The sequence below is a fragment of the Ruditapes philippinarum genome, unplaced genomic scaffold (genome assembly GCF_026571515.1).
Source record: "Ruditapes philippinarum isolate M1 unplaced genomic scaffold, ASM2657151v2 ctg3118_1_1_1_1, whole genome shotgun sequence".
In the NCBI taxonomy this organism is placed as follows: Eukaryota; Metazoa; Mollusca; class Bivalvia; order Venerida; family Veneridae; genus Ruditapes; species Ruditapes philippinarum.
In genome coordinates, this window is record NW_026866211.1 from 266 (window position 1) to 72,354 (window position 72,089).

General features: G+C 32.0%; 5 protein-coding genes and 1 long non-coding RNA gene across 7 annotated transcripts in view; 4 read left to right on the top strand and 2 right to left on the bottom strand.

Annotated features, from left to right (window-relative positions):
• Window positions 1–5,656: 5,656 nt before the first annotated feature.
• LOC132731704 (spermine synthase-like) lies at window positions 5,657–17,272 on the top strand. Its single transcript, XM_060717924.1, has 10 exons — window positions 5,657–5,814; window positions 6,471–6,576; window positions 6,862–6,926; window positions 7,252–7,430; window positions 9,917–10,069; window positions 10,455–10,546; window positions 13,337–13,445; window positions 13,877–13,962; window positions 14,762–14,871; window positions 15,441–17,272. The coding sequence occupies exons 1-10, from the start codon at window positions 5,786–5,788 to the stop codon at window positions 15,469–15,471; spliced, it is 960 nt and encodes a 319-aa protein (XP_060573907.1). The 5' UTR covers window positions 5,657–5,785; the 3' UTR covers window positions 15,472–17,272.
• A 2,173-nt stretch (window positions 17,273–19,445) lies between these two features.
• On the top strand, window positions 19,446–29,865 carry LOC132731700 (spermine synthase-like). Its single transcript, XM_060717920.1, has 9 exons — window positions 19,446–19,776; window positions 23,022–23,139; window positions 23,837–23,942; window positions 24,240–24,304; window positions 24,642–24,820; window positions 26,850–27,035; window positions 27,727–27,812; window positions 28,909–29,184; window positions 29,848–29,865. Exons 1-9 carry the CDS (start codon window positions 19,716–19,718, stop codon window positions 29,863–29,865), a joined length of 1,095 nt encoding a protein of 364 aa, XP_060573903.1. The 5' UTR covers window positions 19,446–19,715.
• Window positions 29,866–30,315: 450 nt separating this feature from the next.
• LOC132731705 (uncharacterized) lies at window positions 30,316–31,911 on the top strand. The gene is made up of 3 exons (XR_009625919.1): window positions 30,316–30,403; window positions 31,109–31,218; window positions 31,671–31,911. It is a non-coding gene; the product is annotated as an uncharacterized LOC132731705 (long non-coding RNA).
• A 2,868-nt stretch (window positions 31,912–34,779) lies between these two features.
• Window positions 34,780–43,042, bottom strand: LOC132731701 (thyroid transcription factor 1-associated protein 26 homolog). The gene is made up of 5 exons (XM_060717921.1): window positions 43,015–43,042; window positions 42,235–42,346; window positions 36,183–36,528; window positions 35,859–35,955; window positions 34,780–34,957 (listed from the first exon to the last, which is right to left on the bottom strand). The coding sequence occupies exons 2-5, from the start codon at window positions 42,338–42,340 to the stop codon at window positions 34,787–34,789; spliced, it is 720 nt and encodes a 239-aa protein (XP_060573904.1). The 5' UTR covers window positions 42,341–42,346; window positions 43,015–43,042; the 3' UTR covers window positions 34,780–34,786.
• A 3,171-nt stretch (window positions 43,043–46,213) lies between these two features.
• On the bottom strand, window positions 46,214–48,735 carry LOC132731707 (uncharacterized). The gene is made up of 3 exons (XM_060717928.1): window positions 48,188–48,735; window positions 47,800–47,970; window positions 46,214–47,410 (listed from the first exon to the last, which is right to left on the bottom strand). Exons 1-3 carry the CDS (start codon window positions 48,659–48,661, stop codon window positions 46,565–46,567), a joined length of 1,491 nt encoding a protein of 496 aa, XP_060573911.1. The 5' UTR covers window positions 48,662–48,735; the 3' UTR covers window positions 46,214–46,564.
• Window positions 48,736–56,693: 7,958 nt separating this feature from the next.
• Window positions 56,694–72,089, top strand: part of LOC132731702 (uncharacterized) — a 27,497-nt gene continuing 12,101 nt past the window's right edge. The window contains exon 1 of one of the 2 annotated variants that reach the window (XM_060717922.1): window positions 56,694–57,050. The gene's annotated coding sequence lies outside the window, so the exon portion shown is untranslated. Of the gene's footprint in view, window positions 57,051–62,530; window positions 62,668–72,089 lie in introns of those variants that run through there. The other variant, XM_060717923.1, reaches the window with a different exon arrangement.

The window sequence follows — 72,089 nt, forward strand, 5'->3', positions numbered from 1 at the left end:
CATGTATTGTTATAATGTACTTTATAGTATATTTATTGATATATTTATTGTAAAGTTTTGATTCTACTAGATTTTAAAAACATTTAGATTTTACTAGATCTTGAAAATATTTTGTTCCATGCTCTTTCATTTAATTTTGAATAATGAATCCAATAAATACCTATAATAAGTATAGGATTAAAATTGATAATGTTTTCTATCTTTAACTTATATAAAAAAAAGTAATGTTTAAACTGCTGGTTAGATTTCAAACAGGACTAAACAGGGGTGTACAGTACCATCCTTAGTTGTGCACATTGTTGGCATGTTCTCATTGTCGGATACCCATGGCCGAACCATTAACATTCATCATTGATTGCATGTTATGTGACATGTTTATCAATCATGGGTATCCAGCGATGGCATGTTCTGTTTCTCTGCACAAAATGGCCCCAGAGTTAAAAAAAAGAAAAATCTATCACATATAAAACTGCCAAAATTCAAAAGAGTGATCAGAACCATACACAGTTTTGGGAGACATGTTTTTGTGACAAAAGCCCTTCAAGTTCATATATGACCTTGACCTTTATTTGATATAAAATATCTTTGGAGTTAGCTGGAATTGTAATAATAATAATAATAATGTCTTTATTTAAAGAAGGTTACACATTAAGAACATACAATAACAATCATATATATCTTATTTCCAATGTGGCCTTCTGAAATAGAAAACAACAACAACAACAGGACATGCATAGGTAGAAAAATGAATGTATAATATGTAATTTTTAGAATAATACAACTTATATACTTTCGACAGACACTCAACAATTTGTTTAAACATATACGTATATTGCATCATTCGTTCGTTCGTTCATATATTTATTCATTCATTAATTCACTCATTCATTCATATGAACATCAAGATATGCTTTGTATTTTTCTTTAAAACATTTAAGGTTATTAACATTACGAATATTTAAAGGTATATTGTTCCAAATGTTCATGCCATAATAAGAAAATGTGTCTTTAATATAATTTGTTTTAGGTCTTGTCCATAATACAATATCTTTTCGTGACCTAGATCTTAAGTTATATATTTTGTTGTCGGATAAAGTCAGCAGTTCTGTCATATAAGTCGGTGCCATGTTATTTAAAGTTTTAAAAACAAGCACCGCCGTGTGGTCATAATTTAAAATGTTTATTCATGATATCAATTATGCATTTTGCCTGGGTTTGTTAGTATGTTCTTGGTACATGATTTTCAATTTTGACAAGAGTTTGGAGGCGATACTATTATATTGTGTACAAAATGGGCACTTATTCAACTTTGAAAGAAGAATGATATCAGATTGGAACACCTAAAGTAGATTGCTATACAAATTTGAATTTTGCACATATTGCGCCCCCATCAGTGCTTTCAGCACTTTGATTCTGAAATGGCAAAATTTTTTCGTTTCCTATTAATCTTGTTCTGTTGTCGGCTGATAGGGGGCGCTCGGTAGGCTGCAGTTCCCTGCAAGATCTTATCGTTTAATCGCGCGGCTGGGAGCCATGCTGTTCAAAAAAATAAACTAACAACAGATGTTAAGTCCGAGAGAATTAAGTCGCTTTTTTACGACATTTTACCTTTTTACGCATATACGTATAGTTAATCTATTCGACAGTTTTTTTTTACCGATAATGATAGATCTAATCATAAAAAGCCGTGGGTATGGATCAGATTGCGTATTAACAATAAGAAAGACAAAAACTGATCTTGATCACTCAAAAATAAAATCTACATGCAAATTAGTTAGACATATTTAACAGTAAAACGAGATTGTATAATTGACTCTTTTTTTACGTTTTGCGCTGAGCATTGAATTAATAATATGGTGATGCTTAAACTAAGAGACTTGACAAACCCATATATATTTTTCCAGTGACTGATTAAAAACAAGTACGGTAATGAGTAAAGGGAAATTAAAAAAAATATATTTGTATAGTTTAGAGGGGTTTAGTTGTTATGAACAGTAAAACAAAAGGACCTACATCAATGAAAATTTCTGTTATAATTAAGCAAATTATGAACATCTGAAGTACAATGAATATGTTATGAATTGTATTGAATAAATCCTGGAAAATCTCTGATTTTAATGAATCATGAACAACTTGTAAATATCTCAGAACTTTAAAGTGTAATGAATTTGTAATAAATGGTATTAAATGCAGTCGGGAAAAGTTCTATTTCCAATAAATCATGAATAAATTGTATGCATTCCAGTTCAAGTGTAATGAATTTGCAATAAATTGTATTGAATATATATCTTATGTTTGTAATCAATGGTTAATAAATCTGTCTTTTGTAATGAATCTATAATAAATGGGGTATTTTCTTTCCAGTAAAAGCACAATTTATTCATGATTCATTTAATGAATCATGAACAAATTGTATTAACAAATCAGGAAAACATGATTTATTCCAGATTTATTCACAATTTTGATATAATTTGTTGATGTATTTTTTTTGTTTGGGGGCCGATGTGTAAATTTATTACTCTAACCATCTTTATAATTATATTTTTTATAAACTGATCAGTCAATTATGTATTCAGTAAACATAAAATATGAAATTATATCTTACATCATTTCCCATGTATATAACTTCTTAAATCTGATAAAAACGTATTTTACTTAAGTAGCAAAATCTGAGGACGTGGAAAATGGCGCTCGCTATGGTAGTTTCATGTGCAATGAAGTAAAATAAATATATAAGATAGACAGATTTATTATGGTATAGAATACATAGACATGGACATTCCAAATATTTAACATACAAGATAAATTATAAGCCATGACATGCACACCAAAATCAAGGAAAGCACAAAAAAAGAGAGAAACTCTTATTTCCATTGAAGTTTTAAAATGATTATCAAAATTTTATGACATGATGATATATTGACAGTGTGCTTTGTAAATGTAACGGTTACATCTAATGTTAGAGTAAAGGATAATATATATATTGAGAGTTAGGAAACATGTATTGATTCACGCCGATCACTTCTCTCTCTCGAGTGTTATAGTGGATAGTGTGTGCTAAATATTTCATCACTTAACCAATTTAGTACTCCTTCCTGGGAATAAGTGAAATAATTAATTCGATATTCGTTAGCCTGATTCTTGTCCATTACAATATTTTTTGTTTATGATTATACTAATACCTTTTTTTATGATACATGTTTAATTCGTTCATGAAACTTATGATTTTCACGGACTTCTTTGACTTCCCGATTATTTAAAATTTAAATTAGTGTCTGCGTCCTAGGAGTTCAGCCATTCCTATTATCTTTTTTTGTTCTCCAAATGTTCTGCGCAGTGCACAAATGATTAATGTCGTAGGCTGAAATACTCAAATTAAACAAAAACACTTTATTATACACTTACAAGTGAAATATTGATGAAATAATTTGCATATTCTAGTACTAGTGTTTCACTGTAAATAATATTTTTTACTGCAGTGAAACATATTTTTCATATTTTCACTGGTGTCTTGCCGAACTACTGTCTTCTAAGTTCAGCCAATACACAAAATTTAAAGGGAAGTCTTCCAAATTGTAATGTTAAAAACAAGGAGAAAAATGTATAATATAATATAATAAACAGAAAATTAAAGTTTTTTTTCTATAAATACAGGATTAATTTTCACAAGTGGTATGAAAATTATCATATTTCACTCATGGCTACTGTCACTCATGAAATATTTATTTTCATACTACTATATGAAAATAAAGCCTATACTTATAAAAAAACCTTGAATATCCTCTATAGTGTCGTATAAGTTGCGGAGATACTTTCAATTTATCATATTAGAAGTTGTTTTGCTAATTTAGAAATGCTACGTTAATTTTTACTCTAGTCATTAAAATGGCAGGTTTCACCAGGACAGACAAGATCTTGACATTTTTATTACACACAGAGTGTACGGTTATATTCTCATAACATAAATGTAATATAAACATTTTCAGATGTTTTATCAAATAATATATACGAGTATGAAAACACATGCTGATTAGTATCTGAACGTACAAGATGTCAATCGGCAATCATACATTAAAGTTTACATTATCAGCCTTACAAGAACAAACAACACAACAAAACAACAACAATAACATCATTTTCCTTAAAAATTTACATACCTACTTGCCCTCAATCATAGTATACTATATCAGATGAGTGAGGGATCAATTTATATCATTTTACTGTTGACTGCTCATTGCGCAAACTTGGTTTCTCCAATGAAGAAAGGAAGATCTATTTTCAAAATGTTTCTATTTTGTGTGCATCTTTTTGTGGTGAATCCATGCACGAAATATTAAACCATGCTAATAGGAAATAATAATTGAAAAAACTGTTTTGATCTGTTGAACAGAAATGAAATACGGTAAAAGTTATTTTAAAAGCGAGTGTCATTAAAACATATACAAACATGTATAACATTTTTTTTACAAACCTTTATAAAATCTTACATGATATATGGGCTCAAACTAGGGTGATCATTCTCAACCCTCTTATTTATTTATTCATTTATTTATTTATTTATTTATTCTTTCATTATGATTTGCTTAACATAGGGCGATAAACTGTTTTATATCATATTTATTAAAACCCAAGGTACCGTAAATTCACGATGGACCAGTTTATATTTTATTTCCCCTAACTTGACTATTTTGCACTTGCCAAATCAAGCAGATATAATATTTTCTATAATTCTTTATATACAACTGTATATATAATGGAGTATTTTATTTGAATTTTTTTGACAGGTGAGTTCATTATTCAAACTTGAATATACAATTTTGACTTGTGAGCCATTGAATATGACGTGATATTCACCGGCAGATGCTAATAGGGGGATCACTCTCAACCCTCTTATTTATTCTTTCATCATGATTTGCTTAAAATAGGGCGATAAACATTTTTTATATCATATAAGGGTACCGTAAATTCACGATGGACCTGTTTATATTTAATTTTCCCTAACTTGACTAGTTTGCGCTTGACAAATCAAGCAGATATAATAGTTTCTATAATTATTTATATACAAATGTACATATAATGGAGTATTTTATTTGATTTTTTTAGGGTGGGTTGATTATTCAAACTTAAATGCTTTATAATCACGTCTATTTTTTCATTTTTTTTATCTGTGATATGCAAGCTTTATAACCTCGGATCCTCTTTCAAAACTCCATTGTATTTAGTTCCACCTTTTGTTTTCTCCTTTTGGACACACACGTCCTTTTACTTAGGGACCATATGCCGCTTTTCATGACTGCCATTAAAGCTTCCGCCGTATCAACACATCTGCGGATGTTTCTAAATTTAAAATTTCAGCATTTTCATTTTTCATTGTTGAATTATGCTTAAGCTATGGGACGTGGACGGTTGCTTGCAATTTCCAGTACCGTTCATATACAGGCTAATTCAAACCGAACCTGCAACATTTTCAATTTAGCCGTTCGTGCATTCCTAAGGGACTGCGTTTTTTCTCTCTATTTTATCGTCGTTTGTATCGCTTTTTATTTCAACCCCGAGAATTTATTGGAAACAAAACGATAAAAAAGCTAAAATCAGACATTTTTGCGCCGTATATTACTTTTCTTGTTTGCTTGGTCTTTACGAGCATGCGCAAAGGAGAGTTACATACATAACACCTGCCATTTTTATATTTGCAGATCTTTGGAACAAAATACAAACAATACCATGTTCAGTCATAGACTCGCAGACGACTCCTGTGCTTGTAAATGTTCCAAATGGAAATAAAATGTTGGTTGCCACAGGCGACGATGGAAGGTTGGGCAAAAACATTTTTTTAAATATAATTTCTTTGTCACGTCATTATATAGTGGGACGTCATCCTTTGCATCAATTTAAGGGTTACTAAAATTTTGAGTATTGCCAATAATAATTGCGGTTTTGGTCCTTTGTAAAGTATGCAAGTGCTTTTAACTCATGCATAGGTGAGTAGAAACGATAAATCTATTTTTTGCATCGATGACCTCTACCGCAATGACCTTAATGCAACAAGGTACAACATACGTACCGTACCCGCATACGGAACCAAATGGAGGCGCAATGATGGAAAAGTCGAATTTTCTATTTAAAAGTCATGGTGGCCATGACAGTCTCCCTGTTTAATTGAAGAGGTTCATGTAACGTGCATATATAAATGTTCACCAAATGGTTAAAATTTCAGTCAAAAAATAAAGGCTTATCTAAAATTTATTATGAGACCGGATGTAGGCCTACATCGTGCTATAAGATAAAGACCAAAGTCAATTTTGCATTTTGTGACAGGTAAGTTAGAATCAATGTTTTACCATATTTGTTAATTGGCGCTTACAGAACAACAATATTTCATAATATATTATACGATAAATTATATTTCATAATAACAGTAATTGTGTACATAAGAATTATAGTTCATTTATAGTTTCATATTTTATCAGTCACTGCGTGATGCACGTGTACAGTCATGGCCTTGTCACTATTGATATTCAATATGACCTCACTTCCGATGATGCCAAAAAGAGACTGAGCTATATTGCCTTCTCGGTAAGTTTATTTTGTTCTTTATGTCCATGTTTCTAAAATAATCTACAAATGCTATAATTCTTAAATCATGCAGTTATTTTGTTTTCCCTAAAGTTATACATTTTGACTTTTTAATTGTAGAATTTATATTTAGTTATGTCGAATATAGGCATCAAGTCATATATGATTTTTTGAAAGTTGTTATATCAAATACTGCTATATCAAAAAAATTATCTATCATTTTTTATTTGATATTGTTATTATTTTTATATAAAAACACATCATCTATTGCACATTTATTTTTAGAAAAACAAAGGTATAGAGTCCGAAATACAGACTTTACTTGGAAAGAAATGCCTATATACACGAAGGTAACTCTTGACCTTATTTATGGTTATAGGAATCTTTATGATAGTGCAAGTATGTAACGTCAATTTTATAAAAAGGGATCTTGTATATATCTTAAAATGCCACCATAATTATAACTGCCAAGTAGAAAAAGTTTACGCTACACAATGCCCACGGACATCCATTGGAATGAGTTTCGTAGAAAAACTTTCACTGCAACTTCTGTCCTCCTTGATATTTAACATGTATTAAACATTCAACTGATTAAAATTGATAAAAAAATGTTGATACCTAATTTCAAACGCACCTTTTGAGATTAAATTCAAAATTTGTCACTTCTATCCAAAGCGTTCCGTCCGCGATAAAGAGAGGAAAGATTTGTCCATATTTCCAACTGGGGGATGATAGGCTATGGGAGATTCATCAAACAACACAGCTTGTGACAGAAGTAAACTCGCCCTGGCAGAATATAAAGATTTACAAAACACCGGATTGTGGAAACATGCTCTGTCTTGATGATGAAATAAGTGAGTCAAAACACACGAAATATATGACGACTTATGTTAAACTACGAGAATTTACATGAGTGTTATGTAAAAATCACATGAAATATATGACGGCTTATGTTAAAATACGAAAATTTACAGGAGGGTTATGTCAAAAACACACGAAATATATGACGACTTATGTTAAAATACGAGAATTTACATGAGTGTTATGTAAAAATCACATGAATTATATGACGACTTATGTTAAAATACGAGAATTTACAGGGGGTTACTGTCAAAAACACTTGAAATATATGACGACTTATGTTAAAATATGAGAATTTACAGGAGGGTTTATGTCAAAAACACACGAAATATATGACGACTTATGTTAAAATACGAGAATTTACAGGGGGTTATGTCAAAAACACTTGAAATATATGACGACTTATGTTAAAATATGAGAATTTACAGGAGGGTTTATGTCAAAACACGTGAAAAACATGACGACTTATATCAAAATATGAGAATTTACAGGGGGTTATGTCAAAAACACGTGAAATACATAACGACTTATTTTAAAATACGAGAATTTACAGGGGGTGTATGTCAAAAACACGTGAAATAAGTTGGAGTTAACTAAAGGTTTGTAAATGTGTAAAATAAGCTAGGCTTGTTTATGCAAAACATATCAAATAAATTAAGTGCAAAACATGCGAAATGTCAATAAACGTGAAACCAGTATTTAAAACTTCAAATTAATTTGCATATAGTTTTCATGCAAAAATACTGAAATTAGGTGTGAGAATTTCTCTAAGTACGACAACGTACAGAAATCTTTTGTCAAAACACAAATATATGAAAGGGTTTCAGAGGAGTTAGAAAATGTGAAATAAGCAAGAGCTGTTGCCAAACGAGAGTTCGTGTCAAACTATGAGTAATCGCCCTCTAAACCAAAACACTTTGTCCCCTTGTGGTCCAACTTGTTAAACCCTTCAAAATAGAACTTATACTAGTATTTTGGTCCTCAAAGAACTCATTGACCGACTCCATGACACATTCATTGCCTCCTAAACGTCTACCACGAAGCTTGGTTTTAAGTTTGGGAAACAGGTAGAAGTCAGAGGGGGCCAAGTCCGGAGAATATGGGGAATTGGGAAGAATTTCAAAGTCACAGTCAGTTGCAGCAGCCATCTCAACTTTGGATGTGTGAGCTTGCGCATTGTCGTGCAGGAGCAGAACGCCTTGAGTCAGTTTGCCCCTTCTTTTATGCGCGATGTTTTGACGCAGACGTCTCAATTCGTCTGCATAGTACGTACCGTTTATGGAACGACATTGCTCAAGATAGTCAATCATGATTATCACTTGACTATCCCTGCTGATGGCACCCTCTTGAATTTCTTCGGAGGGGGTCAGCCAGGGTGCTTTCGCTGCATGCTCTGTTTTTTAGATTCTGGATCGAAGTGATGGATCCATGTTTCATCCTTAGATTCGATCCTGTAGATAATATCAGGTTCATCCTCGTAGCGAGACGAAAAATATCTTGAAATGTCAAGCCTGGTCCGTTTCTGGTCGTCAGTCAACTGTCTGAGGACCCATCTAGCGGAAACCTTTGACATGCCATAGACATCAGTCAGAATTTCCTGAACTGAACCAAAGCTTATACCCAATTCCATAGCAATGCTTCGCCTTCTGTCGCACTTGATCAGATCGTGTACAGCTTCGACAGTTTCATCGTTGGCCGCCCCGGCCGCTCATCATCTCTAACGCCCTCCATGCCCCTCTTAAATTCAGCCTGTGCTATAGGAAGGGAACACCTTCCCACGTGTATCCATGAAGTCTTCATGGATTTCCTTTGGGGACATCTCTTTCTTACAGATGTACTTAATGACGGCTCTGATTTCAACTTTCTTCATTTGGTCTAAATGACACGCCCCTCTACTGACCAAAGTGTGTTTTATGTTACTTAATCTGTGTAGAACCTGTGTAACTCGGTCAGTAATCTTCAATAAGATCGGTATCGACGTATCAGTGTAGCGGCTAAAAGTATATCGGATCGAGAACATTTTGATCGAAAAGTAACCATTTATAAACAAGGGCATGAGCTTTGAAAGAGTTTACATAACTGATCAAAATCAGCGCTGTTCATTATTCAGTCAGTTTAAATGATGGCTGACTTTGTCCAGATTGATAAATGGACATGTCTGTAGTGAAAGTAATATTTTTTATATATCAGGCTGGTTTTGTTATAAGAAAGTAATCACGAGGTAGCAACGGGTGGAATATGCTAATTTTCATATCACAAGATATCAACTGCAGTTAAAAATAATTTTTTACAGTAGGAAAAAATCATTTATAAGTATATTTTACGTCTTATTTATCTATAGATATTGCTATTTTTTGTATTTTGTCGAACACTAAAACTTGTTTCCCTGTTTATATTATGTAGTTTTATAAGACTGGTTACATTAGAGACTTATGTTTGTTAATATAACTCTGTGTTTATATTATTTCTTCCTTTGTAGTGATAGCGGAATCAGACAACATCTACACGTTGACGTTACTTGGCATCAACAGAAACGTGTATAAAGATAAAACTATTCTTATCCTGGGAGGTGGAGACGGTGGTCTTCTTCATGAACTGCTAAAAATGTTACCACAATATGTCCTTATGGTGGAAATATCCTTTGTTTTATGTGCACATAGATTGCACGTCTATTTAAATGTTCAACTTCAACGTAATTTGTCAAAGAACTTGCACGTGTATACCTAAAACAGTTAAGCTAGTATACCATGTGTTTGGAGTTACCTTCCCTGACACTTGACGACAATCGCAACTTTTCCGTCAATTATTCGACAATAAGGATGCGGCGTTGAAGTACAATCAGAACATCTCGGTAATAATAATTTATTCCTATCCGAAGTTTGACGAAAACAGTCGAGATGATGCGATTGGTTGAAGTATTTTAGCATACTGATAATGAAGAATCATGCATAACACTTCTATCTATTATTTAAAAAAATTACATCATGAATTGTGATCTTAAATCCTTAATCTGTCATAAATAGATAAAGAGGTAATCAACGCATGTCGCAAACATTTACGTGGTGTGTGCGGAGATACTCTCGACAATCTAGATGGTCATAATTACAAGGTAACAAACAAAACCTGAACGCTATACTAACTATTACTCATCTATACTTACTATGTTTAATTATATATAATATATTTTCAAACTCACGGAATATTAATCAGAATATATTTTTTCTTCTCAACTGAAATTCAAAACTTTATGATACCTGTTCCTAAAGAAAGAATAAAACATCCTGAAAAATCTTGATAATTTCATGGGTGAGGTATAATCTATTTCTTTCACTGATTTATTCAAAGTTTTGAAAACTTATACAAACATTCATAGATGCTTACTGATGTAGGGCCTTATTCATTGTAATCTTGAAGCAGCTTTCGCTGTCGAGAACAAACCCCGAACATGTCACCAGTCAAATTCTTAAAGAATTAATTTTCAAGCACAAAGGATAATTTACCTCCATGCAATTTTCATGAGCCAAAAGTAGGTCACTGTCAATAAGAATCTAAATGTACAGTAACCTGAGACAATATGAGAAAAGGAAGTAGCCCTGAAAAGAGCTGTTGGTTCTAGCAAAGGGCTAGCCGTCCAAGACGTCACTCATACAAGGGGCTCACGCACCCTAGTACACCATCCTCGTCGACTCTGCAGTAATATTTGATTTGTTTTCACCTTTTATAAATAAACCGAGATCTCGCACAGGTTACGTCGCGCTTTGATACTCAGGCGAGAAATTTGCCAATGATTATTTGTCTTGATAGTCAAAAGTATGAGAATTTCGAACTTATTTGCTTCTTACTTATTTCTGATTCTTAGTCCATAATCTTGAGAAACCTAAAGTGATTAGCTTTGCTGCCAGTATGGAACCAGTTTGGCAAGGCTATTGCAGTTGATAACTCCTTATTTTGATATAATTATGACTAACTGAAATTTCTCTAACTTTTAACGGACTGTATACTACTTCAGCAGCTTAATTTAGGGTTAAACTTGACATTACAGGTATCACTCAATTTTAAATCGGAATCAATTGTACGTTGCATCTATTCCCAAATGAAGTATATCCGCATTTTTTTTTATTTTGTTTCTTTTTAGCTCACCTGAGCTTGCTCAGGGTGAGCTTTTAGGATCGGTGAATGTCCGTCGTCCGTCGTCCGTCGTCCGTCGTCCGTCCGGCCGTCCACAATTGCTTGTGAACACTCTAGCGGTCGCATTTTTGCCTCAATCATCATCAAACTTGGTCAGGATGCTTATCTAGTTGAAAGCTCGGAATGAGTTCGAACATGGGTCATCTCGGATGAAAAACTAGGTCACAAGAGCTAAAAATAGAAAAACCTTGTGAACACTCTAGAGGTCACATTTTTGACCCAATCATCATCAAACTTGGTCAGGATGTTTGTCTAGGTGATAGCTTGGATGAGTTTCGAACATGGGTCATCTCGGATGAAAAGTAGGTCACAGGAGCTATAAATAAAAAACCTTGTGAACACTCTAGTGGTCACATTTTTGAACCAATCATCATCAAACTTGGTCAGAATGCTTGTCTAGTCAATTGCTTGGATGAGTTCGAACATGGGTCATCTCTGATGAAAAAACTAGGTCACAGGAGCTAAAAATAGAAAAACCTTGTGAACACTCTAGTGGTCACATTTTTGACCCAATCATCATCAAACTTTGTCAGGATGCTTGTTTAGATAATAGCTCGGATGAGTTCGAATATGGGTCATCTCGGATGAAAAACTAGGTCACCGGAGCTATAAATAGAAAAACCTTGTGAACACTCTAGTGGTCACATTTTTGCATCAATCATCATCAAACTTGGTCAGGATGCTTATCTAGTTGATAGCTTGGATGAGTTCGAACATGGGTCATCTCGGATGAAAAAGTAGGTCACCAGAGCTAAAAATAGAAAAAACCTTGTTAACACTTTAGCGGTCACATTTTTGCATCAATCATCATCAAACTTGATCAAGATGCTTGTCTAGGTGATAGCTCGGATGAGTTCGAACATGGGTCATCTCGGATGAAAAACTAGGTCACAGGAGCTAAAAATAGAAAAAACCTTGTTAACACTCTAGTGGTCACAATTTTGACTCAATTGTCATCAAACTTGGTCAGGAAACTTGTCTAGGTCATTGCTGGAATAAATCGAACATGGGACATTTCGGATGAAAAACTAGGTCACAGGAGCTAAAAATAGAAAAAATCTTGTTAACACTCTAGTGGCTACTGTTGTGATCCAAATATTCTGTTAATTGGTCTGAAAGTTTGTTTTGATGATTTCTAAGTCAAGATCGAACATGGGTCATCTTGGATGAAAAACTAGGTCACACCGCCCAAATATGGAAAAACCTTGTTAACATTCTAGTGGTCACATTTTCGACTCAATTATCATCAAACTTGGTCAGGATGTTTGTCTAGGTAATTGCTTGATGAGTTCGAAATCGCATGTGAAACTAGGTCACCGGAGCTAAAAATAGAAAAATCTTGTTAACACTCTAGTTGCTACTATTTTGATCCAAGTATCCTAGAAATTGGTCTGAAAAGTTTGTTTTGATGATTTCTAGGTCAAGTTTGAATATGTGTCACCTGGGTAAAAAACTAGGTCGCACTGCTCAAATATGGATAATCCTTGTCAACACTGTAGTGGTCACATTTTTGACTCACCTGTCATGAGACTTGGTCAGAATGCTTGTCTAGGTAATTGTTTGGATGAGTTTGATAATTCAGGTGAGCGATCTAGGGCCATCATGGCCCTCTTGTTTTCCTGCTAATTTTGTGTCGCGTTTGTGTATAATTGCATAACTATCTAATGTTTAAACAAGTCAGTATGGTTTTGTGTTTGTGTGGTTCTTTTAGATCCGTATAGAAAATTGTGTGAATGTGCTGAAAGAACTCGCCGAGGAAAATCAAAAGTTTGATTACGTCATCAACGATTTATCCGAATATCTTTTAGATACAGAAAAGGGTAGGTACGTGAAAAACATGGAAACTTTTGCTTCGTTGGGAGGACGACCTTTAACGTTCCGAATGGGACAGAATATAAACAGGATATATCTGATAAAAAAGAATACTGCAAAATCCTTATTATTCGTGTGGCACTAGTTTTCGTGGTTTTGGTTGATAGGTCAAACAACAAATTTAAGATCTAACAAAATTTCATTTCGTCTGCTGTAAGATTATTTTGCATCACACTAGATCTCTATTTACATTTTACGTTTTGGAAAATTCACAACAAATGCAAAAAAAAGAGATAAATCAGTAAACAACAACTGTATGATTGCGGTTAATTTCAAAACATTGAACCTTAAAATCATTCAAATGGCCACAGATCAGTAAACTTTCTTCTAGTTAAAGTGGCCAGTAATGTTGTTTTTAAAAATGTTGTCTGTTCTTTAGGTCACGACAACGACTTCACAACAACAGCGATTATCCTCGAACGCTCAATGAAAGTACTGAATGTTGGTGGTAAATATCTATCACGAGTGAGTAAATCCAAATAATCTTGGACGACTTGTCAAATTCTTTTAAATGGACAAAACCATTCAGCATTTTAAAGTATGACCACCATAGTGCATTACCTGACCATCTTATTGCAGTACCACCATAACGCGTAAAACCGTACGGTAAATTTTGCATATATTATGTGTTATCAACTTTCAGTTCCTTATAGTGCCCATAAGGGTGGTCATGCCTTAAAGGAATTTTTCAAAATTTTAAGACTGTGAGTAAAAAACATTGCACACCATGGGCAAAAGCTACGCACCGGTTACGCATCCTATAAAGGGAGATTACTGCGTGGGAGATTGTACCATGGGGTGATGGCACGGCTTTGCCGGGTGATCTTGTTCTGCAGTAGATGCATGGGTAGAATAGGTTAAGGGTTGGCAAAATATGATAATGTAAGGCACTGACATTGTATAAATAACTGTGACATGTACGTCAGTTTCAGTTAAAAAATTAAAGGACGAGAAACGATGCTTGGCCAGGATTTAGCGAAATATAAATAATTTAACTGAAAATAGGATTTAGCGAAATATAAATATTTGAACGCAAAATTGGTTTTAGTGAAATGTAAATATTTGAACGGAAACTTTGATTAAGCGAAACATAAATATTTGAACGGAAAATAGGATTTAGCGAAATATAAATATTTGAACGGCAACTTGTATCACACATTTAATATATCATCAGATAAATGTACAGACACAATGTACCTGAAAAACGTATAAAATTTTCGACACTACTTCTTTATTCATATTTAATACTAATATATATTGACAGGGGGACAGTGAGAGTAACGTGCCATCGATTGAATCGTTCGGCAGAGATGTTACTGAAAATGGATTAAACTTCAAGACATTCAAAATAGATGTACCTTCTTTTAAAGAAAAGTATCCTTTTCAAACGTTTTATTTGTTTTTTTACGTAACTTTGTTATATTACAATGTCGTATTAATACATGTACATCTCTACGGTAACAAGTTACAGCACGGATTAATATTACACTGTCTTGTAATTAAGATTTGTGGTTACAGTAATAAAATTCCAAAATAAGATGAAAGATTAATCCATGCGCATTTCGTGCAAATCTTTAGCCAATTGAGAGATATACCTAACATTTAAACTTCAATCCGCTTTGTTATATCAATTGTAAAATAATTGGAAATAAAAATAAAAACTTTATATTTTAAAATCAGGAAATAAAAATAAAAACTTTATATTGTAAAATCAGGAAATAAAAATAAAAAGATCTCAACAATTAATACTCGGTTACAAAGATTATAGAATTCAAGTTAGACACAGAATTATCCGCGCATAATTTTAACAACTTTCAATACCAAACGAACAAAATAAATTCGCAAATTCAATTCTATTTAATTCATAGGTGAACAAATTTGAATAAATTCTTCTTACATGACTTGTAAACATTCTTTAGTTATTTCCTTCACCTTAGTGCCAGATATTGTTTATTTGAAGTGTGGCGTGCATAGCAGAATTGATTCTGATTGGAATTAGCTTTATGAGATTTTGCACTAAAAAAATAAATACATTTTAACCACTAGAAAACACTTTTGCACTATAAAAGGGGTTGTACTGAAAGGCCCATTATGTCCAAGAAAAGACTATTTTTATTTCTCAAAAGCTTTTTATTTTATAATTTTGAAGTTCCCAAAAAGTTACTCATTAGGCGATTACGTGAACCATCTATTCCTCCTAATGCTTTTAGGCATTTAGTAGTTATAGTGATTCTGCATTTTGTATGGGACTCAAAATACTTCTTTGTTTACATTTTGCTCCTTTTATTACAAATTATTTCACATTTAGTGCTACTTTCTTCAGGTAATAACTGCAGCATCTACCTGGCTCTAAGACCATTTAAGCGTTATATAATTCATGTTTGCCATTCCGAAAGAAGTAAATATTTATTCTTTTCTAAGACATAATTTGCCTTTAAACAGACCAATGTCTTTATAATTTAAAGACCCTGCGCGCAGACTTTATAAAAACCTCAAATATACTTATGGCCAAATAACTACATGTAATAGAAAGTAAAGAGGTTTCAGTACCATGTATGATTCATTATGATTATGTAACATAAAAAATATCTCCGATCTCCATGTACACTTGGTTTCATGCAGACCAACAAATCACGATAAAAGATACCATCCAATATATAAGATATTATACCGTCCAATATATAAGATATGATACTATCCAATATATGAGATATGATACCATCCAATATACAAGATATGATACCATCCAATATATAAGCTATGATACTATCCAATATATGAGATATGATACCATCCAAAATACAAGATATGATACGATCCGACATACAAGGTATGATACTATCCAATATATAAGATATGGTACAATCCAATATATAAGATAGGATACAATCCGATATATAAGATATGTATAAGATATGATACCATCCAATATATATATGATATGATACTACCCAATATATAAGATATGATACAATCCAATACATAAGATATGATACAATTATATATATAAGATATGATACTATCCAATATATAACACTCCTTTCTCACTACCTAGTAAAAAACAAAGGTAAATGTTTACTTATAGAAATTTTATCATTTTATAGCATTTTGATTGAATATTTTATAATATCATATACTTTATTTAAGAAACAGTCAATCTATTTCACTTCACATTGCATATTTCATAATAATTATTTTTCATACAAACAGAAAATTCTAAGAAACCTCAGGTAATATCTACTCTAAATTTAAAGGTTTAATTCATCTAATTTAGAAAATATTTTGATTCATTGAAGTCCTTAAAGGGACTCCACTGAGGGTTGTTTTTACATGACAGCATGTAAAATATTTTTCTGAAATTTATGTACCAATTGATTTAGATCTTATCCAATAACTTGTATGCAGTTCATTTCCTCACCCTGTTTCTCCAGAATAATATTTTCATTGTAAAAAATGGCCCAAAAATAAAAGGTGTTGCAACGCCTTTCACAACATGTTGATTAAGAAACGCATACATAAAGATTTTCAATTTAAATCTGAGTATATTTCTTTGTTATCCTTTGCAAATGTTTCCATTATAAGTGCTTCACTTGATATTTGTAAGATTTTCAAATTTTATGCTTTTATGCCTATGAATATATCAACTAAAATAATGGGAGTATATAATAACACTTTGCTATGCACAATTTAAGCAGCATTGATTTATCATTTTGTAATATTCATATGCAATTTGTATCATTGTATTTTTATATAAAAAATAAACAGTAAAGTAAAACCTTGTTTTAACTATATGTACTTTTTACAATAACCTTTGTATATGCTTATACTTTCACCCTGTTCGCACGAAAAATGTGATTAACCTTGGCAACCTGTATAGAGCCAGCAAGATGTTTCATAGAGCTCTAAAGTTTTGAATTTTAATATTAAATTTTCCTCTTACTGTGAGTGGACTGTTCCAAATTCAGGGCAAATCCATTACACCAATTCAGCAGGTTAAAGATTAAAAAACCTGTGTTCTTTTAGCAACCTGCCAGGTTTAGATTAGTGAAACAAACAATAAATACCACAGTACCCTATTTTCCAAACCTTACTGGGATGTCTTCAAATCAGGCATGGCTAATTATATAATCATATGATTCCTTTGAGGTTGGGTTTTAAAACTTCTAGGCCACACACTATTCAGGTCATATGATGATTTTTCATCTTTACTGGTGAATCCCTCATTTGCATTATGTCAGGCACAAGCCGGCACCTGGGTAGGGCTACCAACATTCCGTCCCCATCATATGAAGAGGAATCTGTGGCCGAGTTATAAATGTTGCTGACTGCAAAAACCACTTGCCCCTCATCAGTGTTGGTTCAAATTCCACAATGGACTTGGGATTCTGTCATGAAAGGAAGCTACCCAACTAGCGAATCACAAATAGAAATGAAATATATTTTATGCTGAGATTATTTTACTGTTTAGTGTTTCAATGTCGGAGTTTGACAATGTCAACTAACTCCAGCACAAACACCGCCACTCAGAAACCGCTACGGTCTTTAAGTTGTTAAATAAAGTATAGTTTAATACTCAGTTGTATGGTATTAATCAAGTGTCCTTACGGAGGGGCACCTGAGGTCTTCCTCGAACAGAAAAGCTGAAAGTTCGCTATATAATATTTACTGTGAAACAGAAAAGTAAGGAAAAAAAGGAAAAAAATATGTTAAAATTCACTGATAATATAGATCAAATTTTTTCTGTAAATATATTAACCTGTTTAAAAATTATTATCCAGTTTGGAAGGATTTTTGTCCTGAACATTCTAAAAGTACTTAAAGTATCTATGTAAATCAAACCCATGCAAATCAAATCAAAATTATCTTAATCAACTCAAATCAATGCAAATCAGTTTGATTTAATCAAATCAAATCAACACAAAATAAAGTGCTTTTCTTTTGATTACCACTTTAGACATAAAATATAGGTGTTACAATATGAGATACAAATCTCACGTTTTTTTTATTGTTTTGTTTTTTGTTCTTGTTTTTTTTTGTGTGTTTGTTTTGGTAGCGTATCTTTTAACTGAAGACAAATTTGTATATAAATATAAAATTATTGAATATTTGAGTTAATTGTTGTATATAATTGTGACTGTTGTTCTTTTTTCGTCGCCGCCTCTCCCCCATATGGAACACAGTTTCATTCTTAAATCCCACTGTTGATCAGACTTGCAGCTAGATAAATTTGAGAGTGAGGCCCCACGGAGGACAATGAATAGTAAATGATTTATATCATAAATCTCTTTGAGATAGGGCCTCACAGCGAGCAAACAATAAATGATTCATATTATAAAATGACATTTGGTATTGTTTGGTAATGCTAAATATGACAAAATAGAGAAGAGGGAGCACTCATATTTAGTTCAATATAAATTCAGGTATCTTTGCTGAATAAATTGGGAAACAATATATAAAAGCAAACACTTATGAAAATAATTTTGTGTTTTTTTTTTTAATATTCCGGTATCTGATAAATTGGTCATTAACTGAAAATGACGGTCATTGTTTGAATATTAGAAGAATTTTGTTTATTAAAATCAAATCGATTAATATTGGATTATTGACAAAATAAATTCATACAATACATGAAAAAATTGTGGTGAATTGATTTTTAATGTTTTGATATACACGAGTAAATATTGGATTATTGACAAAATAAATTCATACAATACATGATATACATACATATTTATTGATATACACGAGTAAATATTGGATTATTGACAAAATAAATTCATACAATACATGAAAATAAATTCATACAATACATGAAATATGTTTTGATGTATGTTTTATAAATATGAAATATGTTTTGATATACACGAGTAAATATTGGATTATTGACAAAATAAATTCATACAATACATGAAAAAATTGTGGTGAATTGATTTTTAATGTTTTGATATACACGAGTAAATATCAAATAAAGTTAACTGGACTGTTCAATCATATATTTTATCATGATAATTTTATGGTAAACTGGATGCTTTTCAAATCAAATCGGTTGAATGAATAGTGGTATATGACTTATATTTAACGAGGCAATATAAAAAGTTATAAACAGTCGTGATGTACATGTGTCTTTGCCAATAACGTTACTAGAGTGTATGCAAAGGAGCCGATGTGTATGAAATTGACTACTGCAGTTTCCAATAGTTCTATATTACAAGCTAAATATGGATGCATTTTCTTTACATTTGTGTTTCCAAGTTGCGGGAAATCCTATTGTGGAAAAAGGTAAGATTTTTGTAGTTAATTTGTCATTTTTATAGTTCTGTAGAAAGAATATACTGGCTAGGCTGTAATGACAAACGAAATACGTAAATTAACAACCTATCTAAGAGAATAAATGTTTTGTCAAAGTCAATTAGAAAATTTGAAAAAAAGAGAAAAAACGCAAACAGATTTCTGAATATTTTGCATTCAAAATTATACGTGGCCAATTGTTAGCTTAATTAAGAAGCTAGCTCTAAATCACAAATTCTTTTCGTAGATCACTTTCTCCTTTTATTACAATATTGTATTAAAAATAATATAAAATGTATATGTAATACACAATAGACACTGACCGAAGTGTAAATTTATAACTATGACACTTATGTTTTAGAGACTGATCAGGCAGCTATGTATTCAGTAAACATGAAATAATATCTCACATCATTTCCCATGTATACAACTTCTTAAATCTGATAAAAACGTATTTTACTTAAGTAGCAAAAACTGAGGACGCGGAAAATGACGAATGTGCAATAAAGTAAATAAATGTATTAGATAGACAGATTTATTTCGGTATTAAATACATTTATGTATAGACATTTAAAACAAAAGGTATGACATACATGAGAATAAATAAACCTTGACATGCCCGGTACCAGCTCCAAAGATAAAAAAAAAAAAAAAAAAAAAAAAAGAAAAAAAAAAAGAGAAACTATTATTTCCATTGAAGTTTTAAAATAATTATTAAAATTTGATGAAATGATGATATATTGACAGTGTACAATGTAAATGTATTAGTAATGCATACATCTAATGTTAGAGTAAAGGCTAATATATATGTTGAAAGTTAGGAAACATGTATTGATTCACGCCGATCACTTCTCTCTCTCGAGTGTTATAGTGGATAGTTTGTGCTAAATATTTCATCACTTAATCAATTTTTGTACTCCTTTCTGGGAATAAGTGAAATTATTAACTTGATATTCGTTAGTCTACATACTGTCAATAACTTGATGTTTATGATTGAAGGTAGTCTAGTATTGGTGTAACTCTTCAGGAACGATGGTTAGGAAACTACCCGCCTATATGACTGAAATACTGTTGGGAAAAGGCGTAAAATTAAACAAACAAACAAACAAACAAAACCAATAGTTTTTTATCATAAATGTTTAAGTCGTAAATGAGACTTATGATTTTCACGGCCTTCTTTGACTTCTCGATTATTTAAAATTCAAATTGGTGTCTGCGTTCTGGGAGATCAATCATTCCCTTTTTTTTTTAATAACGTTCTTCGCAGTGCAAAAATGCTTAATAGCGTAGGCCAAAATACTCAAATTAAACAACAACACTTTATTATACACTTATAAGTGAAATATTGATGGCATATTTCCTTTTTCTGTATTTTCACTGTAAGAATTTATTTTTCACTGCAGTGAAACATATCTTTAATATTTTCACTGGTGTCTTGCCATGTTCTTATCTTCTAACTTCAGCTAATACACAAAATTCAAAGGAAAGTCTTTAAAATTGTAATGTTTAAAAAAAAAAGAGAAAAATGTAAATAATAAACAGAAAATTAAAGTTATAAATACATGAATTATTTTCACCTTGTGGTATAAAAATTATCATATTTCCACTCATTTCATGCTACTCAGTGAAAATAAATCATATATATATTATGATTGAATACCCTTGAATATCCTCTATAGTGTCGTATAAGTTGCAGAGATACTCTCAATTTATCATGTTTTAGAGGATATTTGTTTATTTCAGTGTAAGATCGGAATATATTTCACCGAGTGAGCACCAAAAGGTATATTTCACGAGTGGCGCAGTCACGAGTGAAATATGAACTTTTTGTGTTCACAAGGTGAAATATACCTCGATCTTACACTAAACTAAACAAATTTTCTTTTTATTACATGCAAAGAAACGTTTTAAAAAGACATTAAACCTAATACTGAATGAAAAGCGCGCCAAATAATAATACAACGTGACGTCATTTACGACGTCACATCATTACGTTGGTACCCAGTACTGTGTACGCTGGTATTTCACTGAAACAACGTAAGGGGCTTAAATTCAAAACAGTGAAATTATCAAAGTGGTAATTTCACTGTTTCAAACAGTGAAATTACCAGTTTTATATCACTGATATATTTCTATAAACCACCGAAAAGCATGTAATAAAGAAGTTTCTTTGCTAATTTGGGAATTCTACATTTATATTTACTCTATTCATTAACATTTTCCTTGTAAATTTACATACCTACTTGCCCTCAATCATAGTATACTAGATCAGATTAGTGAGAGTTCACTTCATATCATTCACTGTTGATTGCTCACTGCGAAAACTTGGTTTCTCCTATGAATAAGCATTATATGAAAGGTAGATCTATTTTCAAAATGTAGAAATCATGCACGAGCACCCATGCTAATAGGGGATCACTCTCAGTCCTCTTATTTTATTCTATTATCATGATTTGCTTAACATAGGGCGATAAACTTTTTATATCATATATATTAAAACCCAGGGTACCGTAAATTCACGATGGACCTGTTAACATTATTTCCCCTAACTTGGCCAGTTTGCACTTGACAAATCAAGCGATATAATATATAATGGAGTATTTTATTTGATTTTTTTGACGGGTGGGTTCATTATTTAAACTTGAATGCTATAAAATCACGTCTGCTTTTTCATCTTTTTATCCATGATATGTAAGCTTTATAACCTCGGATCCCCTTTTCAAAACTCCATTGATTTTTTCCCACCTATTGTTTTCTCGTTTTGGACACACACATTCTTTTACTTGGGGACCATACGCCGCTTTTCATGACTGAAATTAAAGCTTCCATGATAACCGCCGTATCAACAAATCTGCGGATATTTCTAAATTTAAAATTTCAGCATTTTCGTTTTTCATTGTTGAATTACGCTTAAGCTATGGGACGTGGACGGTTGCTTGCACTTTCAAGTACATTTCATATACAGGCTAAATCAAACCGAGCATGCAAAATTTTCAATTAAGCCGTTTTGTGCGTTCTTAAGGGATTGCGTTTTTTCTCTCTATTTTATCGTCGTTTGTATCGCTTTTTTTATCTCAACCCGAATAATTTACTAAAGTATTGAAAACATAACGAAAAAAAAAAAGCTAAAATGAGACATTTTTGTGCCGTATGTTACTTTTCTTGTTTGCTTGGTCAATACGAGCATGCCCAAAGAAGAGTTACATACATAACACCTGCCATTTTTATATTTGCAGGTCTATGGAACAAAATACAAACAATACCATGTTCAGTAATAGACTCGCAGACAACCCCAGTGCTCGTAAATGTTCCAAATGGAAATAAAATGTTGGTTGCCACAGGCGACGATGGAAGGTTTGAAAAAACTTCTTTTCTAATATCATTTCTTTACAATGTTCTTTCCTGACGTCATTATATAGTGAGACGTCATCCCTCGCATCAAATTAATGGTTACTCAGATTTTAAGTATTGCCAATAATAATTGCGGTTTTGGCCCTCTATAAAGTATGCAAGTGCTTTTAACTAATGCATATGTGAGTGGAAACGATAAATCTATTTTTAGCATCGATGGCCTAGACATTTACCGCAATGACCTAAATGCAACAAGAAAATTAAAAAGGTACAACACATGTACCGTATCAAGATACGAAATCAAATGGAGGCGTAATGATGGAAAAGTAGAAAATTCTATTTAAAAGTCATGGTGGCCATGACAGTCTCCATGTTTAATTGTAGGGATTCATGTAACGTGCATTATAAATGTTCACTAAATGGTTTAAATATCGGCCAAAAAATAAAGGCTTTGACGAAGACATATGTGACCGGATGTAGGCTTACATCGTGCAATGGAATATAAACTATTAGATGTAGACCAAAGTCACTCTGGCATTTTGTGACAGGTAAGCTAGAATCAATGTTTTACCATATTTGTTAATTGGCGCTTACAGAACTACCATATTTTATTATATATTATGCGATTTATTATATTTTATAATAACGGCCATTGTGTACATAAGAATTATAGTTTATTTATAGTTTCATATTTTATCAGTCACTGTGTGATGCACGTGTACAGTCATGGCCTTGTCACTATTGATATTCAATATGACATCACTTCCGATGATGCCAAACAGAAACTGAGCTATATTGCCTTCTCGGTAAGTTTATTTTGTTCTTTATGTCCATGTAACTAAATTAACCTACAAATGCTTTAATTTTTAAATCATGCAGTTATTGTGTTTTCCCTAAAGTTATACATTTTGACGTTTTAATTGTAGAATTTATATTTAGTAGATCTACTGTCGAATATAGGCATAAAGTTGTATATGATTTTATTAAAAGTTGTTATATCAAATACTGCTAGATCTATATCAAACATTTAACTATCATTTTTGATTTAATATTGTTATTATTTTTATACAAAAACACATCATCTATTGCACATTTATTTTTAGAAAAACAAAGGTATAGAGTCCGAAATACAGACTTTACTTGGAAAGAAATGCCTATATACACGAAGGTAACTATTGACCTTATTTATGGTTATAGTAATCTTTATGATAGTGCAAGTATGTAACGTCAGTTTTATAAAAAGGAATCTTGTATATATCTAAAAATTCCATCATAATTATAACCGCCAAGTAGAGAAAGTTTACGCTACACAATGCCCACGGACATCTATTTCAGTTGAATGGGTTAGCTAGAAAAACTAACACTGCAACGTCTGTCCTCCTTAATATTTAACTTGTATTAAACATTAAACTGATTAATTAATAAAATACATGTACGACTCGTATATGCCTAATTTCAAACGCATATTTTGAGATTAAATCAAAATTTGTCACTTCTATCCATAGCGTTCCGTCCGCGATAAAGAGAGGAAAGATTTGTCCATATTTCCAACTGGGGGATGATAGGCTATGGGAGGTTTATCAAACAACGCAGCTTGTGACAGAAGTAAACTCGCCCTGGCAGAATATAAAGATATACAAAACACCGGATTGTGGGAACATGCTCTGTCTTGATGACGATATAAGTGAGTCAAAAACACATGAAATACATGACGACTTTTGTCAAAATTCGAGAATTTACAGGGGTTTATGTCAAAAACACGTGAAATACAAGACGACATATGTCAAAATATGAGAAATTACAAGTGGTTATGTCAAAAACACATAAAATACATGGCGACTTATGTCAAAATTCGAGAATTTACAGGGGTTTATGTCAAAAACACGTGGAATACATGACGACTTATGTCAAAATATGAAAAATTACAAGTGGTTATGTCAAAAACACATGAAATACATGGCGACTTATGTCAAAATATGAGAATTTACAGGGGGTTTCTGTCAAAAACACGTGAAATAAGTTGGACTTAAGTAAAGGTTTGTATCTAAATGTGTAAATAAGCTAGGTTGGTTTATTCAAATCATATCAAATAAATAAAAGGAATAAAGAGACCAGCAAAACATGCAAAACGTCAATAAACGTGAAACCAGTATGTAAAAATTCAAGTAAAAATGAATATGCTTATAGTTTTCATGCAAAAATACTGAATGTAGGTGTGTAAATTTCTCAAAGTACGACACCGTACAGTAATCTTTTACCAAAACACAAATATATGAAAGGAGTGTCAGAGGAGTTAGAAAATGTAAAAATAAGCAAGAGCTGTTGCAAAATGAGAGTTTGTGTCAAACTATTTAGAAAAAGTAACGAATTTATAAACAACGGCACGATTTTTGAATGAGTTTACATTAATATTAAGCTCATGTACCAGCTACTTAGTTTATAGGTTGACACTTTACAGACATAGATATTCTCCTGGTTTTCCTTTAAACTTTGTTTCCTGGTGGCAACAATTTTACCCATGCGACCAGTGCAGACCAAGATCAGCCCACCGGTGCCGAAACTGATCACGATCTTATGGTGGCAGATTTGGTACGCTTTATTGTGTCAAGTTGGTGTTAGCGACAACACGACAAAGCGCTAAACGGCGTGTTGTCGGGCTGTCGTTTTGTCAACCTGTCTCTAGCGCGGCACGCCAAACGGCGCGTTGTCTGTCCGTCGGTAGACCACATGGTTTCCGCTGATTATCTTGAAAAGTGTTCATCACAAAGTCTACGTATTTCACATATTGATTGGTTATAACTAGTAGATGACCCCTATTAATGTTGGGGTCACTAGGTCAAAGGTCAAGGTCACAGGGGCCTTTAATGTCAAAATGGATTCCGCTAGGTATCTTGAAAAGTGTTCATCACAAAGTCGCCATATTTCAATATTGATTGGTCATAACTAGTAGATGACTCCTATTGACTTTAGGGTCACTTGGTCAAAGGTCAAGGTCACAGTGGCCTTAAATGTTCGCATAGTTTCCGCTAATTATTTTCAAAAGTATTCATCACAAAGCCTTCATGTTTCACAAATTAATTGGTCATAACTAGTAGATGACCAATATCAATTTTGGGGTCATTAGGCCAAAAGTCAAGGTCACAGTGGCCTTAAATGTTAGAATGGTTTCCGCTCATTATATTGGTTACAATTCATCAGAAAGTCTTCATATTTCACATATTGATTGTTCATAACTAGTAGATGACCCCTATTGATTTTGGGTCACTAGGTCAAAGGGTCTTGAATGCCAGAATGGTTTCCGCTGATTATCTTCAAAAGTATTCATTACAAAGTCTTCATATTTTCAATATTGATTGGTCATAACTATTAGATAAGCCCTAATGATTTTGGGTCACTTGTTCAAAGGTCGAGGTCACAGGGGCCTCATTATCTCATATCTTGAAAAACTATTTATCACAAATTCTTCATTAGTTTTCTTTTTCCATAATTGAACACTTCCATGTACCCATTTATGGCAAGTTTCTATAACAAAATTACCAATAATGTGAGTCAATGGCTAGAAAGGGGGGGCATATGTGTCGTTCAACATTTCTTGTTTGTATTTTGTTGCAATCCCTGTTCACATGTATATTATTTCGTTATTATGACTGGTTTCATTAGAGATTTGCGATAGGTTATGTAACTCTGTGTGTATATTATTCCTTTCTTTGCAGTGATAGCAGAATCAGACGAAATCTACACGTTGACGTTACTTGGCGTCAACAGAAACGTGTATAAAGGTAAAACTATTCTAATCCTAGGAGGTGGAGACGGTGGTCTTCTTCATGAACTTCTAAAAATGTCACCACAATATGTCCTAATGGTGGAAATATCCTTTGTTTTATGTGCACACAGACTGTGTGTGTGTTTTTTTAAATGTTCAACTTGAACGTAATATTTGTCATGGAACTTCAAGTAGACGGTATTTAGTTTAAGATATGATGTACACTTTTTAAAGCAATACAACACTTGCATTGAGACCGTAATTATGTATGGTATGAATCATCAGGCTTCCCTCCAAAACAGTTCCGAATTGTTTTTTTTTTACAGAATTTACTCACATTATTACTCGACTATGTGTAAATGTAATAATTGTTGGAATTGACCAATTAAGAAGACTGATTAAAAAGTAGGCAGTGTATAGCATGGAGGAAGAATTCAGAAATTGTCCATGTACCTGAATGAATGGAATAATTGAGCACAATAAAGCCAGTTTTGTATTTTGGTCTCACGGTGAAAAAATATTTTATCTTCGTGAGTATTGTCATCTGTCATCGCCAGAAGTCTATACAACAAGTGTTAAAAGATAGAACATGTCCTGTCCTGTATACCTAGTTTTAAGTTGTATGAATTCAAGAAATGAGTACCCTTCACACATTTAGATTTGCATTGTATCTTAATAAGTTTTACTTCAAAATTTTACCGACTGCTAAGGCCGAGACGATGCGATTGGTTGAAATGTTAAAGGCAAACACAACATTTTTCTATTTATTATTTTAAAAAAGAAAAACCATGGCTGTAATATAAAAATCCTTAATCTGTCATAAATAGATATAGAAGTCATCAACGCATGTCGCAAACATTTACGTGGTGTGTGCGGAGATTCACTTGACAATCTAGATGGTCATAATTACAAGGTAAGTTTTAAAAATTTGAATGCTACACTAACTTTTACTCATCTACACATTCAATTAAAATTTATATTCAGCCGACGAAATATAAATCCTAACTTCTCTTCTCAACGGAAATTCAAAACTTTATGATATTTATTCTTAAAGGGGAAAACATCCTGAAAAAATTATATAATTGAAACTTTTATTCGAATTCATGAGTGAGATATTATCTATATCTATCACTGTTTTATTCTAAGTTATGAAGACTTATACAAATATTCATAAGTGCTTCGAGATGTATAAAAATTAAGAATACTCAATGTAATCTTTATTGAATTGTATGCAAAATTTCAGATCATATATTCACTCCGTTTTTTCCAAAATTATTATTTCTATTGTCAAAAAGAGACCCAAAATTGGAAAGCGTTACAACTCTTTTCACTCTAATCAGGCTAAGGATAACACTAAACCCCAATGGAATTCAAAGCAATTAATTAATTACAATTTGTTAATTGTAAATTATTATGATAAAGAAATGTACATGGGCATGTATAACTAAAATATATCTTTCATATACCACTCAAACTATGAATATAGCAGTAATATTTTTTTTATCATTTTATGAATAAATCGAGTGTCTCGCGCAGGTTACATTGCGCTTTGCTACTCAGGGGAGGCAATCAGTGCCAGGAATTTGACAACGGTTAGTTCTCTTTACAGTATAGTGTCAAAAGTATGACAAATCTCTAACTTACTTCTGATTTTTAGCCCATAACATGTTGGAACCAAGGGTGATTAGCCTTTGCCGCCAGTATGGAATCAGTTTGGCAAGGTTCTAACAGTTAATAACTCTTTATTTTGATATTATGATTATTGAAATTCCTCTAACTTTGAATGGACTGCTAACAAATGCATCAGATTAATTTAGGGTTAAACTTGATATTACAGTTATCCGGAGTCAATCGTACGTTGTATCTATTCTCATAATGGTGCATCTGCATTTTGTTTGTTTTGTTTCTTTTTTTCCCTGCTAATTTTATGTTCCGTTTGTGTATTATTTTATAAATATCTGAAAAAGGAATGTTTAAACAAGTCAATGGTTTAATGTTGTTTCTTCTAGATCCGTATAGAAAATTGTGTGAATGTGCTGAAAGAACTCGCCGAGGAAAATCAAAAGTTTGATTACGTCATCAACGATTTATCCGAATATCTTATTGATACAGAAAAGGGTAAGTACATGAAAAACTTGGAAACGTTTGCATGCTCCCTTGGGAAGACGGGTTTTAATGTTCCGAAAGGGACGGGTTATAAACAATATATATTTGTACATATATGTGATAACAAGAGCTTTCACGCAAGTGACGAATGCCCTCAAAAAGGTTTCTTAAGCATGCAGGTATTATGAAAAGAAAAGAGAATGAAAGTAACTAATTGCTGCATATTGTTATTTGTATTATTGTACCTGTAATCTCTAATTGTGATAGCATGAACCTTCAAAATATAAGTGTGACCTTGACCTTTGAAGAAGGGACGTTGTTCCTGGACGCGACAAAATGCTGTTATGAGATAGACATTTGTGCCAAATCATTTCAAAATCCCTCAACGCATGACAAAGTTACGGTCTGGAATGATTGTCGGTAAGTGGGGACACACGGACAGACGGACATATGCCTTAGTCCCGACACGTTGTCTTGATGCGGTAGACATTTGTGCCAAGTTATTTTAAAATCCTTCCATGCATGACAAAGTTACAGTCCGGACATGAATATTTATCTTCAAACTCTTCTCGAGAGAATGAGCACCTTCAAACTATAAGTGTGACCTTAACCTTGAAGGTAGGGACATGGGTCTTTGTCGCGACACGTCGTCTTGATGTTGTCGACATTTATGCCTAGTTATTTTAAAATCCTTCGATGCATGACAAAGTAACAGTCCGGACACGAATGTGTGTACCTATAAAGTCTAATGGTGATAAAGTGAACTTCAAAACGGTAGCATGACCTTGACCTTTGAGGTAGGGACGTGATTATTGGACATCCACATTGTCTTGATGTTGTAGGTAGATATTTATGCCTAGTTATTTTAAAATCCTTACATGCATAACAAAGTTACAGTCCGGACACGAATGTGTGTACCTATTTACTCTAATTGCGATAATGTGAATCTTCAAATTGATAGTGTGACCTTGACCTTTGAGGTAGGGACGTGGTTCTTGGATATCGTCTTGATGTGGTAGACATTTCCAAGTTATTTCAAAATCCCTCAATGTATGACAAAGTTACAGTCCGGACACGAATGAAGTGGGACAGACGGACAGACACACCGTGCGATTACGGTATATTATACCTCCCTGCGGGGGCATTAAAAGGAAGACAATTCCTCTTCCGTAACAAAAGCAAAAAAAATCGTTAACCGCAAATGTAATGCATTTAAGCGCGATTCATTTCGAAATATTGTACCTAAAATTATTCAAATGGGCACATATCAATATATCTTGTTAACCAAGCCAATAATGTTTCTGTACTACAGGTCATGACAACGACTTCACAACAACAGCGGTTATCCTCAAATTCTCAATGAAAGTACTGAATGTTGGTGGTAAATATCTATCAAGAGTAAGTAAAACTTCTTGGATGACTTGTCATTTTTTAAAATGGACAAAACCATTCAGCATTTTAAAATATGACCACCTTAGTGCATTACCTGGCCACCTTGTACGGTAAATTTTGAGTAATATTAAGTGTTATCAACTTTTCAGTTCCTTATAGTGTCCATAAGAGTGGTCAAAACTTAAAGGAAAATTTTAAAATTTATACAGACTGTGAATAGAAAACAGTGCACACCATGGACAAACGCTACGCATCGGTTACGCATCCTATAAGGGGAGATCACTGCATGGGAGATTGCACCATGGGGTGATGGCACGGCTGTGCCGGGTGATCTTCTTCTGCACTAGACGCATGGGTAGAATAGGTTAGGGGTTGACAAAATGTAATAATATTACGCACTGACATTGTTGAAATAACTATCACATGTACTTCAGTTCAGTTAAAAAAATAACAGGACGAGAATCAGTGATTGGCCAGGTTTTAGAAAATATATTGTACTCAAGATTTAGCGAAATATAAAAATATCTAAACTGAAACTTGGATTTAGCGAAATATAAATATTTGAACGGAAATTCGATTGAGCGAAATATAAATATTTGAACTGAAACTTGTATCAAACATTCAATATGTACAGACACAAAGTGCCTGAAAAACGTATAAAGTGTTCGACACTACCTCTTTATATATATTAATAATAATATGTATTGACAGGGGGATTGTGAGAGTAACGTGCTATCCATTGAATCGTTCGGCAGAGATGTTACTGAAAACGGATTACACTTCAAGACGTTCAAAATAGATGTACCTTCTTTTAAAGAAAAGTATCCTTTACAAACGTTTCATCTGTTTTTTTTCCGAAACTTATCCATGCATGGACATCTCTATAGTAACGAGTTACAGCACGGATTTATATTACACAGATCCGTAGTTACAGTAATAATATTCCGAAATAAGATTAATGCATTTCGTGCAAATCTTTAGCCAATGGAGAGATATGCCTAACATATAAAAGTTTATCTGCTTTGTTATATAAATTGCAAAATCAGGAAATAAAAATAAAAACATCTCAACAATTAAGACTCAGTTACAAAGATAAAAGAATTCAAGTTAGACACAAAGACACCCGCGCATAATTTGAACAACTTTCAATACCAAATGAACAAAATCAATTCGCAAATTCAATATATTTAATTCTTAGGTGAACAAATTTGAATGAATTCTTCTTACATAACTTGTAAACATCCTTTAATTATTTCCTTCACCTTAGTGCCAGATATTGTTTATTTGAAGTGTGGCGTCCAGAGCAGAATGGATTCTGATAGGAATTAGCTTTATGAGATTTTGCACTAAAAAAATAAATACATTTAACCACTAGAAAACACTTTTGCACTATAAATGGGGGTTGTACTGAAAGGCCCATTATGTCCAAGAAAATACTATTTTCATTTCTCAAAAGCTTTTTATTTTATAATTTTGAAGTTTCCCAAAAGTTACTTATTAGGCGATTACGTGAACCATCTCATCTTTTCCTCCTAATGCTTTTAGGCATTTAGTACAGTTAGAGTGATTCTGCATTTTGTATGGGAGTCAAAATACTACTTTGTTTACATTTTGCTACCTTTATAACAAATTATTTCACATTTAGTGCATCTTTCTTCAGGTAATAACTGCAGCATCTACCTGGCTCTAAAACCATTATTTAAGCGTTATATAATTCATGTTTGCCATTCCGAAAGAAGTAAATATTTATTCTTTTCTGAGACATCATGTGCCTTTAAACAGACCAATGTCTTTATAATTTAAAGACCCTGCGCGCAGACTTTATCAAAATCTAAAAAAAACTGATGGCCAAATAACTACATGTAATAGAAGAAGTTAAGAAGTTTCAGTACCATGTATGATTCATTATGTAACATGAAATATCTCCGATCTCCATGTACATTCGGTTTTATGCTGACCAACAAATCACAATAAAAGATACCATCCAATATATAAGATATTATACCGTCCAATATATAAGATATGATACTATCCAATATATGAGATATGATACCATCCAATATACAAGATATGATACGATCTGACATACAAGGTATGATACTATCCAATATATAAGATATGTATAAGATAAATATGATACCATCCAATATATATGATATAATACTATCCAATATATAAGATATGATACTATCCAATATACGAGATATGATACCATCCAAAATACAAGATATGATACGATCCGACATACAAGGTATGATACTATCCAATATATAAGATATGATACAATCCAATATATAAGATAGGATACAATCGGATATATTAGATATGTATAAGATATGATACCACCCAATATATATGATATGATACTATCCAATATATATGATATGATACTATCCAATATATGATACAATCCAATATATAAGATAGGATACAATCGGATATATTAGATATGTATAAGATATGATACCACCCAATATATATGATATGATACTATCCAATATATATGATATGATACTATCCAATACATAAGATATGATACAATCCAATACATAAGATATGATACTATCCAATATATATATAATATGATACAATCTTTCCTATTTCGTTTCCTATTTTCACAAAACATGAACAAGTGAATAAATTGTGTATATTATAAAAGTATTTCCGGAACACAAAATTAATACATGTACATTGTTTTGGTGATGATTTCAGCAGTTCTCATTTGTATAAATGACATCAATGGTAAAATATGCTGAGAAATTTCAAAATATCAACAAATTTTGTTGTATTTCAAAAGTTATCATTATCACAACATTACTTCTTTTTGATTTGTTTTATAAGAGAAGTATTATATAGAGGATATTTGTTTAGTTTAGTGTAAGATCGGAATATATTTCACCGAGTGAGCACCAAAGGGTATATTTCACGAGTGGCGCAGCCACGAGTGAAATATGAACTTTTGGTGTTCACAAGGTGAAATATATTTCGATCTTACACTAAACTAAACAAATTTTCTTTTTATTACATGCAAAGAAACGTTTTAAAAAGACATTAAACCTAATACTGAATAAAAAGCGCGCCAAATAATAATACAACGTGACGTCATTAACGACGTCACGTCATTGAGTTGGTACCCAGTACTGTGCACGCTGGTATTTCACTGAAACAACGTGAGGGGCTTAAATTCAAAACAGTGAAATTATCAAAGTGGTAATTTCACTGTTTTAAACAGTGAAATTACCAGTTTTATATCACTGATATATTTCTGTAAACCACCGAAAAGCATGTAATAAACATGTTTGTCTATTTAATTATGAGTACAATTCTTTGTTATCCTTTGCAGATTTTTCAATTATAAGTACTTCACTTGATATTTGTAAGATTTTCAAATTTTATGTTTTTATGCCTGAAGACCTCTGTTGAGTCCCTTTAACAGTGTAATTTTTACAATAAATATATCAACTAAAATAATGGGAGTATATTATAACACTTTGCTATGCACAATTTAAGCAGCATTGATTTATCTGTTTTTGATTTTCATATACACTTTGTATGATTGTATTTTTGTATGAAGAAATAAACAGTTGTGTAACTGTATGTAATTTTGTATATGCTTATACCTTCACCCTGTTCGCAACCTGTATAGAGCCAGCAAGATGTTTCATAGAAGTCTCATCTTTTGAATTTTGATATTAAAATCCCTTTTACTGTGAGAGGACTGTTCCAAATTCTAAGCAGGGTAAATCCATTACACCAATTCAGCAGAATAAAGATTAAAAAACCTGTATGTTCTTTTAGCAACCTGTCAGGTTTAGATTGGTAGTGAAACAAACAATAAACTACAATGTACCCGATTTTTTAACCTCAACCAAGTTATTGTGATGTCCTCTTCAAAACAGACACTTGCAAAATTAGGTAATCGTATGATTCTTTGGGTTGGAATGACGTTGGGTTTAAAGCTTCAAGGTTACACACTATTCAGGTCATTATATTGGTGATTTTTCAGCTTAACTGGTGAAGACCTCGTTTGCATTTTTTCAGGCACAAGCGGGCACCTGGGTAGGGCTACCAACATTATGAAGGGGAATCTGTGGCCCAGTTATAAATGTTGCTGACTGCAAAAACCATTTGCCCTTCATCACTGTGGGTTCAAATTCCACAAGGGACTTGGGATTCTGTCATGTGAGGAAGCTATCAAGCTAGCTTATAGCACGTCGTTGGTTCAACTCAGGTGCCTACTTGTGCCTGAAATAATACATGTCCCATATGGGACATGAAACTACAGTAGTGGTGGGCAAGTATTTCAAATACATCGACATAAATCACTAGGCTATACAGGCTGCCAATGATCATGATGATAATAATAATAAAGACAATCTGTATCAACTTTTATCTTTGATTTACTTGTCTTTCAATTTTCTGAAGTAAGTACTCTATCTGATTTTTCATTACAGGTTGTCCTTTATGAGTTTTTTTACAAATCTTTTTGAAAGTTTCTTGTTTCCGCTTTTGATAAGCCCCAAGTGCCTCATCACGTTTCTTCCTGTTTTCACTGTAGTCCTGAAACATAAAATGATTAATACTTATTGATTGTTTGTTTAACCACAAGGTAATGCTTTATGCCCACAGGTGTATGGCACATTTGCCATGCCAATAATGGTCAAATTATCATAAAATAATCACCCCTTGATCATCAAGAACAAAATTACTATCCAGCAACCACATATACAAGGTATATTACTCGCCGTAGTTTATTCCATGATTGTATATTTTTTATATAGTAAACAGGTGCTGGATAGTAATTTTGTTCTTGATGATCAAGGGGTGATTATTTTATGATAATTTGACCATTATTGGCATGGAAAATGTGCCGTACGTCTGTGTTTATGCCAAGGTAACACTTTATGCTAAACATCTACATTTTGTATGCTAAGTTTTAGAGGAGAAGATTTTCAAGATATGTATATACATGTGTATGATACAGTCTATATAAACTAAATGACACCCTATCATAGCTGCCTCAAGGGCAGGATTAAAGTATCTTACTTTTGTAATGGACTTATATAACTTTTGAAGAGAACCACAAAGTGATGCTACATATCAAATATCAATGTTCTGGGTATAATTGTTTCAGAGTAGATAGAAGATTTTTTTAAAAATTTCATTTTTTAAACTTGTGACCTATTAAGGATCACACTGGAACCATTTACAAAACCTTTGCAGAGGATCACCAAAGGATCATTCCAGTGAAGTTTTGTCAAAATCAAGCACGTGGATTAGAAGATAAAGCCGCTGTGGATAATGACAAAGAATGAGGGACACAATGCCATCATACAAGCTCACCTTTGAGCATAAAATGCCCAGGTGAGCTAAAAAAATTAAACATACAACTGATTAATAATTCCATATTTTTTTATTTTAAAAAACTCAGGAAAATAGGAAATATATATATATACAATACCAGCATTTTTTTCATCTTCATTTCTTTTCTCTGTTTATGTTCCTGAGCTGCTTTAGAAAATCGTGTTGTTACTTCTCTCCCTTTCTTATCACCTTTCCTGAAACAGTAAATAAAGCAATATACACTTTTATCTAACCAGAAGCAAGGTGTTTTTTTTTGGCTTATTTTATTGCCAATATTGGGTCATACATGTATTCCCAGTTGAATAAAGAATATTATTTTCCATATCCACTGGAAAAAATTCCCAATTGAAAGTTACAAATTAAAATTACTGAATAAAAAATTCTAAATTCTTTGAAAATAAAAGTCCAGAATCCAACCTACCTGAACAGTTTTTGGTGTCTTTCTGTATTCCAGACTGGTTTTGCCTTTGAGTCTTCTGTTTTACTTCTATCATATGCCTTCTTCCTGTTTCCTGGCTTTGTTTGAATTCTTTCTATATCTTTAGAACTAGAACTTGCCTTTGGAAAATGTTCACTTTCTTTCTCATTTTTCTGTTCCTCTTTTATTTTATCTATGTTACCATGTTTGGGGGCTTTAATACTTGTTCCTTGCCCAAGTTCATGTTTATCTATTGCTTGCTTAAGTCTTTCCTTCAGTTTCTCTTTCTTCAACATTTTCATATATTCATACTGAATCTTCTTCTTCCTTTTATCAGCAAATCCTTGTCCTAAAATAGGAAAAATATTTTATTATAATCTACACACACTCATTTAAAATTGCGGGATGGCTCAGGGGTAAACACATCAGGAGAGCTGTTCATGTTGATTCAAACCCGGTCAGGCTTGAAAAGTTGTTTCCTTGAGCAAGAAACTTTACACTAATTGCTAAGTACAAATGTATTGATTGGTTCCAAGAACAGACTTGAGTGTGTAGATCTATGTATTTACAATGTATTACATGTATCAGTAGTTTCCTACACAATCAAATTAAACCAAAACTGTATAAACTAAACCATTACTTTGCTGATTGCTGCTATCAAGAAATGGACATGTCCTGCTTTAATAGCAAGTCAAATAGGCTCTAAGCCATAAGCCATATCAGCCTTTTAAAATAAAAATAAATCAGCCCAAAGGCGGTATAGGCAAAAAAGTAATAATCCATTTTTCATGACTTGTGACCTTGACTTCAGTGACCCTGCACTCTACACAAAGTTAGAGAACAATTAAAAGTATAATCCTAACAATTTCATATTAAAGACAATGGTTAATAAATAACAAGAAACATGGCAATGCCATGAAACCAGGTTTTCAATTATCACCATTGTAGATAAATATGTTGTATTTGAAATACAAATACAAGCAACAAACAATGTAACTATGTGCAATGTAATACATGAATAATGTAGGAGGAATTGCCACAGAGGAAGTGTTCACTACAATTATATTCTGTATAAGGAAAAAAAAACAAAGGGCCATAATTAAATAAAAAATTATTCAATCACAAAACCCCGACAATATGCACCAGGGCACTGGATGACAAAGCTACTGTGAAAGTTTGAAAAAAATCCGTTGAGAAATGTAGGAGTTCAGCACTGAAAATTTTTTTCACTATATATTCTGTATAAGAAAAATTAACAAAGGGCCATAATTAGGTCAAATATTATCCAATCACAAAACCCCCATAATGTGCGCCAGGGCACTTGATGACGAAGCCTCTGTGAAAGTTTGGTCAAAATCTGTTGAGAAATGTAGAAGAAGTTGCGCATGGTAAAAATTGTTCACTATATAATCTGTTTAAGGAAAAAAAACAAAGGGCCATAATTAGGTCAAATATTATACAATGACAAAACCCTGACAATATGCCCTAACGCACTTGATGACAAAGCCTCTGTGAAAGTTTGGTCAAATTCCGTTGAGAAATGTAGGAGGAGTTGCGCACAGAAAATTGTTCACTATATATCCTATATTGGGAAAAAAAACAAAGGGCCATAATTAGGTCAAATATTATTCAATCACAAAACCCCGACATTATGCACCAGGGCACTAGATGACAAAGCCTCTGTGAAAGTTTGGTCAAAATCCATTGAGAAATGTAGGAACAGTTGGGCACAGAAGAAATTATTCACTATATATTCTATATAAGGAAAAAAAACAAAGGGCCATAATTAGGTCAAATATTATCCAATCACAAAACCCCGACAATATGCGCCAGGTCACTTGATGACAAAGCTTCTGTGAAAGTTTGGTCAAAATCCGTTGAAAAATGTAGGAGGAGTTGCGCACAGAAGAAATTGTTTACGCCCGCCCGCCCGTCCGCCGCCCTCCCGCCGACATACCTCAATCTAATAACCAGTTTTTTCCTTCGGAAAACCTGGTTAAAAATTGTGTATAAACCAAACTGTTAATATCTATTGTTAGCATTTGTGATCATCTTGATCCCAGTTTTACTGATACAAAACTCCACCCAGATTTATAGGACCATACAACTATTACAAAGAACCAAATATGAAAAGGACAATAGTCAATTAAATGAAGTTGCTAAGTGACATCATATGAAACCATACATATAATATAATGAGACTGGAAATTAGCATCACATTAATTATCTTTTTGTTCTGTCAGATGCTGCATTACATATATATCTTATTGGTCTGTGTGAAAGGGTATATTTTCGTCGATATGAACCATGTAGATTAGAGAAAGCTTTGAGTTTGAGTCTTGTCAAGTACATTTTATGTAGCAAGCTTGAAAAGCTGGCCCAAAGGACCTGCTCCCAAAGCGAGCTTTACGGTAATGCGAGTACCTGCTAGATAGTGATGGTTTTGAAAACTTTTGTCCGAAGTACTGAATTGACACATCGCAACTTTTCAAATTACAAATAAACGATAAAAATAGAGGTATTCTGATTGAAAACAGAAGCGTAGACTGGTGTCCTGCGCACTTATATTGGAACCATAATAGGACAGGGAACCAGAAGCAGTGTATAAAATACCGAATGACAATTTTAAAATGGAAAATTTAAAATAAAATTGAAAGATTATTTTTATATCCTACTGTGACCCAAATTCAGCGTTCTCCTTTACTTGACGCTGTTTTGTTTTTTGTCATTCACGAGAGATTTCAGAGGTGAAGGTCATTTAGGTCAATCATGTTTATGTCCCTGGGTCTTTTTTTTTACAACTCGAGTGATTTTCTGCGCTAAAGATTAAGATACGACTGGCAAACTTTAAAAATTGTATATGACATGGAGAAAATTGTGTGTTTTACCTGATGCAATTTCAAGTTTATCTATACTTTCCTCTATTTGATTGATATTGTTGCTTAAAATAATTTGACAGTCACCGTCTGTTATCACACTATTTTTACTATTCTAGGTCAACGTACTACGTCACAATCCCGCCAAAATTAAAAATTTACTGCAACTAATCAGAATCGCCAAATTCAGGTGACATTTTCAGATCGTAGTAAGATTTTACATCAGCCATATTTGTTTATAGTCCTATTTGGCAACAGCTAAACGATTACATTGTTAGATATTAACTTAAAGTAACTTTTAAATAGTTGTAGTAAAATAATATCAAGTTTAATTATAGATTACTGTACTTTATTGAAAATGCCATTGACATTTGTTCTTGTATCGCCAAATTTAGGTTACACCAGGATACTATTTCACTGTGAAAGTAAATCAAGCTCGCTTTGAGGCTATGCCATTTTCATATAATGAAACAGCTTAAAGAGATTTACATTGTCACCATAACCTCATATGCCTATAGACTTCAGATTTTGTTTTTGAAATGCTTTAAAAACTAGAAATGTGTCCATAGGACACGGATGCCCCCACACGCCACTGTTCTGTCACTCTTATGACTCTAGGTCAAATATTTTTTGGACTACATGTGCCACAAATTGAAAACTAAAAATCAACAAAGGGCCATAATTCTGTTAAATTTGGTCGCAGCAAAAATTCCTTCCTTTACTACTATCTACACATTAAGGTTGTTCATCCCTGGAATTTTAAGCAAAATCTGCCATCCGGTTTAAGAGGAGTTGCGTTCACAAAATTTCTACATAGTATATAGTGAAAAAATCAACAAAGGGCCATAATTCTGTTAAATTTGGTCACAGCAAAAAATCCTCCCTTTACTACCATCTACCAGGGCTCATCCTGGGGGGAAATTTTAGGGAGAAGTGACTTCCTCGCGAAAATTAGGGAGAAGGGAAACAACCCAATGTGTATGCATTAACATGCATGGCTATACATCCTTTAATTATAATATAAACACAATTAACATCACTTATAATATTTCTCCAGTTTATTAATTAATAGTAGTATTAATTAAAAGTAGATTAATTAGTAGTAGATCTGGCAATGGCATCTAAATGTTTTTGAGCTGCAAATATGAATATAAAAAATTATTTTTGATATCTATTGATCAGCTATTTATAAGCTTTCTCTAAATATGTGTTTATATATTTTCATGTACATTTGTTGATAATAATGTGTAAGAAAAGATATGATGATAAAATCAATTTCATATTTTTTACTTTCCTCACTTTTAATAGAAGATGATGTCACATTGGATATTGATTAATAATATCTGTTCTATTCTGTTCTGGTAACAGAAATTTCTTTCAAAGTCCTGAATGTTGTAATGTCATATTTATATGCATATAATTATGCTTATAAAACAATTTTCAAACATCAAAGAATATGTAAAATATGTACTGCAAACATTTGTGCACATTATATTTGATCACTAAAATTATATACATTCATTTCTTACTGAAAAATTTGACTGTGAAATTGTAGAAAATTAATTTCTAATTACCTCCCTTTATTTTCATGAAATGTTAAATTAGGTAATATCTTTATAAATAATGCTTTTTAAAATTTACAATATTGATAAATCTTAATCTGACCGTCATATTTACGACATTAAAACAAATATATATATTGAAACAATAAGAACACTTCTTTCCTGACAAATTTTGTTGTTATATACGTTACATGATATACGACCGTAGTTTAGCGGGGATGTCTTGCCCATGTGCCTAAACTGTGTCAAATTTGGCATTTCTACAAAGAGAACAATGCCTAACACCCCCACTGTCTACAACATACCAATCGCATGGCTTTCTTACATTTTCGCGTAGGTGTAACTATCAGAATCAGTAACTTTCTTACTGCTTGGTTTCGGCATTTCGCCTTGTAGCCATGACGTGAGCGACATAACAATTTTACAGTAAAAATTGATGTTAACCGACTGAAATCATTCAAAACTATGATTAAGTTTTTAATCCGGTCGCTGATCATTAATGAAATTGATTATTTTTAATTGACTAACAGTTTTGTGATAGCTGTGAAAAATCCATTGCACATCGACTTTACTCGGGTTAAAAACCCACCATCGAAGTGCATCGTGTATATCAATTAGGGAAGATTGCACATGTTTAGATAATCGGGGAAAAAACAATGTATAATTATCGCCAAATCCCGTATTAAACTCGCAAAACTATCACACAATTATACCGTTTCGGGCCGATGCTCTCATTATTTATTGTTTAGAGTAGGCGGTCTATCGCTTCGCTTACAGGTGAAGGGTAGTATAAAGCGACGCTCTGATTGGATAATGATAATTAGCGGTCGTCATATGGGCGGATACAATCTCTGCTCTTTACATCGCTAAGTAATTACTATTTGGGAATTAAGATTTTATCGGCGATGTTGACTTCTCTTTGATCAATGGGAAGAGCGAAATTGGAATATACACGGCGAAGTTTTCGCCTGAATCGCCCTTCCGGATGAGCCCTGTCTACACATTAAGGTTGTTCATCCCTGGAAGTTTAAGCAAAATCTGCCATCCGGTTTAAGAGGAGTTGCGTTCACAAAATTTCTACATAGTATATAGTGAAAAAATCAACAAAGGGCCATAATTCTGTTAAATTTGGTCACAGCAAAATTCCTCCCTTTACTGCCATCTACACATTAAGGTGTTCATCCCTGGAAGTTTAAGCAAAATCTGCCATCTGGTTTAAGAGGAGTTGCATTCACAAAATTTCTACATAGTATATAGTGAAAAAATCAACAAATGGCCATAATTCTGTTAAATTTGGTCGCAGCAAAAATTCCTTCCTTTACTACCATCTACACATTAAGGTTGTTCATCCCTGGAAGTTTAAGCAAAATCTGCCATCCGGTTTAAGAGGAGTTGCGTTTTCAAGATTTCGGGACAGACGGACGGACACTCGGACGGACAAGTGCAACGCTATATGCTCCCACTCTGTGGGGGCATAATAAAAACAGATCTAGATTTCTACTGTACTCATAAATTTTAAAATTGTGTTTTTTTTACGTACACTGCATATCCGAATACCGTTCACTTTTTGTGTTTACAAGTTACATTATTTCTCCCAATTTTATACATATTTTTTACCTTCTGATCTATTTCCAATGAATTTCTTATACTTGTCATTGTTTTTGGGAGTCTTATGGCCCTTTATAAAGCCCTTTCCCTTATTTGCCATATGTTTACGATCCATAATTAGAAGGTAGCACACCACAGTAATGTAAGCCACAGCTTCGAATGGCCAGGGTGGATTTCTTGGATATAGTGAATATTCTGGATTTAAATGACTGGTTGTCTTTAAAATGCATTTTCAGCATAAAATTTGTTTTTGTGACCTCTAATATGATCACTGGCAAATTCGAAAACATGGCCAGAAATCACATGCTGTTGATTATGAATGTCAAGGCCGCCATTTTTTGTAAACATTGCTTTTATACAGCATGCACGGTAAAAAGAAGTCATTTTACAGGGGGGTACAAACTTTTAGCAGTAGCAAAAAATCTACAAGGTTGAGGACTAGTTTCTTTGTGATATTTTGCATGTATAGGGAGTTGCTAAAGCAGAGACGGTGTTCCTTTAGCCTGTATATTTGCAGATATTTTTTGCCAGAGGGTCGAAATGTGTTGTTTTGGGTCTCGGGCCACTGTAGATTTTGGGCTTCAACGGAATGAATTGCAAATTTTTTGACTGCCTGCCTATTGCAGATGGGATAATTTCTTTGTTGATTTGCAATCTTATGTCATATATGTTCTCAACAAAATGTGTTTTCTTTTTCCAGGTTGTGTAGTTTGGTATCAGAATTATTAGACGTATTGCTTGTAGGACATTGACGGCAGGAACTTGAAATTAACTGTGGAGTGCTACCGAAAAACACACGCTGTATAGATATTACGCATCACCGTACAAATATTATAACGAAATGATCTCTTTTTCTCGAAAAATTAAACAAGTAACGAAATCTGAAATCTTAGGGGGAAAAACCTGTCATGGTAGGCTATTTTCGAGAATGTTTTTGATATCTGTCGCAATTGTTGGCAATGAAAAATTATGAATATGTCATATATCAGTTAATTGATTGAAAGTTGAATTTGAAATTATTATTTATGTTTCTTTTGGGACTCGTCCCGAAATGGCCGCTTCGTGAGCAGGAACGGATACCGACTTCTATCCGCCTGGCGCCTGGCATAGTGCTAGGAGTTGGGAGGTACATGGTATGCAAGCAAAAGGTGTCTCTTAAGTCATAAATGGCTGGCCCTTTCAGTAGGGGTGACACTATAATAAACAAGACCTTTACATTTACCTTATTATAACTAGAATTATTATATCCTACCAGTCTACATATTAACAAACTTGAAATGGAAAAAAATCATTAATAACAAATTTTTTTTTTTTTAGGCTTTAGGGGCTATTTTTTTTTATTTCTCTTTATTGTACAATGCAAATTATAAAATTCATGAAATAATACAATACCATGAAACAGTGTTCTGAAATAATACACACAAAATTCATACATTTGTAAAGTACTGATCTATGTATTTTCTTATTATATTTTTCTTTAAAAAGGCAAAGTTTACTCTGCACAAACGTTCAATTATTAGAGAGTTAAGTTACATAACAACAATAAGTGTCAAAATTTTCTTACAGCTAATAATGTTAGGTACTTTCGTTTTCAAATATTGATATAAATTCAAATCTATGTTGTTGCTTTTTTAATAAGTGGAAGATGCCTTTTAACATTGCCATATACACGCCATATTTCAGGCCGTAACGCCTGCACAATCAACCTCTCCAGACTTCAAGAGCTACTTACATAATTTGTATCTAGGAGTTGAAATCAACTTCAGATCTTTTATATCCAGTACCATAAAGATACAACGATAGGTAGCCAAATTCGTTCCTTAAACGAAAACTTTATTCGGCGCCACAATCAACAAAAACAGTTGCTTATAGTAATTAGTTACACTATTTTTTTAATATTCTTCTAACAAGAAAGATACTGAATCTCTCAAAAATGTACTGTTAGGTTTACAACGTATTCTTAATCGCCAGTTCCATAATAAACATTATATCATCATTACTTAAGATGACAGTCTGTAGAGAACGGGCACACAACTAATAGATTAGACAGTAACAATCAAGAGGCATACTTGGGTAATCAAGACATCATCACAGTAAAGCAAATCATCATGTACAATCATCAATTTACATCTTTAGATAGTTATATTTTCAAACTATAGAATACTTTTTATCAGAAAGAAGTCGGCGCGGAAACAGTCTCTGACTGCATTCACTTGGACTGCTGCATTTATCAGTCATTTTTTAAGTTTTAAAAATACTAACCGACTTTTAAATGCACGAAAACCATGAACATATTGTAGAATATTTAATATCCCTTCTTCTAGGTTTAAGGTATTTTCTCCCTTTTGCTATGTTGCTAGGACTTCTTAAATGTACTGGCCAAGCGCACAATTATTTTTCTAACACCCATGCATGGTCATTATATCTAGTACACTGTAAATGTCTGCTACCCATTTCTGTAAAAGAAGGAGAAGTAGACAGGAGGTCAACTTCTCCGGGCTCTCTGGTGAACTCATATGTTTAATGCGATCTGTGCTTTTCTGAAAGCAATACGATGATAAATTCCCAAGATATCTATTTGCCCAATCCCAGAAATGTCTTCTATATTTCATTTACATCGGAGAGTATAGTTACATGAATTTATTACACCTGTTTTTTTCCCACTTATGGTTATGCCGGATTGCAAAAACGCCATAAATTCAGCCAAAGGTCAAAATAAATCTAAGACATCAGATTAATGATAAGGTTGCTTTATTGTCTTTTTGGTAATAATGATTTCCCACCCCAGATTAAATCAATTTTCAATACTACCATTGCACAAAGAAAAACACAAAACAAAACAACAACAAAAAATCTGAGACATTGCATTTTAAATCATATTACTGCACAAAGAATTATAAATCGTACATTCATACTGAATCTTTATAAATCAAAACATTGCAAAACATTGTTTGAAAGTTACCTTTTTGGCCAGTTTCGTATGCAACTATAACATACAAGAGTGCAGCTGAAACCAAATCAAATCCATACCTTAATTATCAAGACCTTATTACCTTTTGTCTTGAGAACTTAATTATATAATTATGTTTGCAGATAAATTACTAAAGTTCCTGAAAGATATGTATTTGCTAGATTATGCTTCAAAATTAAAACTATTTTTCACATCGATCATCTTTATGCCAAGCATTTGATTTAAACCCCATTATCTGTAGAATCTCTTTGTAAAAGAAATAGATCTATAGTTAATAAATATTGTCTTAAGCTATATTTTCATAACATGATTCACGAATCTTACATGTATATGCTATAAGAATCTTAGTCCACAATATAAATTGTTATTGAATCTAATCCCACAATGACAAAACAAACTATTTAATTGCAATCTGTTAAAAACAAAAAATCAGTATTTCTGTACAAATGTATAAAACCGTATTACTTTTAAATTCCTAAAAAAAAATAATTCCCGACTTAAATGACTTTTCCGGCGCCAATCGATACCATTTAATTTCCATTTAACAGTGGTGCACATAATGGCTACAGAACACTAATCTCTTTTTTGTTTCATCACAATATGCTTGACGAAATTGGGGTAATTAACCATGATTGTATACCCAACTATAAAACTTGAGTCTGATTAATTTCGATAGGTTTTGTCGTTAGTTGCCGTATTTTATTGGTAAGTATTGTATATTTCTCTGTACTTAAACCCGCCATTTATGCCAGATGGCCCTTCACATTATAATTTATAGGTCCTGTCATGTGTTACAAATTTGTATGGATGTCATTAGTTAAATTTTGATGTCATTATCATCTTTGCTTTTTGTCATGTGACCGAAGTAATTACTGCATTAACAAGATGCTGTTAATGTTTAACTTTCCGAAATAAACTATTTTACTTCTTTCTTTATAAGACTGAAATAAAAATTTCTTCTCTTCTTCAGTCTATGAGAATTGAATGAAATTCAATAGGAAGTTCGTTTTATTCTTTTTTATCTCTTTGTTTTTATTTCTTTATAACAATTGAAAATGCAAATTTTATGTACATTATAATATCATATCATTTTATGAAAAAGAACAACAAAAAACAACAACAATAACAACAGCAAAAAGTCTATACACATGTCTGCAGAATATGTCCAAAGTGTTGAAGATGAAAAGACAATAGCATGATTCATAAAGTGGCAAGATATGTTCTTTGTAAATAAGTAAACCAAGTAAATCAATATAGAAGATAAATATATATAGAAATTTATAATAGCCAACAAGAAATCAATAAATCCAACTGACTTGACACATTAGATTTGTATATTCATGATAATTCATGAATTCACATCGTCATTTATCGCATTGCCCACGATAACTTTCCTGGTTTCATTAAACCACATGTCCATGCATACCTATACAAATTGTCTCTATTGAATGATTTGACTAAGTCATTTTGTTTAATTCCCAGTCCTTTTGGAACAAACCTACGGATGAATATTTTCCCACCATTGCTCAATATTTTCTCTACAATATCTTTCTGATGTCTAAAAAGTTTCGTCTCCCATTTTTCTTCTAAAGGTTTAAGTGAAGACCATTTGGCCTGCATAACGTAAAGTTTACATCCCTTTGATCGCTGCACTGCAATTTCATATAGCGAGCGTCCATTGTAATCGCTCTTTGGAAATAAATATTTCTTGCGATATCCCACTTTGTTTTTTCTCTCAACCCAACTCTTTCCACACTTGGGTTTTTCAGAACTGACAGCTAAGTTCCATTTTGACCAACGAGTATCCAAATTTCTTTTTTTCAAAATAAACTTTGAGTCTGAAACAAGATGGCGGTATTTTGCTGTGATGACTGATTTTGCCATGCTTTTCTTTGGCTTACCTACGGCTTTCAAATTTGCTTTTTGTCTGTTTTTAATATTTGCCGCATTTTTGCCTTTGCGTATCGTTGTAGTATTCGGTATGTTTTTAGCATTTATAATAGGGTTTACAACTGCAGTTTTGGGAGCGGCATTTGACGATCGGCTTGACATTGTTGACAATGATGAAATTCTGCTAAGCAATGGCGTTAAGGGATTGTGTGATCCACTGTTTGAGGCGGATGAATCGCCTCGTCTTAACACGCCAAATAACCCTTCAAGATCTTTGTGAAGACCTTTTTGTGCTTCTCTCGCGCGAACTTCTGCTTCATAACCCTTAAATAAAATAGATAAGGTTGAAATGATGAGTGCATAATATTCTCATGGATAATATATATATATATATAAATTCAAAACCTGTATTTTAATTAATCAATATCATTGCGTCTACTTAAAGTATTACATTTGTAATTGATCGATTGAATATATATATTATTGAATTGGATTATATGTATCTATAAAATGACTGTGTGTATTTATAAGCATTTTTGTGTATATTTGTATTTGTTTACACATAGTATCACATTTCAGTTTAAATTTAAATAGTGTTTAAGCCGTTTGAGATATATACATTTAAACTTAATACTACATAAATTGTTTGACTATTAGACTGATATTTCAGCTTAAAGGTAAGAATAAAAAATAAATTACTGTTACATTCTTACCTCTAAAAATTCGTCTCCCTTTTCCCGGTAACAAATCGCCATAATGAAGTCACAGATATGAGAAAAATCTCCCAATTTTAGATGTTGTCCATCTGTTGTTGATGCCATTTTTTCAAAGAAAGCAGCTGAATTATCATCTTCAAATGCCTGTACACCATAGATTTTGACTCCCTAAAAGAAAAATGGAAGGTAATAATTACACGAAGTGATTAAAAATAACCATAATGTAAAAAGTTAATGACGAGATGAAATCAATATTCAGGCAGTTAAAATTATGTTTAAAAAAATTCAAAACTGCATACTCTCTCTTATGTTGACCTTTCTTAACACTTCTCTCATAAATTAACTATAATTTTCTCTCAGTTGATTGTTAAGTAATATTGCTCACCGCTTTTGCAAGTTCATTAGTTTGTTCTATCCAGTCCAGGTTCTTGGTGTTTAAATCATAGTCTGCTTCATGTGGAACAGAATCTCCAATCACAACAAGAGCCTTTCTTGACCCTGCTGTCCAGTTGTAACCCCTCGCAAGCCAAAGAATATACTCATAGCATTCCTCTGGGTCTCCACCTCCTGTCCCTTCAATGTTCTTCACAAAGTCTGTGAGCTCTACGATATTTGTTGTAAGATCAATATGCTGCTCTAGATAAAATACATCCTTGTCACAGTAGTCACCATGAGCGATGACTCCAAATCTTATTCCAGGAATGTCCGCTTGGAGGCGCTGTATCATGTCTTGAAGTCGGCCCTTTACCTCATCAATAACACGTGACATAGACCCAGTTGTATCAAAAGAGAACACAATTTCAAATAATCCGCCAGGTGGTAGACAAGGCGGAGCTGACGGTCCCGCAACAGCATCCATTTTCTTCTTCGATTTGTCGTATTTCTTTCCAAAAATTTAATTTGTATATATCTTCTGGAAGAGAAAAATTATGTTCATTAACATGTAAGTAGAAAATATACTAGATGTTTAAAATGTTTACTATTTATTTAAGTGTAAAAACTGTGTAGCTACATATTGTACATTTATGTTCATTTTAACACATGTAAATATCTTAGCTTCATATACTTCATTTACCTCTAAATGTGCAATTAATTATTTAAATTTGATCTAGTTAGATAACTTTATCGGTATAAGTATATCTAACCTACCCAGATATAACCACTGTTTAAATCTGTATGAATAATCTTAACGTGTATCGGCTTTATATAGTATATATCGCTTCATTCATTGAGCATGCTCAGTATATATATCTGTTTCAACATGTTTCAGTGACATCATTCTATTTTTAACATCGTCGATTTCCGTGTGCGGACTCGACCTAGATCGCCGATGACGTATACAATCGGAAAAGTTATTTTTAGAACGGATAGTAAAATGAATGTGTTTTTACATGTTTTTATTAGTTTAAACAATATTTTATTGATAATCCACACATTTACATAATAAATTACATAAAATAAAATTTACGGATTGAGTAGGAAGCTTGTAAAGCTTTTTTGAAAACTCTCTCCGTAATCAGTATTTAACAAATTTCAAATAAATGGTAACAAAATATAAATATTTAAACTAAACTATACATATCATATCGACTTGTTCTTGCTTTCTTACTATACATACTATGTTTATGTCAAGTATTCATGAACTAAATTTAAGATACATTGCTGTTAGATTAGAGGTATAAGCACGAGTATGAATTCCTTTTTAAAGGGATATATGATTGGTTAATTAAACTAATATGTTGAGAAATTTAATTATTAAAACATGTACATTGGAGGAGAAGTAATAATAGAAGAGAAGAAGAGATAAGGAACAAAAGAAAGAAAGAAAGTCACTTTACTACTATGGAGTTGGAGGACCTTTTTATTTTCAAACGAATATTATTATGTATCAAATCTTTTTGTTTTTTATATGTATTTATGTATATGTGATATAATTGTTTCGTTTTGAGCACCGGTAAGTGAATTATCGCCGTATAGTAAATTATTCAATGTAACAGTTGTGATTTGACTTAAATTGTTTATAAGGACAGTGCGGTCATCTTGATACATGGGGCAGCGGATGAAATAGTGTTCTGTATTTTCTATTTCACCACATATACAAAAATGTTTTTATTACTAAATAACTACATTAAGTGTTTATCATTTTTGTTTGCTAGATAAACTTAACTTATTTGTATTCCCCCGTCAACTAGGCTGTTTGCTTAAATATGTTGTATGTTAACAAAACATTTTACCATAATAAATATACATGTACGTACTTAATTACAGTTATAAATAAAACAGTTATTAGATCTAATTATTATTCTAACATAATAACTAACCATTTTGTATTTTCATTTATATACTTGCATGTTGTTGTATGCTTTACTACTAATATTTGTTATCTTTAACGTACCTGTCAAAAAATCTTTATAACTTGTAATATAAACGTGACGATAATCAAATGAAAAACGTACGACGTTACAAACGTGCATTATTATAAAAAGCAAAATAATTAATGCATGATTGTATTGTTTGGACACAAATGCATGATATTCATGTCACTAACTTTAATTTATGTTAAGCCCTTTACTTCGCTTGCTAAATTTTAACTCTCGTTTGCCTGGTTAGTTGGCGGTTTGGCTTTTTATTTTCTATAACACTGAACGTACTTGGAGTTATAAATAGAAACTAATTAATCATTATAAATAGAAACGAATTAATTAGTTTGACATTTTGACCAACCATTGTACATTTGTTGTTTCCTCAGTCATATTAATATACTTATTCCTTGATTTTTCAAAATAATTAGTTTAAAAGATTGGAGATATACTTTTCAGCTTTATAATTTTCTAATCTAGGCCTTGTTTGTTTTATTCTGCTATAATATATATGTAAATAAGTTTTGCATTTAACATTATTTGGTTTGTAACATTGTCCAGATATGTTTTACCGAATAAAATATCAGAAAGGCTTTAACTTTTGAAATTTATATTACATTTGTCCTTTATATATATCTGTTTTTCTGTCCAAAACTGTTTTATAATATCACAATCAAATGTAATAAATGCACCCACGTCTCTTTGTCACTTTGGCAAAAAGTACAATTGTCCTCATTAATAATATTCATTTTTTTTAAATAAAAAAATGGTTGCAAGAATTCGATGATTAATTCTAAATTTGAACCATATTAATTCTGGATCTTTTGTAAATTTATGTGTAATATCACAATTATATTGAGTTTTTTTAAAAGAAGTAAGGATCAATTTTTATCAGATCATTCATCCATTTTTGTATTGTTCTGATAAGTGCATGGATTGGTAGATAGAGCGACATCCTTTTAAACCTTCGATGATTTTTAAAAAAATATGTGGGATAGGTAAATTATATTTTTGTTCTTTAAAATTTAATTTTAGTAATTTAAAATATAATTGTTCTGCTGTTATGAAACTCATATATTCTAGAATATATTCATTTGTTCAGATGAATGCTGGAGTTTCCAATATTAACTTCTGGGTTATCCATCAAATGAATGGAATAATAATGATTAGAATAATAGCTCTGAAGAACGTTTTTTCCAAAATGGATTGATGTCTTAATGGTTTTTTTTTTGTTGTTGTTGTTTTTTTGACAAAATTTATTCCACACCTAACTATTTCCGTAATGTAACGGCAAATATTTTCTATCAATTGCAAATAATTCGCAAATATAATAATTTTGCAAATAAAATTGTTTTACGGTTTAGCCTACTTATCCACATTTTGGCAAAAAAGTATAACTATCCTCATTTATAATATTTATTATCTTAATTAAAAGAATGATGGCAAGAATTCTATGATTAATTCTAAATTGGAACCATATTAATTTTGGATATTTTGTTAATTTATACGTAATATCATAATTATATTGAGTTTTCTTTATAAAGAAAAAAGGACCATTTTTATTAAATATTTCATTCATCCATTTTTGTAAAGAATTTATTTGGTTATTCATGGATTGGTAGATATAGCGACATCATTCTTTACCTTTGATTTTTGTTAAAAGAGTTTGTTGGCTAGGTAAATTATAGTTTTGTTCTTTTGCAAAGTCTGTAAAAATTTCTGTACATTTACTTTTAGAAAATATAATTTTACTGCTATCATGAAACTTATATATTCTAGGAAATTACTTCTCACTTTAAATATTGCAAAACATTTCATCATCAGTATAATAGTTTCCCTCTTGTTTGTCAAGATCTCCTAAAATCAAAATTGCACTAGCAATCCATCTGTTCAAATGAATGCTGGAATTTTCAACCTTACTTTCAGGATTATCCCACAAATGAATGAAATAATAATGATTTACATATTGTGGCTTTACGTTCAAAGACAGAGAATAATAACATTGTGGGACATCTTCCAAAATGGATTGCTGTCTAATTGTATTTTTTTCTCACAAATTTTATTCCATACCTTACTAATTTCTTTAATGTAAGGGCAAATATTTTCTACTATTAGCAAATAATTATTTTTTGACAGAATAAGTCGCCTAATCTATGTGACCTTTAGACTATTCATTATACTCTAACGGGAAGTCATTTTTAAACCTCAAAACTTGTATTCTTGAGTAATTATACATTCCTCTTAACTTTACCTTCCAGAAAAGATTTTGTATAAAGTGGTTATTTTTTTGAAAGGCAGATTGGGTTTACCTAAATGATTTAGTTTGGCAAGTGGCAAAGACTTTATAACTACAAGTTTTCCAGTAGACAAGATATTTTTTTTTAGTTTAGTACCAATTAGCAAAAGGTTATTCTATTCGTGTATTTTTGCATCATAATTTAGATTTATAGTTTGACTTAAATCTGTTAAAAACTTAATACCTAACAGAGTAAATGTTTCATTGTTCCAATCCGGATTGTATTCTGGACAGGTCACAGTATTTTTAAGTAAACCGAACCAAACCACTTTAGTTTTTTTTTTCTGTATTAATAACAAGGCCAGTTATATTAGCATAGATTTTTAAAAAAATCATTGTGTTTTGTAAAGAGTTCTCCTAGCCTTCTAGAAACAAGCTAGTATCATCTGCATATTGGGACACTTAATATTCTTTGCCATGAATTCTGATACCTTTTATACAATGATTATTTCAGATAAAAATTGAACGAATCTCAGCACATATAATGAACAGGTACGTTTTATTGTAAAGAGATATGTTTTATTGTAAATCATTTATATAAATTGTATATAGTTTAAAGTGACTTATAGGTCCAACTTGGCCGGGTGTTGTAATTTGTTATATGTATATTTATTATATTGTACATAACACGTACAATGTCACTATAATAAAATTTACTTACTTACTTACTTACTTACTTACTTACTTACTTACTTACTTACTTACTTACTTACTTACTAATAATAAATCATACAACATAGTATTTGATGTCATTTGTCTTCATGGTATGAATCTCGTTTGATCATAATTTATTATATATGTCAAATTATTCTTTAAACGAAAGGCTATTGAAGCAGAAGCTATTTTATAAGCAACATTCAATAATGAAATTGACCTTCTATAAATTTCATTTTTCCTTATTGCCCTTTGTAACCCCTTAAATTGTTTTTGTGTACCTGAAAGTTCTCCTGTACAATATGCATAATTTAATGATTAAGCAAGAAAAAATAAAAAATAAACTGTAAATCCATCATTACCCGAACTTGACTTGTATTATCAGACATTTTCTTTAACGAAGTTAACAGCTCTTCATAAGCCAGTTCTTCCTGTATGGACAGCGGAATTATGATATTTGTTGGGCTTTTAAAAGACTTTTAATGTTTATATCGGCGTCATTATAGGTATATCTTCTGATTTATGACATAATATACAACAAAAATATACTACAATCATCTTCAAGGGAAGCTCAAGTTGATTCTGCTGGCACCATCACAGGGACAACAAATCTGCAACTGGACACGTCTTCTCTCAGCACCCCTTCCTTGATAGTTTGATTATGCGGACGAACACTCCTGTGCACCAATTTGGTTTATTTAGCCTTTCGGAAAAAAATACTGTAATATTGGCTGGAAACTTCGTTCCTGGTAATTTCTGCCATAGGCATCTGGACATTGGACCCACTGACCCAAGCGCGCAAGTAAAGTTAGATTGGCACGTGTTTATACAAAGTGGGCACTAAAATCACGGTTTATATAATCGATTTGTAAATTGCACGATTTTTGTATTATCCATAATGATAATGAGGCTAATTGTATATATTTCAATGTGAAAATGGATAAACAATTATTTATAATGATGAGGTGAATATTTAAGTCTATTGACCTGGAAAATGAGATATTTACCTCAGCCTTCAACAAAAATTTTATACGTAGACTGTAATATGATCAGAACATTTTTTTACATTTCGTAAATGTTCAAAGCTGTCTACTCAAACGCATATAAGTTCTTTCTGTTTCGGTATTTTTATTCCTTTCTTAGGCGTGGGAATAGCCCTAAGAATGAGGAGCAAAACTTATTATTTAATTTTTTAACAGAAAGCTGTGGAAATCCATATAAAAGCTGATAGTTTATTTAATACCCTAAAACCCCATCCGCATTTCCTCTTCCCTTTCCGTCAAACTTCGGATAAGAAGTATGAATACACAGAACGGGACAAGGTATTTCGGTAACTTTCGCTAAGAAACTAAACATGTAAACAAATAGTAGTTCTATGCTTGGAGATGAAGACTTAATTTATACCAATATATCGAGTAAAAATAAATAAATTTACAGATATAACAGTAAACAGTATATTATGCATATACTTATTATTATTATGGTTATAGAAACCGAAAGTACAAAATCTTTACAAATGTCGACATGTACCACCTCGGACTTTGTTATAATTGTACATTAGTGAGCTGTTTTAAAAATTGATTATGATGTCAGACACATATTTACGGAAGCGTCCTGGTGCCAATTCATAATGTTCTATTAAAAAAATAAACTTCTACGTAGGAGATAAAAAAGCCTAATTAGGAGTTTGTAACTCCTACGTAGGACTTACAAACTCATACGTAGGACTTTATAACTCCTACGTAGGAGTTAAAAAAGCCTAATTAGGAGTTAATAACTCCTACGTAGGACTTTGTAACTCCTACGTAGGACTTAATAACACCTACCTAGGAGATATAAAAACCTAATTAGGAGTTTAAAAGTCCTACGTAGGACTTACAAACTCCTACGTAGGACTTTATAACTCCTACGTAGGAGTTAAAAAAGCCTAATTAGGAGTTTATAACTCCTACGAAGAACTTTATAACTCCTACGTATGACTTTGTAAGTCCTACGTAGGACTTTGTCACTCCTACGTAGGAGATAAAAAAGCCTAATTAGGAGTTTATAACTCCTACGTAGGACTTTATAAGTCCTACAAAGAAGAACACTTAAATAGTCCTACGTAGGAGTTATAAACTCCTACGTAGGACTTTTAAACTCCTACGTAGGACTTTTAAACTCCTACGTAGGACTTTAAAACTCCTAATTAGGGTTTTTCATCTCCTACGTAGGAGTTATTATCTCCTACGTAGGAGTTATAAAGTCCTACGTAGGACTTATAAAGTCCTACGCATGAGTTATAAACTCCTAATTAGGCTTTTTCTTATTAACTCCTACGTAGGAGTTAAAAAGTCCTACGTAGGAGTTTGTAAGTCCTACGTAGGACTTTAAAACTCCTTATTAGGTTTTTATATCTCCTACGTAGGAGTTATAAAGTCCTACGTAGGAGTTACAAAGTCCTATGTAGGAGTTATAAACTCCTAATTAGGCTTTTTTATCTCCTACGTAGGTCTTATAAAGTCCTACGTAGGAGTTATAAAGTCCTACCTACGTAAGAGATATTGTTTTTCATAGAAAATGTTAAATTGGCACCAGGACGCTTCCGTACATATTTAATAATAATTTGGTTCTTTTTTTTTTGTTAATTTTGTACCCATTTTTAAAAAAAATGGAGTTAATTATAAATTATATGTAAAAAAACTCATTTTGGGTATACGGTCATTTTAAAGCTGTACATAGGCGTTCTGTTTTTTTTTTTAAAGATTTAATGTTATGGCATAAGTTTGTTTCAAAGTGGATTTTCTAAAATTGACACATTTTCCAAAAGTATTTCAAATATTGATAAAAAACAATATGTAGATATTCTTATTAAATACAAAATGAAAACAACAAAAACAACAAGAAAAAAGAACAACAAACAGCTGATAGTAAGAGATTTAGAATGAACATTTTTATGATGAATAATAATATTTTGTCCTAGAACAATTTATTATCTGCTATATAAATATATGTTCTATAGGGTTATGTATCTCACGCTTGTCAACAGCATCCATATGTACGTTATTCTTTCATGGATTGCTTGTAGTGTCTAATGATTACGTCTATCAACGTAATTATTTGAGCCGCGTAACGACAAAACTAACATAATGGGTTTTCGACCAGCATGGATCCAGACCAGCCTGCGCATCCGCACAGTCTGATCAGGATCCATGATGTTCGCTATCAGTTTCGAACAGCGAACAGCATGGATCCTGATCAGACTGCACGGATGCGCAGGCTGATCTTGATCCATGCTGGTCGCAAACCCATTATATTGGTTTTGTCATGACGCGGCTCATTTATTGTACTTTATAGACCAATCCACTTTAAAGGAGTGTTTGTCTTGGCGTTACTGAAAAACTATAGCAACATTTTGTATAATCATTGGGACTGGGAGAAACATAATGTCTATCAAAACGGTCGCATAGTATAAATGGTCTTTATTCACGAATAACGCAAATCATGGACATTAATTTATGCTCATTAACTTGATAATTGACTTATTATCAACTCACACCCTAGAATATTTCTGTATGTATCCGATAATTACAAAAACTTAAACATATATGATTACAGGTCTAAAGGTCAATCGCAGCTATGAATACATTAATTATGAAATATGACTTTATGGAAATTACTGTTATTGTCGCCCAGTATGTCACAATTTACCAACGGGGAAAATACTGTGAGTTATGAAGTGTAAACGGACTGTCAGTTTGAAATGTAATATTACAGTCATATGTAAATATAAACTTCCGTTGAAACAAAAAAGAATGCTATGTTAAACATGAATTAAAATGTTTAATGCAATGTCTTTATCACGGACAAGGTAAATTCTCACAATCATATTCTGTCCGAGATTGTGTGTTACTATTTTTGGATGCTTCCAGTTTTGGAGTAGTGCAACACCATAAAAAGTAAGTATTGTTTTAACTAGCATTAGCCGTTAATACATATATACATTTTATATTCATCGGTATATATACATGTTCTTTATTTCTTAAATTATCCAAATGTTAAATGGTGCTATTTGACGCTTCTTTCGTTAAAGTTGAGTTTCTCTGCTGGAGATTTTTTTCAAAAGACTACAATTACTCTGCACCTTCATTCTACGCATGCGCAATTTTAATTTATATACAGTCCGACCCCGGTTATTCGACAACCCTTTATTCGAATACCCGGCATTATCCGAAGTAGATCGGCGGTCCCGTTTTTATCTCTATATAAATCAATATAAATACGAGTGTATTATTCGAAATGCATTATCCGAATACCTCCTATTTTTCGAAGTAAAATTTCGGTCCCGATTATACAATTATAACAGAATTTCACACCTATTATTCGAAGCCACCCTAATTATTATTCGAAGTCAGACTAGTTGGCGCAGATCCACTCGCTGACTGGTCGACTTGTGAAAAACATCAATAGTAATGCATGTATTTAGACAATCGTGATAATAGCTCTTTTGTGTTCTTTAATCAACTTTAATTACCGAAAATGAAAAGCAATGCACCTTGTCCGATTTTGTTACTGTTATTGCTTGAAGATGACAGCAATATTTTTCATACATACCGTATATGTAAATTTGTCAAAACACCCAAAGCGCTACATAAGAGCCTTTTTCCTAATCGAAAATACCAGAGTTTAGCTGTAAATACCGTAGTGACAACACGGCCACTATCAAGGTTTGCGCGAAACGAAACGATACATAATGTAGAATAAAATGCAAGTATTTATGTCTTCAATGTCAATACAATAATTTTTACGCATCTTTTCTTTAATATTTATTTTTCTCAATTGATTACAGGAAGTAAATGTGTTGTAAACGGTAGTTTTGCTACGATTCGTCAAAGTGGAGTAGTTTTCGTCTATCACAATATTCGGATTTCGATTATTCGAACCCATCGATTATTCGAAGTAAATATTCAGTCCCAGGCACTTCGAATAAACGGGGTTGGACTGTAATTAACAATACGTGAAACTTTCATTTGCGCCATGAGCTGTATTACAGAAATGAATTTTACATTAAATAAAATTTACACGCAAAACACAATAACATATTAAAAAACAATCTCTTGCTATTCATCTCTTGAGAAAAAAATCATTTTATCAAACTTTCCTACGTTTCATTATCAAAAATTGATTCGTTTTTTTTGTCAACTTTTTATTTTAACGGCCTGTTTTACGTTGAGTCGTTGGCGGTCACTGAACCCTTGTGTTATGAATGTTATTGTCATATAGGTCCGAAAAGCGCTCGTTGTTGCTTGTATGCATATAATTGTTTGTCACCATAAAAGGATAAACATATCGTATATCTTTGCACACACACTACTTTAGGTATACGAAATACACCTACAATAGTTTATAGTAGTTAATGCGCTTAATTCCTGGTTTTAACTTTGTGGTCATTTCAATTATGAACACTTTTTTAACATAATCCTGAATACCTTTTGCTAAGCTACAATTTTGGTAATATGTTTACCATAAAAAAATCTTCAAAAAAAAAAAAGAGAAATAATCATAAAACATTGACATTTAAATGTTATTGTTATTTGGAAAAAAAACGCTGACATTTTACTCAACTTCTAACATTGCAACTTATTGTTTTAACGCCACAGTGAGTTTTAAGTGATATTTACGAATAATGTAAAAAACAAAACAAACATTTTATATTAATCACCAGTCAATCAGAATTGAACGATTATAAAATCTATTAATGGCATCATTGATAAATATTTTTAAATAAATTGAATGTCTGTCGCTTCACAAAGATGTGACTGTAAAAAAAACAGTTTTAACTTTCATATTTCTCATTATTTTGCAAATGTGTGATCAGACTGCTATAAACATGAAGTTTGTGTGATTTTAAACAGTAATGTTAAGTATTGTATAGAAGTTATAGTGCTATCAGCAAACAGCAATATGACGTATCTACTCGGCATATGAACATTTCTGTTACAAACTTATGATAAAAGTAATAATTACTGATTAGTGCGTACTATATATATAATATATATATATTAAGCAAAATGTGGTTTAGCTGTCATTCAGTAAGTATGTTATTTTATATTTTCTATTTATACTATTGACAATAATTGTTAGAAGCATTGTATATCCGAACATTCCATTGTACGTATGTATGTACTTTTACATCATTTTTCCTTTGTTATTTATCAACTGATGAAGCTTATAAAGCGAAACATGTATTGATATTTAAAATTTTGTTGGTTTTTGATGTATTTTTCCAATTGTATGTATGAACAAATATGAGTTTATTCACACTCACTGAATCGCATATTTCGCCATACAAAACAATTTTTGTAGTAACGAAAAATATTTTTGCAAACATTAACTATAGTTTTAAGCAATATTTGATTTCAGTCAAACATTTTATACACAGTACAATTACAATCATGCTATCAACGAAGCTTAAAAGCTATTTAAGAAACTCCTTCATTCAATCAATTTTATGAATTAAATTACTACACCGACATCTGAGGTATGTTGCCAAGCCTGGTTATTCTTACTTACGAGTATAAAAAGATTACAATGTCAATATGATGATCAAGAGTATATGTCATTAAGTTACTAATGCTAATGGTCCATTAATCCCCCAAACATGATAATATTTATTTTCTCTTTTAATTTCTTTGCTGTCCTGTTACAGTTTCCAAAATTACTCATTGACCATATGGCTGAATTATCATTTGCTACTTTTGCATTTTGGAATTTAGTCCATTTACAGTGATTAAATACTTTGCTCGGACGTTAAAATTCTACTTGGTTTACAGTTTGCTACTTTTAAGACACATTTTTTCACATTCAATGCTTCTTTCTTGATGTAGTAATCATCAAATGGTCTAAATTCTGTATTTTAAGAATGTATAAAAAGCATGGTTACTTGTTCGAAAGAAGAGACATGATGGTTAAAAAGTTGCCAAAGCTCTTAAAAATTGTACTACTGACAATCTATTTCGTCAGTATCGTATCATGAAAGTGTATTATATATATTTAGGGAGGGTATTGGTATTGCTAAAATTAAGTCTCATGTTTCTTGTCAAATGTCCTGATACAAATGTTCACAATTTACAAAACTACTGTTTATGCACTGTCAGGCATCGTTAATTGTGCCTGTGTTGTTTACTTATTTTGTTTCTTGAAAAATATGTGAAATGTTTTGATAGATTTTTACCAGGTAAACTGCTTTTAAAAAATCACAATTTGTGGATAGTTATTGACATATAAAGAATCAAAGAGTTAACTTGATGTTGAAGAAACAAGAAAATAGGTGGGTCTCGCATCTGACAGAACTGTCACGTTAATTATAAAATAATTGTGGTATATTTATTATTATAACAGTGCACTAAAGGCCTCAACAGACGGTATGATTTTGAAGTACAACACCAATTAAAACTACAATGTGCAGGCAAATCTTATGTGTGAAGGCTACTATTTCTTGAATTCATAAACTTTAAGTCTAGATGTAAAGGATAGGACATATTCTATTTTGAAATTCTTGTCGTACAAATTTCTACAGACCTCCAACGATGACAAGTAACAGATTACCAAATTATCTCCTGATAATGGGTGTAATGAAAAATCCAGAACAATTAGGGCTAAAAGGTAAACATAGTAGAAAGATGGGGTAAAACTGATGTTGAAAAACTCTTCAGGAGACCCAAAGTTGCGGTATGTTTGAATCCCAAAATGTTCTGAAAATGATTATGTCACGGTATTGAACTGTTCTTTTATCAGGGGAGGTAGTTTGTAGGCGGCAGTATAGCTCAGTCAATAGAACCGCAGCACGTTATTCCGAGGGTCCAAGGTTTGAGTATCGGTCAGGCTGCACATTAAAAGAAATAAAATTTATCTTTTGTTTTTAAAAAATGGAGGTTTTTCAATCATAATTACTCATGGAGAAAAAATGGTGAGTAAAGTATGTAAGGGATCAATTGGGAGGAAACTTTTTTTCGGGAAACCTGATATGATTCCTACAATGCAGAATTACTGTCTGAATGCAAGTGTTGTATTGCTTTGAAAATTGTACATCTTATCTCTAATTAGTGTTGTACAACTAAATCCTACCGTCTGTTGAGGCCTTTAGTTTGCAAAGCTGAGTCAGAGTATTGCGTGGATTTTTTGGGAGCAGGTACACGTGAAAACTGTTAGGTTTTTGTGCTTAAATAAATACATTTGAAATACTAAATAACTTTTCCTAGAATTTTGAGATAAATAGGACATTAAATGGATCTAACATATAACCTTCAGCAGATAAATAGCTTTATACATTCAAGAAAATCTTATAAAGGGAAACGTTAACTCTGACGAGCTTTATTCAATCTTCTTGGACGAGTTAACAATCTATGTGAGATTCTTTTTATCTTTGAACGCCATATGGAATTCAATAAAACTTGTTTTGCGTATTACAAGCACATTTGTATCTGCAAATTACATTTAACGTTTGATATATTATGAGGTTATTATATGACCTTATTATAACTTGATGGGTACAATACCGAATTCTATTTGACACATCTGTCAGACCTATATTGGACTAGGCGCTTAGTTAATCCCTCGCCCTCTGGTTCGAGCTTTAAAAACTTCATCCTGCTTCAATAGATGTTTATGCAACTAAACAGTGTGCATTAACTCTCCTATATATTTTCTTCTAGAGAAAAAACAACAACAATGAATAAGAAAATCAAGAATATAAACATTTAAATCTTATTAACACTGCTGATTCACTAACGTATCTATGCTCCATTTTATTCAGAAAAGTTAGCTAAGCTATTTATATTTTAAAGGGACTGCATTGACGTTTTATTCAGAAAATTAACTAAGCTATTTATATTTTAAAGGGACTCCCATGAGCATTTTATTCAGAAATTATAGCTAAGCTAATAATATTTTAAAGGGACTCTACTGAGGTTTTGTTGTTATCATTTTTATGAAGGGGCTGGAAGTATTTTTTCAAGACTTGTGTACCATTTGATGTAGATCTAGACTTACAATATGTTCGCAACATTTCTGATTATACATCCACCCCGTTTTCCCAGATTTTTCTTAATGCGCAAAAGCACGAAAAGTGGAACAAATGATTTTTAGCCAAACCGGGCAAAAAGTATTTTCAATTTAAATGTCGTGTATCTTTTATCATTATTTTGCATATTTGTTTTCCATTTTAATTGTATCACATGATCTATGCATGAATTTCAAATTTTATGTTTATAGGTTGATTTTTTTAACCTCAGTGGAGCAAGCGCCTTTAATTTTTATACATGTGTATAGATTCCACTTGATTTATTCAATTACCAAGCAGACGAGGAACTTTCAACTCTCAAACAAACAGCTAAACTTGCACCTGCCTCATAATTTTGTATAATTCACAATTCAAGCGAATAGAACCCGTAATCCATAACGTCTGTTTCTTATCAGATAATGGGCTATTTCAGAGTAACATTTTTTTGCGTGTAGCAAGGATATTTCACCGTGTAGTGAAAAAATATGTGAGGTTAAAATGGAAAAAGGTTACGGGTAAGATATTTTTTTTTTTGAAAAATGTTTTTTAAGGGTCTAAGAACAATAACGTATAACTGTCTTAGTATTGATTTATATAGATAAACACTAAACTGTTTTAACCATCCATCATGATTTGTTTGTTTGTTTTGGGTTTTACGTCACATCGACACAGTATAGGTCATATCGCGACGTTACAGCTTTACTGGTGAAGGAAGACCACAGGTGCCCTTCCATGCAGTATTTCAGGCACGAACGGGCACCTGAGTAGAACCACCGACGCTCCGTAAGCTAGCTGGATAGCTTCCTTACATGAAAGAATCCAAAGTCCCTGTCGGAATTCGAACCCACAGCGGTGAGGGGCAAGAGGGTTGGAGTCAACGACCTTAACCATTCGGCCACGGACGCCCCTATGCATCATGAAAGATAATATAAAATGTGAAACAGTGAACTTGTTGATATGAAAAATTATCAATTTTCAATTTTCTACAACTTCGTTATCCTTTTTATATTTCTTAAATAAAGAAGATGTAGTAATAATACTAGGACTGATACATTAAAACAAAATTGCTGAATTGCTTTTTGTAAAATGGAATATATATATGAGTATATTATATATACATGAGAGTATTTATAAGCAGAAATGTTGATATTGATCATTGTAGCCTAACGTTCTGAATTTTGAACATTGTATGTCTAAATGTAATGATAAATGTTGCAGCGTCCGATATATCTTTTAGCCTTTTATTGTTCAAGATGACAAGTTATACTAATTCTAATACATTCATAGCTATTTTATTACCCAATAATCAAAGTTAAATTTCTCTAACTAACCATAAAAACATGATTTCAAACAATTACATAAACAGCAACACGTATTTTTCCTCCTTGAATATGAAGATACTATATGACTGTCAAAATACAATCACTTTCATCTAGGCAATAATTCACAAAAGTCAAATACATATTGCGCAATAGATTTTATCGCAGCAAAAATTCGTCTGAATCAATTCACAAAATAACCGGAATGTAACTTTATGTAAGTCAAATAATACTGTGCAACATACGAGTATTTTATCTCGTCAAAAAGTCATCTATAATCTATGTCAGTTCACATGGCAACAAGAATGGCCCGAAGAATATTCAGAATACATTGATAAATTCCATTCCTTTTCCCCATAACCTCTCTATAAAACCTGTCTACTAGGATTTTGTTTTATCATATTTTGTAGTTTACCCCCATGTTTTAATTTCGCGTTAAAATGCCCGTTCCACACTTATAAAAGATAAATTATAAGTAAATGTAATGTTAACATGCATAAGAATGTTGTAGCAAAAGACGAAGCATACAACACACTATACTCTTAGGTATATACGCCACGTGCATAGAGCAGATTTTACACTAATCTCACGACTCATCAGGTAATGGTGTACATGTAATGTTAAAGTGAGCATACTTTACCGTCCAGACATTAAAAGCTGCATGCCTCCAGATAAGACAAACAATTTCAGGAAAATCAAACTTGAAAAAAAAAAATCCAAGATTTTAAGAAAGTAAAGAGATTTAAGGTTCAAGTAAAAATGCACATGCTCCTGTGCGAGTTTGCAGTATTATATAATGACCTTCTTATTACTGGTGCTATTTATGCATATTTTGACCTCTATTTGGTAATTTACGTGGATTGTAGGTGTCGTTTGCAATATTTTACTTTAAAATACATTTTCAAAATTTTCATTAAAATTAGCATGAATCTGGAGGTATCCTGATTTAATTCTATAATGATGCCAATGCAGTTCAAATAGCTTACAGCGAAATTGGTCTTTTGGTATTTTTTCAAATATCTTATTAATCAAACTGAAGCTTTTGTAGTAAATCCTTCAAAACTATCAAAGCCATTGTGTCAAAAATCCGGGTCACAATGACGCTAAATGTAAAATCATTGACCAATTAATAAATTTAATTGTATTTGTAAATGATTATTTTACAGGCAGGTGAAGTAGGGGCATCCTTGTACTATAGCTCATGTCCAGTTAATTAGGAAAATTCATATAAAAAGTGTAATCTGATTGGTTATTTATCTCGTGCACCCGACTTAACTATCCCTTGACCCTGATTTTGACACAATGGCCTCAAAATTAGTAGGTGTCATCTACTGATCAGGTGCAATGATCTTTCTAGGTTATATAAACCATGGCTTATTCCTTCTAAATCATTGATCAGACAAGGATTTTACATGAAGTGTCATGTTTACCTTGATCCTTGGCTTCAAATATCTACTGTCCATGGGCATTGTTCCTACCATTTAAAATAAACAAGGACTAATTCCTTCTCAAGTTATCGTATAGATAAGGTTAACAGGCCGTTGTACGTAAAAACTGACCAATTCTAAATAGAATTATCCCCACAAAGGGCTATAACTTAGTCAAAATTAATGTCTGATTTATGGGCCTTAGAAGGTGACATTATAACATAATCATTAAGACTTCTATCAAGTTTTAAGTGAACACTACAGTATTTTCAAAGATTAATGTTGCATATAAAACTTTAAACATTTTAAAAAATTCATAAAAGTATTTGATTGGTTACTTATCTCGTTCCCACGACTTGGTAACTCGTGGCCACGACTTAGTAACTCGTGGCCACGACTTAGTAACTCGTGACCACGACATCGTATCTCGTGGCCACGACATAGTATCTCGTTCCCACGACATAGTATCTAGTGGCCACGACTTAATTATCAAGTGGCCACGACTTAGTAACTCGTGGCCACGACCAAATTATCTCGTGGCCACGACTTAGTACCTCGTGGCCACGACATAGCATCTCGTGCGCACGAGATAAAACAAACACATACATGTCCCCTTTGTGCCATCGTACCTTTGTGCCGCCGTAGATACTTCATAACTCTACCATAATTATTTTATGATTATCCCACCTTAAACTTAGAATATTCCTTAAAATTTTTGTTTGTTTATTGTAAGTGTTTTTATTTTATAAATCAATGTAAAAATTCAAATATGTATTCCTTATCATCAACCACATCTTATGTGTCTAGAGGTTCAGACCTCTAGAGCTAATATTTTTAGAACTACATCTCCTTGAAATGTTATTTTTAACTCTATTTTTATTATTTCATTAGGGGTCTTCTTAACAACAACATAATGATGGGACAATGTGTCAGTGTCAACTGTCAAAATTTCCAGAATTATCTGCCCCTTTAACATAGAATTTTACTTATTTTATTCTGTAACATCATTATTTCTCAAGGTTGTTTTTATTTTAAAAGTTTGTCAGGATATCTCCTCTTATAACACTATTGAAATTTCAATGAAACAGGATAGATCTGTAGCTCATGTACTTGCGCATATTACACGGGTTTTGCGGTTGAATGATTTTGGCCAAGTAATGGCCCTTGAATTAAAAAGTTGTTTTTTGTGCGTGTTGCCAGCTACACAGAAGCTTTTCAGGACTTCTTCTCGGAAACTTTATCTTTAAACTTAATGATCAGTATCAAGTATAGTTGAGCATATCATCGGCTTTTTATGGTTCAATGATTCTTGTCTTTTGATTTTATAATGTAGAAACATAAATACACGAATGGAAAAAAATGTGTGTTTATTTTACAGGGTGAAAGAAGCATGCCCGAAATGGTGGCAACAGTATTAAACCCTACCTGAAATAGCAGCATAATCTCTTGTTCCGGAACATTTTATTCTATTTGAGAATAATATTTATGTGTGTTAAAGAGACTCCTTTGAGTTTTTTTACAAGGCCGGACTGGGAAATAATTTTTAGAGATAAATGTTCAGTTTGATGTTAATCTAATCTAGTAACGTGTGTGTAAAATAGCAGATCATTAGCTCACTCCGTTTCCTAGAATGATTGTTCTAATTATGAAAAATGACCCAAAATTTAAAAAGCGTTGTACACAAATCGGTTTAGAATAGCGCAACTTATTATTAAGTATATTTCTTAAGTATCAGTTTAATATTTTTGTCTTTTCAGTGCACCAGTTAATCTTTGTTATAAATTTAATTTGAATGTTCCTTAAAATAATTGAGACATTTTTTTTTACATTTCTTTCCAAAAGCGAGAAATATCATTAGATATAGCTTTATACCCTTGAAAATATATAACATTTTTGATTAATTAAAGTTATTATTTTAGAGTAAACATCTGTAATATATGTTCGCCAGACAAATAAGAAAACATGTATGAGATCGATGTGCGAGAACGCAGGTGGTGAAAGTGAAAACTGATAGGCGACTGAAAAAGCCAATGTAATTATTTATGTATTGAATAATTAATCATTTCCCTCAGATGTCAACAAAGAGCAAACTTTAGTCTGTAATCGTTGTATTTGTATAACAAAATAAACTTCCTTTTCATTAAACACGAACAATTGTTCTATGTAACTTATGTTGCACACTTATTTGTCATTATGAAATTCCATTAGTGAAATATTGTGTAGCCACTTTTGGTATCACGTGGTCTAGAGGTTACAAATGGCATTGACCAAGCGTATAAGTATAACGAACGTAATGAGCATAAAGTCGCTTTAAATCACGCCGAGTTTATATATATTACAGATATGTACATCTATTTCATTGATTACATTCACATGAATTAAATCAAACATACATTTACAAGAATATAAACTTATAATAGTCTAAAAAATAATAAACTATCTGTAATGGAATAGAATTCCTTGTCTTTTTTATGTTAAGCAAAGTTTCTTTAAATGAATACAATCTATTTAACATGATTGTTTAATGATTAGATTAAGATGACTGGAACAAGACATAGTAAATTAATAATAATAAGTTTTTATGTTTGTTTTTTTTATTTTTATTTTGTACCGTTGCTTCACATTGTCAAACGTCATTAATTTTGTAGATTATAATAAAAAATAATGTTATTTTACTGGTACTCGTTTTAAACTGTGACAGGACGGGTGCGCTTATGTATAAGGAAAGCTAACCAATAAATGTACCAGGAATTTGATACAATTTGATATTTATATATATAGACAATGGTCAATGATGACAAGCTATTAATGGTTTAAGGTTATGACTTGGAATTACAGAATTATATCCCGATTAAACAATGTATCAACTTTTAATAAGCAACAGATCAACAATTATTTTAATTTATAAGACATTAAGAGCATTAGACCCGTAACACAATCTAACCAAAAAAAAAAAAACACACGTGTGACCTCGCTTTACAATAAAAAGGCGGCTGTTAAAGTTTTGAAAGCCAGAACAATGTTTGCAAGCACTATACCACATATCTCAAAAGAAAAATACAAAACTTTAAAAGATATATATATTTAATTCTTTTCAAAACGAATTTGTTTTCTAGTTAAACAAATAGATATATTTAAATATCAGATGATTAATGACAATGCAATGCAACATTTAGATTAAGACAAAGCGTTAACGCATTATTTAATTTAAGCCTAGTTCAACGGTATTACGTCTAAGTAAACAACCTTTATTGCATGAAATCAGACATTGTCTTTCCTTTTGAAGAAATGTAATTATAAATGTTTTGCAACAAAGCCAAAATTTTAAAAATTTGACACGAAATGCAAAGCTGATGTATGTGAATGTTTTTTATGTACTTGTTGGAGAGGTCATCAGACCTCTCCATAGTGTTCAGACTGATTGCTGGCGGCATCCATTTTTGCGTATCTGATTGCAGTGAATGAATCTCATTTTAAGCGTTAAATCATTAGGAGCAGTCTACAAAAATTGTTTTGCGCATGCCCCGTTTCAAAATACGGCTTAACTTAAACGAAAAATTAATATCGAAGTGAACCAATCGGTACATAGAAAAATCGGAAAATATCATTTATTTATGTTACTTAACACTACGTTGATGTTTCATTCCGTTGAATCTTTTTAACTGTATTAATCGATTACCGTATTGTTTTCTATACTATTTCATGTTCAGATAAATAGTTACAGTACACATTATAGCTACAATATCACCATGTACATTATATACCGCCTCCGTGGTCGAGGGTTTAGAGTTGATTACTTTTTATCAAGTTAACTCTCTGGCGTGGGTTCGATCCTCGAGAGATGCTTTTTTTGTTAGTTTAGCGTGGAGGAAGGTTGTCTAGTACTGGTGTAAATCTCCATGATAAGGAAATTACTCTCCTATATGACTAAAATACTGTTGGGAAAAGGCGTACAATGAAACAAACAACAAACAAACATATTATATGACCGAGTGAACCGTGTATTGAACCGGTATGTCTAAATAACGCAAAGGGAGATTTTTTGGCGCAAATGGCACAAATTTTACCTCAAGTTTGATTTTCTTCTAATATTGTGGTTGGAGGCATGCAGCTTTATATACTGTTTATTCCAATACACAGTATATAACAGTATAACAGTATATAACAGTATATACTGTTTATTCCAATCAAATGATATTAACATTTTTTATGCAAACCCTGGACTAAAATTGTTTGATTATCATACTTTATACCCGTTTTGGAAAATGTGGAGGAAATGCATCATTATATTTAACAAAACAGTGACCGAAAATTTGCTTATTGAACTTTACTAGAAACTTTTATTTTGATACTACTTTTAATATATAATTATATACTTTTTCTACAAAGGGAACTGAATTTAAAATACAAATTTTAAATGATATATATCATTTAATTTACATTAAGTAATTTTACAATTTTTTTGTAGAAAATGTATCCCTAATGCGCCAAGAAAAAAAAGTCCATGACTCCGGCATATAATCTTTTAAAACATTAAAAAAGATGAAGTGTAAAACAAACTTTAATTGCAATATATATAATAAATTCTATTTTGTTTAATAATTGTAATTTATAACCATTCATTGTGTCTTTTATGCCATATAATATCCCCAAATATTTTCAAATTAAACAAATCTTCTACAGCAGCAAAAATACCTCTCGCATGCTTCTTTTTAAAGAAGCAAACTTGTATTTTTATTAGCGACTTACAAAATAAATTCTTTCATTCCGCAGTAAATCATGCGCCTTATTCAAAGTCATTTCGACTCGCAGCCTATTCAGCGATAAAATACATTTGTTTTTGTATATATATTTGACAGTTGTTTTTTTTCTTCAAAAAAATATTTCTTCCCCATCATTTGAGTTTAAAAGAAACTTCTGACAATAATATCAAATATTTATAGGTTTGAGTGAGGAGAAAATGAAATATACTGAAATTTTATTTCGCAAAGGCGGTCATTAGTATTGACGTGCTCTCAAATGAACCAAAATCAATGCAATATCCTTAGAAGAAATTAAGGTATCACAATAATTTGTGTAATCCCTATTTTATCATCTCAATGGGTGAATCAGTTTATCAATAACATAATCAATTTATAAATGATATTGTCGCAGAGAGGAAAAAATCACGTTCTTATAGCATAGCAAATAAACTGTTTAAACGACAGGAATATCAATGCTTTGTCTAAATTAGTGTTCGATCTTCTTGAAGAGTTACTTATACCTTCGAGTAATTGCTTTTTTGTGTTGTTTTTTTTTCATCACGATTTATTTCTCAATCTCGTATCTAGCATACGGTCAATGTGGAACTTTTCACGAATAGAAACAAAAAATACTGGGGAGAATAAATACGACGTGAATTGTAACCAATAGAAAACGTCCTGCAGTTTCAAAATCGATTGAATTTCGTCGTTTTGGAATCGGCGTCTATAATTTTGTTAAGTTAAGACAGAATGATCGACTTTCATAGTGAGGGAGCTCTCATTCGCTTTTAGCAATAGAGTGACATACATTGGAAATAAATATTTCATGTCTTTGAGAAGCAACACTTAATAGCCCAAAGTGTTGAACTGTACATCTTTTGCTGGCTGTGTTGTTGGAATCAAAAAGGACGATTCTTTATATCAAATGATTCAAAATTTTAATTTATTAAATCTATGATTGCTGATTTAAATAAAAAAATATTAAAATAACAATTTCAAATTTCGTTAACAAAAATAAACAATGAACAATGATTTTTGAAAAAGATGTTTCGCGAGGACAAGTGAAAGAGTATAAAAATATTAACCCGGAAAAGACGAGTAAATAACTAGTAACAAACAGATTATTTAAACATCAGATAGAAAAGGGTATGTAATAGAAATCATTCTGATATATGTTTTGTATAAATTTTTGTTTCATTACATATTGGAGTCTAGAATACTAAGTATAAAATATACATGTATATTTACGTAATTGTTATAATGTTAATACAAGGATTTCATTTACACCAATGATATGTACTGTTTTATATTTTATTATATTTTTAAGACAATCTTCGAACTACATTTTGTATAAATTTAAAGAAATAAGATAAATAAAATTGTCTTATTCTTCTTCTTATAAATCAAGCAAGATCTAAGACAAAAATGACTTTTCTTCTTCTCTTTTATTTACAACAATTTAGACAGGGTACATGATTTTTTTCACTTCTGTTAAATTATGTATTTTCTTTTCTTTCGTTCAAATAAAATGCAAATATTTTTAGATTAAATACCACAAAAGCCGAAGCAATGGGAACGTGGATAGACGCACAATAAACCCAAGTCTGAACTTTACGATTACCGCATTTTTGTTGTTATTTCTAACGGGGGATATTCTGAATAATTAAAGATTAATGTTCATAACAGCGGGTATCAATAATTATTTACAATTCTCTGCTCCTGGCAGCATCTTACACAACACTCAGGGCCTCAAAGCAATAAAGAGACCGATAAGTCAGCCCGCAAATATCTAACGGAAGCCTCGGATAAAGTACTGGCTGACTTGGAATCACTGTAATGCTGCGAGGTCCGAAGAACTGTGTTATATTTCTTATATTATAATAATGCAAACGTGTTTTCCGAACTGTGATTGGCTTAAACGATTTGGATACTATGCCGTATATACCGTGATAAACCGAAATACGCACACAATGTTTTTCTACTTTACGTGTGTGCATAACATGTTCGGATTGCGTTTTGTTCTTAATGACATATTTTTCGATTCAAATGTCATTACTTCCAAAAAACTACATCGCAAATTGAATAACTACATCGTTAGCGTATCCATTAGTTACGTGCAACGTTTCCCCCGCGCTTCTTAAAAAACTGTCTAAAATTGCTGGATTTTTGTATGAACTTTTTCGTCAGTAACATTTTGCGTTATTATACGAGTAAATTCGTTATATTGACGGAATATACGAGACTATATAGCCTTCCTGACATAAATATAACCCTCATCTAGCGCCTCGGTCATCATGCTATATTCACCCGTATATTCCGTTAGCAACTTGTGTAACAAATATTATACCAAATTTTACGAGAAAATACCAGTAAAACTTAAACGAAGAAAGAAATCAAATTGATTCGTTTTTTTTAAAATCCTTTTAGTGCAATGTACAATTTTTGACAG

Excerpts from the sequence above, each read along its gene's own strand:
- LOC132731704 (XM_060717924.1), top strand. The coding sequence starts at position 5,786 with ATGTTGGTTGCCACAGGCGACGATGGAAG. Across the intron at positions 13,446-13,876 it reads TCTTTTAGATACAGAAAAGG|GTCACGACAACGACTTCACA; the intron begins GTAGGTACGTGA and ends TCTGTTCTTTAG. Across the intron at positions 13,963-14,761 it reads GTGGTAAATATCTATCACGA|GGGGACAGTGAGAGTAACGT; the intron begins GTGAGTAAATCC and ends ATATATTGACAG.
- LOC132731707 (XM_060717928.1), bottom strand. The coding sequence starts at position 48,661 with ATGGATGCTGTTGCGGGACCGTCAGCTCCGCCTTGTCTACCACCTGGC. Across the intron at positions 47,971-48,187 it reads CTAATGAACTTGCAAAAGCG|GGAGTCAAAATCTATGGTGT; the intron begins GTGAGCAATATT and ends TTTTTCTTTTAG. Across the intron at positions 47,411-47,799 it reads AGGGAGACGAATTTTTAGAG|GGTTATGAAGCAGAAGTTCG; the intron begins GTAAGAATGTAA and ends ATTTTATTTAAG.
- LOC132731700 (XM_060717920.1), top strand. The coding sequence starts at position 19,716 with ATGGATGCATTTTCTTTACATTTGTGTTTCCAAGTTGCGGGAAATCCT. Across the intron at positions 24,305-24,641 it reads AAATGCCTATATACACGAAG|CGTTCCGTCCGCGATAAAGA; the intron begins GTAACTATTGAC and ends TTCTATCCATAG. Across the intron at positions 27,813-28,908 it reads TAGATGGTCATAATTACAAG|ATCCGTATAGAAAATTGTGT; the intron begins GTAAGTTTTAAA and ends TGTTTCTTCTAG.
- LOC132731701 (XM_060717921.1), bottom strand. The coding sequence starts at position 42,340 with ATGGATCGTAAACATATGGCAAATAAGGGAAAGGGCTTTATAAAGGGC. Across the intron at positions 35,956-36,182 it reads AGACACCAAAAACTGTTCAG|GAAAGGTGATAAGAAAGGGA; the intron begins GTAGGTTGGATT and ends TTACTGTTTCAG. Across the intron at positions 34,958-35,858 it reads TGAAGATGAAAAAAATGCTG|GACTACAGTGAAAACAGGAA; the intron begins GTATTGTATATA and ends TTTATGTTTCAG.